This window comes from Micropterus salmoides, unplaced genomic scaffold, assembly GCF_014851395.1.
Source record: "Micropterus salmoides isolate LMB-PRFRI ecotype aquatic unplaced genomic scaffold, ASM1485139v1 Ms_hic_scaffold_17, whole genome shotgun sequence".
NCBI classification, from domain to species: domain Eukaryota; kingdom Metazoa; phylum Chordata; class Actinopteri; order Centrarchiformes; family Centrarchidae; genus Micropterus; species Micropterus salmoides.
In genome coordinates this window covers 27,377,838-27,449,926 of record NW_024040817.1, presented here as the reverse complement: position 1 = coordinate 27,449,926, position 72,089 = coordinate 27,377,838, and the positions used below count along the sequence as shown (strand labels likewise).

At 40.9% G+C, this 72,089-nt stretch overlaps 1 protein-coding gene and 2 long non-coding RNA genes across 3 annotated transcripts; 2 read left to right on the top strand and 1 right to left on the bottom strand.

Annotated features, from left to right (window-relative positions):
• The first annotated feature begins 26,707 nt into the window (after window positions 1–26,707).
• LOC119907824 lies at window positions 26,708–30,081 on the top strand. The gene is made up of 3 exons (XR_005445140.1): window positions 26,708–28,746; window positions 29,125–29,235; window positions 29,932–30,081. It is a non-coding gene; the product is annotated as an uncharacterized LOC119907824 (long non-coding RNA).
• A 7,116-nt stretch (window positions 30,082–37,197) lies between these two features.
• LOC119907823 lies at window positions 37,198–40,508 on the top strand. Its single transcript, XR_005445139.1, has 3 exons — window positions 37,198–39,173; window positions 39,552–39,662; window positions 40,359–40,508. It is a non-coding gene; the product is annotated as an uncharacterized LOC119907823 (long non-coding RNA).
• A 6,581-nt stretch (window positions 40,509–47,089) lies between these two features.
• On the bottom strand, window positions 47,090–56,959 carry LOC119907822 (CMP-N-acetylneuraminate-beta-galactosamide-alpha-2,3-sialyltransferase 1-like). Its single transcript, XM_038725508.1, has 6 exons — window positions 56,162–56,959; window positions 55,802–55,998; window positions 55,307–55,486; window positions 49,372–49,417; window positions 49,154–49,273; window positions 47,090–47,344 (listed from the first exon to the last, which is right to left on the bottom strand). The coding sequence occupies exons 1-6, from the start codon at window positions 56,402–56,404 to the stop codon at window positions 47,165–47,167; spliced, it is 966 nt and encodes a 321-aa protein (XP_038581436.1). The 5' UTR covers window positions 56,405–56,959; the 3' UTR covers window positions 47,090–47,164.
• Window positions 56,960–72,089: the final 15,130 nt, after the last annotated feature.

The following is a 72,089-nucleotide window of genomic DNA, read 5'->3' as shown; positions in this document are numbered from 1 at the left end:
TACGTCAAATTTTGGATGATTTACACACTTCGTACTTTAACGAACTCCTCCTAGGGATTTAGTCCGACCGACTTCAAATTTGTGCTGTGCCTTCTAAAGGCATTGAAGATGAAAAGTTGTGCTATTTGCGAGTTTTCGTCAATGGGTGTGTCCGTGGCGTGGCGTCAGAGATCAAGTCTTCGCCATGACACAGGAAGTTGTTGTAACTTCAGTGTACATGCTCACATCTGAACCAAACTTTACGTGCTTGATAACTCTCCCACCCGTTATGGAGGACCGATCCTGACACAGTCAGAAATAAATACAGAAATAAATAAATGCTCAATAAATAAATAAGCATCCAATTAAATACACAAAAAAATAAAGTAAATAAATAAATGTAGGTAGTAATTAAATTATACAAGGAGACATAAATGTATATATTTTAATTAGTGCCTTTACTATTCACCTTTGTTATAATTACCTTATTGTTTATTCAACTTTATTTATTACTAATTTTTTTAATGTATTTATTTATGTGTGTTTTAATATTTTTGTCTTTTATTTCCTTTGTATTTATTACCTTATTTATTTTCACCCATGGTATTTATTTCTTGCCTGTCTTTTTTAAATTTTTGTATGCATTTCTGCCTCATTATGCAAATGAGGAGGGCTGTGTCTCAAGGGTCATCTTCTCTGCTATTGGTGGACCAGTCAGACAGGAGAGCTCCTACTCTGCCTGCAGACATCAACGATCTTGCCCCACACAGTCAGATGGCTTCCTTCAGTGCGCTGAGGTTTTAACAACTCTGAAGACAATACTACCAGCCATGTCTTCCTTCTCTTTTCACGTAGACGCTCCGACAGACGGTGCTTTCAGTTTGCTGCATGCATGGACACAGAACTGCGGTACAGCACACAGTAACGATGAAATGTGTGCTTTCTCACATTCTTCCTCTGTATGTACACATAAAACAACAGGCAGGGAAATATAAAAGGAATTTATTTTATTGTTTGGGTACATTTTGTTCAGTGTACATGCTCACATCTGAAACAAACTTTACGTGCTTGATAACTCTCCCACCCCCAGACATCTACACGCCACACGATTTATATTCATAGCGGCAAGTGCTATGTAGCTCCACATAGGGGACACAGGAAGTGACATATAACACCTTCATGCGGCGTCATAACCGCGTAGCAAATTCACAGCCGCACCGGCAGAGCTCCAGAATATGCAACTCGGCCGGCTCACACGCGGACGCGCTATAAAGTGCGAGGGCCCCCCAACGCTGCTTGCAGCTTATTAGGGCCCGAGCACGACCGTGCGAGGTCCCTATTGAATTTGCTCGGATTATATTTTTTTTTTTTTTTTTTTTTTTTTTTTTTTTTTCTGCAAAGTAGGCCCAAATGACATGGCCTAAACATACTCGAAAACTCACCAAAATTTGCAAACATGTCAGAACCGGTGAAAAATTTCGTATTCTACAAGTTTCGCACATGGGCGTGCAAAATGACTCGCTAGCGCCACCTAGAAAATTGGAAAATTAGCCCCTCGTTCACGTTCAACCTACATGTACGAAATTTTCTGGGGACATGTATCGTCAAGACGCACAAAAAAGCCTCAAGAACCCATAGCCTAAAGTCAACAGGAAGTCGGCCATTTTGAATTTTATGGCCATTTTTGGATGATTTACATACTTCGTACTTTAACGAACTCCTCCTAGGGATTTAGTCGGATCGACGTCAAATTTCTGCTGTGCCTTCTAAAGGCATTGACGATGAAAAGTTGTGCTATTTGCGCGTTTTCGTCAATGGGCGTGTCCGTGGCGTCGATGATTCGCATGAAACAGGAAGTTGTTGTAACTTCAGTGTACATGCTCACATCTGGACCAAACTGTACATGTAGGATGAGAGTCCCGCCCTGAACACATGTACATGCCGACATTCACCCACAGTCATAGCGCCACCTGCTGGCAACAGAAAGTGACCTTTAACGAAGCAGCCCCCGCCGCACGTTTCACCTACGTGCACGAATTTTCTGTGGTACGTGTATCTTGTCCAGACGCACAAAAAAGCTCTTGGAGCCATAGCCTAAAATCAACAGGAAGTCGGCCATTTTGAATTTTACGTCAAATTTTGGATGATTTACACACTTCGTACTTTAACGAACTCCTCCTAGGGATTTAGTCCGACCGACCTCAAATTTGTGCTGTGCCTTCTAAAGGCATTGAAGATGAAAAGTTGTGCTATTTGCAAGTTTTCGTCAATGGGCGTGTCCGTGGCGTGGCGTCAAAGATCAGCTCTTCGCCATGACACGGAAGTTGTCGTAACTTCAGTGTACATGCTCACATCTGGACCAAACTGTACATGTAGGATGAGAGTCCCGCCCTGAACACATGTACATGCTGACATTCACCAGACAGTCATAGCGCCACCTGCTGGCAACAGGAAGTGACTTTTAACGAAGCAGCCCCCGCCGCACGTTTTACCTACGTGCACGAATTTTCTGTGGTACGTGTATCTTGTCCAGACGCACAAAAAAGCCTCTTGGAGCGGCCCTAAAATCAACAGGAAGTCGGCCATTTTGAATTTTACGTCAAATTTTGGATGATTTACACACTTCGTACTTTAACGAACTCCTCCTAGGGATTTAGTCCGACCGACCTCAAATTTTGCTGTGCCTTCTAAAGGCATTGAAGATGAAAAGTTGTGCTATTTGCAAGTTTTCGTCAATGGGCGTGTCCGTGGCGTGGCGTCAAAGATCAGCTCTTCGCCATGACACGGAAGTTGTCGTAACTTCAGTGTACATGCTCACATCTGGACCAAACTGTACATGTAGGATGAGAGTCCCGCCCTGAACACATGTACATGCTGACATTCACAGACAGTCATAGCGCCACCTGCTGGCAACAGGAAGTGACTTTTAACGAAGCAGCCCCCGCCGCACGTTTCACCTACGTGCACGAATTTTCTGTGGTACGTGTATCTTGTCCAGACGCACAAAAAAGCCTCTTGGAGCGATGCCCTAAAATCAACAGGAAGTCGGCCATTTTGAATTTTACGTCAAATTTTGGATGATTTACACACTTCGTACTTTAACGAACTCCTCCTAGGGATTTAGTCCGACCGACTTCAAATTTGTGCTGTGCCTTCTAAAGGCATTGAAGATGAAAAGTTGTGCTATTTGCGAGTTTTCGTCAATGGGTGTGTCCGTGGCGTGGCGTCAGAGATCAAGTCTTCGCCATGACACAGGAAGTTGTTGTAACTTCAGTGTACATGCTCACATCTGAACCAAACTTTACGTGCTTGATAACTCTCCCACCCGCTATGGAGGACCGATCCTGACACAGTCAGAAATAAATACAGAAATAAATAAATGCTCAATAAATAAATAAGCATCCAATTAAATACACAAAAAAATAAGTAAATAAATAAATGTAGGTAGTAATTAAATTATACAAGGAGACATAAATGTATATATTTTAATTAGTGCCTTTACTTATTCACCTTTGTTATAATTACCTTATTTGTTTATTCAACTTTATTTATTACTAATTTTTTAATGTATTTATTTATGTGTGTGTTTTAATATTTTTGTCTGTTTTATTCTTCCTTTGTATTTATTTACCTTATTTATTTTCACCCATGGTATTTATTTCTGCCTGTCTTAAATTTTTGTATGCATTTCTGCCTCATTATGCAAATGAGGAGGGCTGTGTCTCAAGGGGTCATCTTCTCTGCTATTGGTGGACCAGTCAGACAGGAGAGCTCCTACTCTGCCTGCAGACATCAACGATCTTGCCCCTCACACAGTCAGATGGCTTCCTTCAGTGCGCTGAGGTGTTTAACAACTCTGAAGACAATACTACCAGCAATGTCTTCCTTCTCTTTTCACGTAGAGCTCCGACAGACAGTGCTTTCAGTTTGCTGCATGCATGGACACAGAACTGCGGTATAGGGAGAAGCACACGGTCAGCTGGCTGCAGCTAAATCTGGAGTGCACTCGTATTCAATTCTGTATGGTAAATTCAGTTTTAACGGAGCAGAGCGAGCTGACAGGCAGAGTTAGAGACTTTTTCTGTCCGTTTCTCTCTTTACAAAGACGCATGTTGCAGTCAGAGTCTTCTCTGAGATGCGAGCACGACATACAACACAATTTATCAAATTACACAACGGATATACAGTATGAAAATAAGATTGATTGGATTATACTCACAGGAAGTATAAAACCTCTTACATGGGTCTATTAAAAGTAAAGTAACACAAAAATGTCAGGGAAATTACTTTACTTAGATTTAAGTACTGCAGTTGTACATTTGAAATACCTTCCTACCTTTCTGATAGGAAGCCTTCTTGAGGTGGTATAAAACATTTCTTCTTATATTCTGATTTGAGTTGTGGACAACTATGACCACATGAATTAAAAAACATTTCACTGCCCAAGTCAGCTATAACACAAGTCTTGTTCATCAGACTACATGCTGTACAGTATTTGTGGACAGATTTTGTCCCAGGATTTCTTATGCATTTCTTCTTCTTCGTTGCATGATTTAGAATAATAAGGTGAGAAATGGGTCTATTCTGAGTTCATCCTGCACTGCAGCAGCTAATAAAGTCCATTTAATCCCAAAACGCTTTTCTTTTAGGCAGGCTGGAGCAGAAAACAACTCACCTTTCTCAAGTTGTACAGTAATGTCACATGTGTATGAAGGTGGATCAAACAAGCTAATCTTAAATGTCAAAGTAGAGAGGAGCCTAGTAGGCCTATTTATTTTCATTCATTACACAATATGAATAAGCTATGCAGACAGTTGTAAAGAAAGAACATCTTTTTCTTCTGTTCTCTACTTGTTATAGTTACACAGTATTAGGGGTGTGGGCTGTATTAAAAGTATCCACTGTTCTCCCATGCTCTAACACACAGTAACGATGAAATGTGTGCTGTTCTCACATTCTTCCTCTGTATGTACACATAAACAACAAGGCAGGGAAATATAAAAGGAATTTATTTTATTGTTTGGGTACATTATTGTTCAGTGTACATGCTCACATCTGAAACAAACTTTACGTGCTTGATAACTCTCCCACCCCGCAGACATCTACACGTCAATACCGATTTATATTCATAGCGGCAAGTGCTATGTAGCTCCACATAGGGGACACAGGAAGTGACATATAGCACCTTCATGCGGCGTCGGAACCGCGTAGGAAATTCACAGCCGCACCGGCAGAGCTCCAGAATGTGCAACTCGGCCGGCTCACGCGCGGACGCGCTTACAAGTGCGAGGGCCCGCCCAACGCTGCTTGCAGCTTTAATTTTTTTTTTTTTTTTTTTTTTTTTTTTCTGCAAAGTAGGCCCAAATGACATGGCCTAAACATACTCGAAAACTCACCAAAATTTGCAAACATGTCAGAACCGGTGAAAAATTTCGTATTCTACAAGTTTCGCACATGGGCGTGGCAAAATGACTCGCTAGCGCCACCTAGAAAATTGGAAATGATTAGCCCCTCGTTCACGTTCAACCTACATGTACGAAATTTTCTGGGGACATGTATCGTATCAAGACGCACAAAAAAGCCTCAAGAACCCATAGCCTAAAGTCAACAGGAAGTCGGCCATTTTGAATTTTATGGCCATTTTTGGATGATTTACACACTTCGTACTTTAACGAACTCCTCCTAGGGATTTAGTCGGATCGACGTCAAATTTCTGCTGTGCCTTCTAAAGGCATTGACGATGAAAAGTTGTGCTATTTGCGCGTTTTCGTCAATGGGCGTGTCCGTGGCGTCGATGATTCGCAATGAAACAGGAAGTTGTTGTAACTTCAGTGTACATGCTCACATCTGGACCAAACTGTACATGTAGGATGAGAGTCCCGCCCTGAACACATGTACATGCCGACATTCACCCACAGTCATAGCGCCACCTGCTGGCAACAGAAAGTGACCTTTAACGAAGCAGCCCCCGCCGCACGTTTCACCTACGTGCACGAATTTTCTGTGGTACGTGTATCTTGTCCAGACGCACAAAAAAGCCTCTTGGAGCCATAGCCTAAAATCAACAGGAAGTCGGCCATTTTGAATTTTACGTCAAATTTTGGATGATTTACACACTTCGTACTTTAACGAACTCCTCCTAGGGATTTAGTCCGACCGACCTCAAATTTGTGCTGTGCCTTCTAAAGGCATTGAAGATGAAAAGTTGTGCTATTTGCAAGTTTTCGTCAATGGGCGTGTCCGTGGCGTGGCGTCAAAGATCAGCTCTTCGCCATGACACGGAAGTTGTCGTAACTTCAGTGTACATGCTCACATCTGGACCAAACTGTACATGTAGGATGAGAGTCCCGCCCTGAACACATGTACATGCTGACATTCACCCACAGTCATAGCGCCACCTGCTGGCAACAGGAAGTGACTTTTAACGAAGCAGCCCCCGCCGCACGTTTCACCTACGTGCACGAATTTTCTGTGGTACGTGTATCTTGTCCAGACGCACAAAAAAGCCTCTTGGAGCCATGCCTAAAATCAACAGGAAGTCGGCCATTTTGAATTTTACGTCAAATTTTGGATGATTTACACACTTCGTACTTTAACGAACTCCTCCTAGGGATTTAGTCCGACCGACCTCAAATTTGTGCTGTGCCTTCTAAAGGCATTGAAGATGAAAAGTTGTGCTATTTGCAAGTTTTCGTCAATGGGCGTGTCCGTGGCGTGGCGTCAAAGATCAACTCTTCGCCATGACACGGAAGTTGTCGTAACTTCAGTGTACATGCTCACATCTGGACCAAACTGTACATGTAGGATGAGAGTCCCGCCCTGAACACATGTACATGCTGACATTCACACAGTCATAGCGCCACCTGCTGGCAACAGGAAGTGACTTTTAACGAAGCAGCCCCCGCCGCACGTTTCACCTACGTGCACGAATTTTCTGTGGTACGTGTATCTTGTCCAGACGCACAAAAAAGCCTCTTGGAGCGATGCCCTAAAATCAACAGGAAGTCGGCCATTTTGAATTTTACGTCAAATTTTGGATGATTTACACACTTCGTACTTTAACGAACTCCTCCTAGGGATTTAGTCCGACCGACTTCAAATTTGTGCTGTGCCTTCTAAAGGCATTGAAGATGAAAAGTTGTGCTATTTGCGAGTTTTCGTCAATGGGTGTGTCCGTGGCGTGGCGTCAGAGATCAAGTCTTCGCCATGACACAGGAAGTTGTTGTAACTTCAGTGTACATGCTCACATCTGAACCAAACTTTACGTGCTTGATAACTCTCCCACCCCGTATGGAGGACCGATCCTGACACAGTCAGAAATAAATACAGAAATAAATAAATGCTCAATAAATAAATAAGCATCCAATTAAATACACAAAAAAATAAAGTAAATAAATAAATGTAGGTAGTAATTAAATTATACAAGGAGACATAAATGTTATATTTTAATTAGTGCCTTTACTTATTCACCTTTGTTATAATTACCTTATTTGTTTATTCAACTTTATTTATTACTAATTTTTTTAATGTATTTATTTATGTGTGTGTTTTAATATTTTTGTCTGTTTTATTCTTCCTTTGTATTTATTTACCTTATTTATTTTCACCCATGGTATTTATTTCTGCCTGTCTTTTTAAATTTTTGTATGCATTTCTGCCTCATTATGCAAATGAGGAGGGGCTGTGTCTCAAGGGGTCATCTTCTCTGCTATTGGTGGACCAGTCAGACAGGAGAGCTCCTACTCTGCCTGCAGACATCAACGATCTTGCCCCTCACACAGTCAGATGGCTTCCTTCAGTGCGCTGAGGTGTTTAACAACTCTGAAGACACTACCAGCAATGTCTTCCTTCTCTTTTCACGTAGACGCTCCGACAGACAGTGCTTTCAGTTTGCTGCATGCATGGACACAGAACTGCGGTATAGGGAGAAGCACACGGTCAGCTGGCTGCAGCTAAATCTGGAGTGCACTCGTATTCAATTCTGTATGGTAAATTCAGTTTTAACGGAGCAGAGCGAGCTGACAGGCAGAGTTAGAGACTTTTTCTGTCCGTTTCTCTCTTTACAAAGACGCATGTTGCAGTCAGAGTCTTCTCTGAGATGCGAGCACGACATACAACACAATTTATCAAATTACACAACGGATATACAGTATGAAAATAAGATTGATTGGATTATACTCACAGGAAGTATAAAACCTCTTACATGGGTCTATTAAAAGTAAAGTAACACAAAAATGTCAGGGAAATTACTTAGATTTAAGTACTGCAGTTGTACATTTGAAATACCTTCCTACCTTTCTGATAGGAAGCCTTCTTGAGGTGGTATAAAACATTTCTTCTTATATTCTGATTTGAGTTGTGGACAACTATGACCACATGAATTAAAAAAATTAAACATTTCACTGCCCAAGTCAGCTATAACACAAGTCTTGTTCATCAGACTACATGCTGTACAGTATTTGACAGATTTTGTCCCAGGATTTATTATGCATTTCTTCTTCTTCGTTGCATGATTTAGAATAATAAGGTGAGAAATGGGTCTATTCTGAGTTCATCCTGCACTGCAGCAGCTAATAAAGTCCATTTAATCCCAAAAACGCTTTTCTTTTAGGCAGGCTGGAGCAGAAAACAACTCACCTTTCTCAAGTTGTACAGTAATGTCACATGTGTATGAAGGTGGATCAAACAAGCTAATCTTAAATGTCAAAGTAGAGAGGAGCCTAGTAGGCCTATTTATTTTCATTCATTACACAATATGAATAAGCTATGCAGACAGTTGTAAAGAAAGAACATCTTTTTCTTCTGTTCTCTACTTGTTATAGTTACACAGTATTAGGGGTGTGGGCTGTATTAAAAGTATCCACTGTTCTCCCATGCTCTAACACACAGTAACGATGAAATGTGTGCTGTTCTCACATTCTTCCTCTGTATGTACACATAAACAACAAGGCAGGGAAATATAAAAGGAATTTATTTTATTGTTTGGGTACATTATTGTTCAGTGTACATGCTCACATCTGAAACAAACTTTACGTGCTTGATAACTCTCCCACCCCGCAGACATCTACACGTCAATACCGATTTATATTCATAGCGGCAAGTGCTATGTAGCTCCACATAGGGGACACAGGAAGTGACATATAGCACCTTCATGCGGCGTCGGAACCGCGTAGGAAATTCACAGCCGCACCGGCAGAGCTCCAGAATATGCAACTCGGCCGGCTCACGCGGACGCGCTACAAGTGCGAGGGCCCGCCCAACGCTGCTTGCAGCTTTAATTAGGGCCCGAGCACGACCGTGCGAGGTCCCTATTGAATTGCTCGGATTATTTTTTTTTTTTTTTTTTTTTTTTTTTTTTTTTTTTCTGCAAAGTAGGCCCAAATGACATGGCCTAAACATACTCGAAAACTCACCAAAATTTGCAAACATGTCAGAACCGGTGAAAAATTTCGTATTCTACAAGTTTCGCACATGGGCGTGGCAAAATGACTCGCTAGCGCCACCTAGAAAATTGGAAATGATTAGCCCCTCGTTCACGTTCAACCTACATGTACGAAATTTTCTGGGGACATGTATCGTATCAAGACGCACAAAAAAGCCTCAAGAACCCATAGCCTAAAGTCAACAGGAAGTCGGCCATTTTGAATTTTATGGCCATTTTTGGATGATTTACATACTTCGTACTTTAACGAACTCCTCCTAGGGATTTAGTCGGATCGACGTCAAATTTCTGCTGTGCCTTCTAAAGGCATTGACGATGAAAAGTTGTGCTATTTGCGAGTTTTCGTCAATGGGCGTGTCCGTGGCGTCGATGATTCGCAATGAAACAGGAAGTTGTTGTAACTTCAGTGTACATGCTCACATCTGGACCAAACTGTACATGTAGGATGAGAGTCCCGCCCTGAACACATGTACATGCCGACATTCACCCACAGTCATAGCGCCACCTGCTGGCAACAGAAAGTGACCTTTAACGAAGCAGCCCCCGCCGCACGTTTCACCTACGTGCACGAATTTTCTGTGGTACGTGTATCTTGTCCAGACGCACAAAAAAGCCTCTTGGAGCCATAGCCTAAATCAACAGGAAGTCGGCCATTTTGAATTTTACGTCAAATTTTGGATGATTTACACACTTCGTACTTTAACGAACTCCTCCTAGGGATTTAGTCCGACCGACCTCAAATTTGTGCTGTGCCTTCTAAAGGCATTGAAGATGAAAAGTTGTGCTATTTGCAAGTTTTCGTCAATGGGCGTGTCCGTGGCGTGGCGTCAAAGATCAGCTCTTCGCCATGACACGGAAGTTGTCGTAACTTCAGTGTACATGCTCACATCTGGACCAAACTGTACATGTAGGATGAGAGTCCCGCCCTGAACACATGTACATGCTGACATTCACAGACAGTCATAGCGCCACCTGCTGGCAACAGGAAGTGACTTTTAACGAAGCAGCCCCCGCCGCACGTTTTACCTACGTGCACGAATTTTCTGTGGTACGTGTATCTTGTCCAGACGCACAAAAAAGCCTCTTGGAGCGATGCCCTAAAATCAACAGGAAGTCGGCCATTTTGAATTTTACGTCAAATTTTGGATGATTTACACACTTCGTACTTTAACGAACTCCTCCTAGGGATTTAGTCCGACCGACCTCAAATTTGTGCTGTGCCTTCTAAAGGCATTGAAGATGAAAAGTTGTGCTATTTGCAAGTTTTCGTCAATGGGCGTGTCCGTGGCGTGGCGTCAAAGATCAGCTCTTCGCCATGACACGGAAGTTGTCGTAACTTCAGTGTACATGCTCACATCTGGACCAAACTGTACATGTAGGATGAGAGTCCCGCCCTGAACACATGTACATGCTGACATTCACAGACAGTCATAGCGCCACCTGCTGGCAACAGGAAGTGACTTTTAACGAAGCAGCCCCCGCCGCACGTTTTACCTACGTGCACGAATTTTCTGTGGTACGTGTATCTTGTCCAGACGCACAAAAAAGCCTCTTGGAGCCATAGCCTAAAATCAACAGGAAGTCGGCCATTTTGAATTTTACGTCAAATTTTGGATGATTTACACACTTCGTACTTTAACGAACTCCTCCTAGGGATTTAGTCCGACCGACCTCAAATTTGTGCTGTGCCTTCTAAAGGCATTGAAGATGAAAAGTTGTGCTATTTGCAAGTTTTCGTCAATGGGCGTGTCCGTGGCGTGGCGTCAAAGATCAGCTCTTCGCCATGACACGGAAGTTGTCGTAACTTCAGTGTACATGCTCACATCTGGACCAAACTGTACATGTAGGATGAGAGTCCCGCCCTGAACACATGTACATGCTGACATTCACAGACAGTCATAGCGCCACCTGCTGGCAACAGGAAGTGACTTTTAACGAAGCAGCCCCCGCCGCACGTTTTACCTACGTGCACGAATTTTCTGTGGTACGTGTATCTTGTCCAGACGCACAAAAAAGCCTCTTGGAGCGATGCCCTAAAATCAACAGGAAGTCGGCCATTTTGAATTTTACGTCAAATTTTGGATGATTTACACACTTCGTACTTTAACGAACTCCTCCTAGGGATTTAGTCCGACCGACCTCAAATTTGTGCTGTGCCTTCTAAAGGCATTGAAGATGAAAAGTTGTGCTATTTGCAAGTTTTCGTCAATGGGCGTGTCCGTGGCGTGGCGTCAAAGATCAGCTCTTCGCCATGACACGGAAGTTGTCGTAACTTCAGTGTACATGCTCACATCTGGACCAAACTGTACATGTAGGATGAGAGTCCCGCCCTGAACACATGTACATGCTGACATTCACAGACAGTCATAGCGCCACCTGCTGGCAACAGGAAGTGACTTTTAACGAAGCAGCCCCCGCCGCACGTTTTACCTACGTGCACGAATTTTCTGTGGTACGTGTATCTTGTCCAGACGCACAAAAAAGCCTCTTGGAGCGATGCCCTAAAATCAACAGGAAGTCGGCCATTTTGAATTTTACGTCAAATTTTGGATGATTTACACACTTCGTACTTTAACGAACTCCTCCTAGGGATTTAGTCCGACCGACTTCAAATTTGTGCTGTGCCTTCTAAAGGCATTGAAGATGAAAAGTTGTGCTATTTGCGAGTTTTCGTCAATGGGTGTGTCCGTGGCGTGGCGTCAGAGATCAAGTCTTCGCCATGACACAGGAAGTTGTTGTAACTTCAGTGTACATGCTCACATCTGAACCAAACTTTACGTGCTTGATAACTCTCCCACCCCGCTATGGAGGACCGATCCTGACACAGTCAGAAATAAATACAGAAATAAATAAATGCTCAATAAATAAATAAGCATCCAATTAAATACACAAAAAATTAAGTAAATAAATAAATGTAGGTAGTAATTAAATTATACAAGGAGACATAAATGTATATATTTTAATTAGTGCCTTTACTTATTCACCTTTGTTATAATTACCTTATTTGTTTATTCAACTTTATTTATTACTAATTTTTTTAATGTATTTATTTATGTGTGTGTTTTAATATTTTTGTCTGTTTTATTCTTCCTTTGTATTTATTTACCTTATTTATTTTCACCCATGGTATTTATTTCTGCCTGTCTTAAATTTTTGTATGCATTTCTGCCTCATTATGCAAATGAGGAGGGGCTGTGTCTCAAGGGGTCATCTTCTCTGCTATTGGTGGACCAGTCAGACAGGAGAGCTCCTACTCTGCCTGCAGACATCAACGATCTTGCCCCTCACACAGTCAGATGGCTTCCTTCAGTGCGCTGAGGTGTTTAACAACTCTGAAGACAATACTACCAGCAATGTCTTCCTTCTCTTTTCACGTAGACGCTCCGACAGACAGTGCTTTCAGTTTGCTGCATGCATGGACACAGAACTGCGGTATAGGGAGAAGCACACGGTCAGCTGGCTGCAGCTAAATCTGGAGTGCACTCGTATTCAATTCTGTATGGTAAATTCAGTTTTAACGGAGCAGAGCGAGCTGACAGGCAGAGTTAGAGACTTTTTCTGTCCGTTTCTCTCTTTACAAAGACGCATGTTGCAGTCAGAGTCTTCTCTGAAGAGGGCAATGAAGTCTCAGTAGTACCCGATGCGAGCACCACATACAACACAATTTATCAAATTACACAACGGATATACAGTATGAAAATAAGATGATTGGATTATACTCACAGGAAGTATAAAACCTGTTACATGCGTAACACTGTAATGTCAGGGAAATTACTTTACTTAGATTAAGTACTGCAGTTGTACATTTGAAATACCTTCCTACTTTCTGATAGGAAGCCTTCTTGAGGTGGTATAAAACATTTCTTCTTATATTCTGACTTGAGTTGTGGACAACTATGACCACATGAATTAAAAAAATTAAACATTTCACTGCCCAAGTCAGCTATAACACAAGTCTTGTTCATCAGACTACATGCTGTGGACAGATTTTGTCCCAGGATTTATTATGCATTTCTTCTTCTTCGTTGCATGATTTAGAATAATAAGGTGAGAAATGGGTCTGTTCTGAGTTCATCCTGCACTGCAGCAGCTAATAAAGTCCATTTAATCCCAAAAATGCTTTTCTTTTAGGCAGGCTGGAGCAGAAAACAACTCACCTTTCTCAAGTTGTACAGTAATGTCACATGTGTATGAAGGTGGATCAAACCAGCTAATCTTAAATGTCAAAGTAGAGAGGAGCCTAGTAGGCCTATTTATTTTCATTCATTATACAATATGAATAAGCTATGCAGACAGTTGTAAAGAAAGAACATCTTTTTCTTCTGTTCTCTACTTGTTATAGTTACACAGTATTAGGGGTGTGGGCTGTATTAAAAGTATCCACTGTTCTCCCAAGGAATTTATTTTATTGTTTGGGTACATTATTGTTCAGTGTACATGCTCACATCTGAAACAAACTTTACGTGCTTGATAACTCTCCCACCCCGCAGACATCTACACACCAATACCGATTTATGTTCATAGCGGCAAGTGCTATGTAGCTCCACATAGGGGACACAGGAAGTGACATATAGCACCTTCACGCGGCGTCATAACCGCGTAGCAAATTCACAGCCGCACCGGCAGAGCTCCAGAATGTGCAACTCGGCCGGCTCACGCGCGGACGCGCTACAAGTGCGAGGGCCCGCCCAACGCTGCTTGCAGCTTTAATTTTCTTTTTTTTTTTTTTTTTTTTTCTGCAAAGTAGGCCCAAATGACATGGCCTAAACATACTCGAAAACTCACCAAAATTTGCAAACATGTCAGAACCGGTGAAAAATTTCGTATTCTACAAGTTTCGCACATGGGCGTGGCAAAATGACTCGCTAGCGCCACCTAGAAAATTGAAAATGATTAGCCCCTCGTTCACGTTCAACCTACATGTACGAAATTTTCTGGGGACATGTATCGTATCAAGACGCACAAAAAAGCCTCAAGAACCCATAGCCTAAAGTCAACAGGAAGTCGGCCATTTTGAATTTTACGGCCATTTTTGGATGATTTACACACTTCGTACTTTAACGAACTCCTCCTAGGGATTTAGTCGGATCGACGTCAAATTTCTGCTGTGCCTTCTAAAGGCATTGAAGATGAAAAGTTGTGCTATTTGCAAGTTTTCGTCAATGGGCGTGTCCGTGGCGTGGCGTCAAAGATCAGCTCTTCGCCATGACACGGAAGTTGTCGTAACTTCAGTGTACATGCTCACATCTGGACCAAACTGTACATGTAGGATGAGAGTCCCGCCCTGAACACATGTACATGCTGACATTCACAGACAGTCATAGCGCCACCTGCTGGCAACAGGAAGTGACTTTTAACGAAGCAGCCCCCGCCGCACGTTTTACCTACGTGCACGAATTTTCTGTGGTACGTGTATCTTGTCCAGACGCACAAAAAAGCCTCTTGGAGCGATGCCCTAAAATCAACAGGAAGTCGGCCATTTTGAATTTTACGTCAAATTTTGGATGATTTACACACTTCGTACTTTAACGAACTCCTCCTAGGGATTTAGTCCGACCGACCTCAAATTTGTGCTGTGCCTTCTAAAGGCATTGAAGATGAAAAGTTGTGCTATTTGCAAGTTTTCGTCAATGGGCGTGTCTGTGGCGTGGCGTCAAAGATCAGCTCTTCGCCATGACACAGGAAGTTGTTGTAACTTACGTGTACATGCTCACATCTTAACCAAACTTTACAAATTTTTGTATGCATTTCTGCCTCATTATGCAAATGAGGAGGGGCTGTGTCTCAAGGGGTCATCTTCTCTGCTATTGGTGGACCAGTCAGACTGGAGAGCTCCTACTCTGCCTGCAGACATCAACGATCTTGCCCCTCACACAGTCAGATGGCTTCCTTCAGTGCGCTGAGGTGTTTAACAACTCTGAAGACAATACTACCAGCAATGTCTTCCTTCTCTTTTCACGTAGACGCTCCGACAGACAGTGCTTTCAGTTTGCTGCATGCATGGACACAGAACTGCGGTATAGGGAGAAGCACACGGTCAGCTGGCTGCAGCTAAATCTGGAGTGCACTCGTGTTCAATTCTGTATGGTAAATTCAGTTTTAACGGAGCAGAGCGAGCTTACAGGCAGAGTTAGAGACTTTTTCTGTCCGTTTCTCTCTTTACAAAGACGCATGTTGCAGTCAGAGTCTTCTCTGAGATGCGAGCACGACATACAACGCAATTTATCAAATTACACAACGGATATACAGTATGAAAATAAGATTGATTGGATTATACTCACAGGAAGTATAAAACCTGTTACATGCGTCTATTAAAAGTAAAGTAACACAAAAATGTCAGGGAAATTACTTTACTTAGATTTAAGTACTGCAGTTGTACATTTGAAATACCGTCCTACCTTTCTGATAGGAAGCCTTCTTGAGGTGGTATAAAACATTTCTTCTTATATTCTGATTTGAGTTGTGGACAACTATGACCACATGAATTAAAAAAATTAAACATTTCACTGCCCAAGTCAGCTATAACACAAGTCTTGTTCATTAGACTACATGCTGTACAGTATTTGTGGACAGATTTTGTCCCAGGATTTATTATGCATTTCTTCTTCTTCGTTGCATGATTTAGAATAATAAGGTGAGAAATGGGTCTGTTCTGAGTTCGTCCTGCACTGCAGCAGCTAATAAAGTCCATTTAATCCCAAAAACGCTTTTCTTTTAGGCGGCTGGAGCAGAAAACAACTCACCTTTCTCAAGTTGTACAGTAATGTCACATGTGTATGAAGGTGGATCAAACATGCTAATCTTAAATGTCAAAGTGGAGAGGAGCCTAGTAGGCCTATTTATTTTCATTCATTACACAATATGAATAAGCTATGCAGACAGTTGTAAAGAAAGAACATCTTTTTCTTCTGTTCTCTACTTGTTATAGTTACACAGTATTAGGGGTGTGGGCTGTATTAAAAGTATCCACTGTTCTCCCATGCTCTAACACACAGTAACGATGAAATGTGTGCTGTTCTCACATTCTTCCTCTGTATCTACACATAAACAACAAGGCAGGGAAATATAAAAGGAATTTATTTTATTGTTTGGGTACATTATTGTTCAGTGTACATGCTCACATCTGAAACAAACTTTACGTGCTTGATAACTCTCCCACCCCGCAGACATCTACACGTCAATACCAATTTATATTCATAGCGGCAAGTGCTATGTAGCTCCACGTAGGGGACACAGGAAGTGACATATAGCACCTTCATGCGGCGTCGGAACCGCGTAGGAAATTCACAGCCGCACCGGCAGAGCTCCAGAATATGCAACTTGGCCGGTTCACGCGCAGACGCGCTACAAGTGCGAGGGCCCGCCCAACGCTGCTTGCAGCTTTAATGGTTTTTGTTTCTTGTATGCTACTGTACAACACTGTGCTACTGTAACAACTGTAATGTTTTGCCAAATAAATATTTGCTGTTTCAACATTGCATTGATACAGTGTACTTTTCAGCACCTCTTAGCAGATTAGTTTCACTCTACAACATTGTATGTTAATGTATGGAAATACACAAAAACCTATGAAAGACAAGACAAGTTTTAGATTTAGAACAACAGTGTGTAAATAAATCCAATAATTTGCTATAATGGAAAAAGCCATTTGATGCAAATGCTTCATTTTGGGATGTGTTTATGGCATTTTGAATGCAGTGTTTCATTTTGAAGGACATATGAGGCATTTTGCATTGTGTGAGCTGTGAGGGTTCTAAACTTTCCTCAATCACGGTGAAGCATCAGTTTTTATTTTGCAAATTAACGCAGTATTAATGAATGATGCTGCCAAGGAAAAACTATAAACCACCTTGCCGAGGTGGAGGAAATTAAGAAATCTCTTGATTTTTTGTCAGCGGAGATTACAAAAGTCGCAGCCTAAAATAAGATCATGGAGCTGATGGGAGAAATCCAAGCGCTTAAAACGCAGAACAAGGAAAAGGATAAAATCATAACTTTCCTGGAGAATCGAGTGGCCGAACTTGAGCAATTTATCCGGAGTAACGACCTCATTATCAGCGGCCTGAGGACCAAACACCGGAGTTACGCCAGAGCGGCCATGGCATCGGAGGATGCGGGGCCGACGCCTCGGAGGACGACCGTAAGTCGATGGAGCAACAGGTGCTTTGTTTCTTGGACAGCAAGGGTATTTCTATTAACAGCGGAGACATCGAAGCATGCTATACCCTGCCCAATAAAACCAAAACGGCTGCACCTGCAATAATAATGCGGTTTACCAACAGGAAGAAAAAACACGCACTCCTTAAACAAGGAAGGAAGCTGAAAGGGACAGACATCAACGAACACCTCACTATTGCAAGAAGAGCACGAATGCTACAAGATCATGTCAGTAACATGTCATTATGAAGTGTGTCACAGTAGAAATTGAGAGAGAAAAAGAAAGAAATATTCCACACTAATTGACAACATATTTACAAACGTTACTGACAGACCGGTTACAAGTGACCTAATAATAACTGACATAAGCGACCACTCGCCAGTCTTTGCAATTATACAAAAAAAAGTTTATGTGAGTGACGTTAATAGGGCCTATTAAACATTTCTGAGAATCATATCAGGATTATATGACAACCATTGTCCTCTAGTAAAGAATATAGTCAAGCTAAAATACCAAAAGGAATCAAAACTGAATGCAAGAAGAAGAATTTACTAGAATTCTTAAAGAGAAGAACAACAGAAGCAGAACAAAATATAAGTTATATAAAAATAAATTAACAAAAATCATTAGATGCAGTAAAGTTGATTATTAGAACAGTTTACTGGAAGACAACAAAAATAATATTTAAAAAATATGGGACGTCTAAAATGCTATCATTAAAAAAAATGGAAAAAAAGAATATCCAAGTTACTTGCTAGCATCAAATGATACAGAAATCACTGACAGGGCTTCAGATGCTGGGGAATTCAATAAATACTTCAATGCTGGTCCGGGACTGGCAAGGGATATTCCAAAGACGGGTAGTAGTGATGGAGTAGAAAGTAAGTTATTTGTTGAAGAAACAATATTTATTAAAGTATATTATTATATATAATATTTATAAGAGGGACTGATGAAAAAGAACTTATCGATATTGTAAAAAAAAATTAAGAGTAAGAAGTCCACCGACTGCCATGATATTTATGTGTCAGTCCCTACAAACCGATAAATTGGGGATTTTATAGGGGCGGTGCGGTGGTGCAGGTTACTGCTGTCGCCTCACAGCAAGAAGGTTGTGGGTTCAAACCCCAATTGCCCTGGCTTCTCTGTGTGGAGTTTGCCCCATTTTTAGACTCTGATGGAGCTCAGGATTGATCAGGAGGGCGGCTGCTTTACTCCCAACAGTTTTACTGTGTGAACCTGGACTGTGTGTGAGACCTTTTGGATGTGTAGAAGAACACAGAACATGAATTAACATTAGATCCTGACCGATCCTGTCGGGGTGTCGGGAGATTTTTAATTATTTCTTTATGTTGCTGTGGCTCGTGCAGAAATGCGCAAGGCGTTTCTGGAGAGGCACTTCATCCAGCGACTATTCAGTGTTCATTTTTCCAATCCTGCAGCCCATCCACAGAGATCTATGCTCTAAGACAGAAGCCAAGGAGGCAGTTCACTGAGGAGTGATGGTTAAAATCTGTAATTGTAAATGTCACTCTGATTGGCATTATCAACCGGTTTTGACGCTATTATGCAGCTGCCCGTTATTGTGCATGCCACACCTGTGGTTAGGCCTACTGGCAGCAGATGCATTTTAATACCACAGGGCACATAAGTCTGGCTAAACAAGCAGCTAAACAAATTATCATCTTGTAGTTATTGGTATTTTCCATAATTATGGTCGTGATCTGACTTTATGCTGCACACAACATGAGTCTGCGAATAGCGAAAGTGAAAGGAGTTGGTTGGCTGAGCAGGTTGAGGTGTGCAGCCTGTCACCTGCAGCTCTTTATCTAAAAGCTCACTGTGTCTGCTGCTCCTGACTGTTGCATTACTCACTGCAATATTTCAAACGGGTCCGCTGTCAGAAAACTGTTGAAAATGACAGCTGTCTTGTTGTGTAGCTGCATTTTTGAAGCAGGGCTTCAGCATTACAGTAAGAAGTGTTGGTGTGCTTTTAGCATGACTCAGCATATTTGCAGAAATGTTTTGGCACAGACACAGAAAAACTGGAACACAGAGTTTCAGATGTCAGTAAATTACATCCCTGTATTGATGAAAATTCCCCTTCACTTAGTCACTTGATCCACTTAACATAAAAACTATTCAGAAGGTAAAAGAAGATTTGACTTTTGTGGTGTGTCTCAAGCGCAGCAAATTGAATGTTGCCCAACTTGAATAAATTGTCTTGTAATTTATCATTTCCGAACACATGTAGCAGTCAAAAAAGGGGGCTGCCTGCCAGTATGTTTCATTCAGGATACAGCTATCCAGCACATTTTCTGTAGCGAACCTGACAGTATAATGTATGGTCTCTTTCAGTGGTGGACAGTAACTAAGTACATTTACCCAAGTACTGTACTTAAGTACAAATTTGAGGTACCTGTACTTTGCATATTTTTATTTTCTTGACACTTTCTACTCCACTACATCTCAAAGGGAAATATTGTACTTTTTAGTTCACTACATTTATCTGACAGCTTTAGTAGTTACTTTATAAATAAAGCTTTTTACACACAAACATTTGAGTTATATAAAATATGATGTTTTGTTATAAATTAAACTACTGCAACAGTTTATTCAAGTACAGCTAAAACGATTAGTCGGTTGACAGAAAATTAATTGGCAACTGTGTGAACTCATGATCATTTAGGTCATTTTTCATGTAAAACATTTCATGGTTCAAACTTCACAAGTGTGAAGATTTGCTGATTTTCCTTTTAATGATTTGAATAATTAGAATGTAGTGTTAATAATGTTGACGTTTGCACTTTTGGTTGGATAAAACAAGATTTGTGAAGGTGTCGCTTTGAGCTCTGGGTAGCTGTGATGGCATTTCTCACAGTTTTCACCATCAATCAGTCGATTAATGGAGAAAATAATCAGCAGATGAATTCATAATGATATAATTTGATTAGTTGCAGCCCGATACAAAATAGTTCTAAATGAGCTCCACCTGAACCACCTTCATCAGAAAAATCCTGCTTTACATGAATGCATGAGGAATAATAATCTACACAACAGTCACTGGGGACATTTTCTTTTAATACTTTAAATACATTTTCCTGATTACACTTGCACAATTTAACTTCAGGAACATTTTCAATGCAATGTGCTTTTACTTGTAACAGACGATGTCTACAGTGTGGTATTAAAACTTTTACTTAAGTAAAGGATTTGAACTCTTCCTCCACCTCTGGTAACTTTTCTTTCCATATTAAGTCTTTAAAGCTGCATTAATTGTGGCGGAATAAGCTGTGGAGGACACAATCACAGAAAACAAACCAAGATTGTTATGACATTCACATCAGCTTCAGCTGCATTGGTGTTTAGTACTGATGTATGATGAAATGTTAGGATGGAGCCCTGTGGCCAAGTACTACCCCCACATAGCTGCAAGCATGGCTGTAGACTCTATCTAAACCACAGGCTTCAGTTTGGCAGCTTCAACTGATTTCTGTTTTTCTTTTCACAACTTGTACAGATAGTGCTTATTTTGCCAACGAATATTTGCGAGTTAGTGAGAAAGAAGCAGACAGTTTTGCAGTTGCATTGTGCATTTGAATGTTGTCTTCAGGCTGTCAAACTGGCTCAGGCTGACGTGAAAAAAATAAAGACAGAAGCTAAAGAATACTGATCAGAGTAAAAGTGGACCACCATATCACCTGAATATTGAGAAAGAGGACAGCGATATCAACACTGTTCATGTACAGCTGGGTAGGTCTCTATTCACTATTATAATCATTAAAAAGCAGAACAGTAGGGCTTTATAACGTTACATTCAGTAGTATGTTAGTAGTAGTGATTGTAATTATTAGTGTTTGACCATATCTTGGCAAAATACTGCAAAAGAAAGCTAGAAAACGACCCCTTTTGCATTAGAGTCAATGGAGCGCAGCCATGAAAGTGTCGGACCTCAGTTATAGCGAGCCCTATCCTGCGCTGTGATTGGCCAGCTGTGTCCAGGAGAAGAGCTTTTGCTCAGTCTCGGTCTACCTTTTCTATGGGGCACATTTAGAACAGACATCAGGATAATCTTTTCACATCAGACTGTAATGCCGCACTCAGTCAACTCTAAAGAGAAGGGAGGCAAGTGATCAACCTGAGGGCAAGAGACGTACAGTATGTACATCTGAGAGACACACGTGGTTGAGCTAGATGCCGGTACAGCAGGGTTACCCTGTCTGGTCACTGCTTTCAGCATGCCTCTCCTTCTCCCTGTCTCTCTGTACTGCCTGTTTTGTGACCAGATACCATTATTTTACCAGAAGAACAGTCACTGAGCTGGATGATCATTTTAATTTGATACATTGAATATTCTGTTTGTATCACTGGTTTGTGGATAAAGAACAGTGTACATGCAGCCCTGTCTGACAGGTGTCTGTGACTGTTATTATCCCTCTCTTCAATGCTCCCAGACTCCTTTAGACAAATTTTACCATGCAGAACACAGGAGTTGCTGGTCTACAGCTGCCTCAATTAGTTAGTTTGTTTATGTTATTGTGTGACCAACTGAGACAGGTGTGGGTTCCAGATGTGTCTATTTGTGAATGTTGGTAGGGCTTGTGAGCATGTCTGTATGTACATTAGTTAGAAAAAGGAAAAGAACACAGAGGAAGGTATACAAGATCCTACACCGCACACAAACCGTGGAATTTACAATCACTTAGCAGGTTTTGGATTCCACTCCTGATAGTATCGCTATTGTCTCAAGATTTAACACAAGCAAAACACAGATCTTAATTACATGGTAAAACATCAAAAGTGGTTTCAACTTTGAGGTGTGAATTAACAGACAGAGAGATTTTGGTGCTGCTTTCTTCGTTACATGCCATTTGTTATTTAGAGGCCACTTTATGAAGGCTTTGCCATAGGATGAGGTTCCAACGTTTTTTAATGATCTACTTTACCTGTAAGTGTGACACGTTTGTTCAAAAGCCATAACGGCATATCTGGTTTCCCTCAGGCTCAGTTACTAATTGGGATTCAAATATTTCACCTATAAACTCAGTGTCATGCAGTCTTGATTGTTGTTCCATGAGTAAGTGCTGCAAAATGAGTTCCAATTAAGAGGTAATTGCAGTGCTGTTGAGCAGTAACAAGTTGCTAATGAAAATCCTGGGCTTATGATGGAACTGGGAGATTGCTTTTAAAATTAGGCTGCTTCACCAGTTTTGCTCTCTGTGGATGAAGGAATTAGACAGCATGGGTCTGGGAAGTCCTGGCTAATTATTATTATTAATTGTGGCAATTATTGCCCTGTGATTGCCTTTGTACCATCTCATCTCACAAAGCTGCTCACAATTTCTATTTGAATTTCTCACAAACTGTGTTGTTTTGGCACCTTTACACGTATTGGCACCTTGCCAAATAGTTGTTTTTAGTAATTTGAGCCCAAGATAATTGACTGATAATATTTAAAGGTACAGTATGTAAGAATCTACTACTCTCCACCTGTTGTTCACACTCCAAAAATATAGTATTTCACACATCAGGTCAAAATTATGACAGTTTAGGCTGCATTTCAGATAATATTTAACCAAATACATGTTGTGAGATGTGCAACATTCTTTTCTTATCTCTGATAAAAGCCTGATTAATTTAATGGGGCGTGATTTACTGTGTAAAATGCATGCTACTCAGAGAGGAATCTGGATTTATTAAGTGCCTGTACCTGTGCTTTATGGACGGTAGCTGCACAAGGACACACACCCTTCCATGCCGACATGCTAATCCAGTCCGCAGCTGGGGTCTGAACCTGAACGGAGTGCCCCTGTGGGCGCTTCCTGATTTATGGGAGATTTCATGTCTGCTCCCCACAGGGGGGTCTTGTCGTCAGACCCAGGGCAGATAAGTTTTAAGCTTACACATTTATGATGTTATGTAGTCTTGTCAGTAGTTTTGTGTCTTAGTCTTAATGAGTTATCTTAAATAGGTTTTAGTAAATTGACATCTGTTAGAGGTGTCTCTTGTCACAACAGGCAACCCCTCGCTGGTGACAAAGGGGGCCTTCTGCCTCCCCCTATTGGTAGAAGTGGTTCTGACCAGCTTGTGGTTTGGAGTGGTCCTTATTAAATGTGGAGCATTCTTAAATGGTTGCTCAGTAGTTTGCAGTGTACAGGTTTCTGTGCGTTCTGTAGTGGTTCTTTTAGTGTGTGCAAAGTTCCCTTGCAGTGCTGTGTTATAGGGTGGAAGGACAGCCCCGGTGACCATTAGGGGTTGACCTTTGTGAGGGCTCTCTGCCTTCCTTGCTACATTTCACTGGGTTTTTTTTGGGGGATGATTCATTGGGGGGTAGCATCTGTGTAGTGAAGCTTCATTTAATGTAAAGTAGCAAGTAGCTTAGCTTACTACATTTTACATGTAGCTTTCCCAACACTTTTAATAAATTTGTTCAGTTGTGTGTCAAGAACTATCTACCACAAGAACCCATACCCTAAAGTCAACAGGAAGTCGGCCATTTTGAATTTTACGGCCATTTTTGGATGATTTACACACTCCGTACTTTAACGAACTCCTCCTAGGCATTTAGTCGGATCGACGTCAAATTTCTGCTGTGCCTTCTAAAGGCATTGACGATGAAAAGTTGTGCTATTTGCGAGTTTTCGTCAATGTAGCGTCGATGATTCGCCATGAAACAGGAAGTTGTTGTAACTTCAGTGTACATACACCAAACTGTACATGTAGGATGAGAGTCCGCGAGGGCCCGCCCAACGCTGCTTGCAGCTTTAATTCAAAGTGCTTTTACATATAACATAAGCAACAGGGAAATATAAAAGTTTAAAAGCAACACAATAGGGAAATTGAAAAAACACATTAAAAAAATAATAAAAGTTACAGTGCAGTGTACAATCAGGGTTAAAAGAATTATATGGAAAATAAAAACAGCCTGAGGGGTTGAGCAAGTAATTATTATTACAATTATTTTGAAACAAGAATAAACAGAGAAGTACACTTAATCTACTCTCTCTTGCTAGTCTGTACTCGGGTCCATAGCAATCTTTGGGTCCACTGAAACTCCAAAAACCTTCAGACACTACAGAGAAACCAGGACATGTCTGTCAACAGGCCACTTTGATCCAGTTATACTCTGGACCCACCTGTGCATTTACAGGTGGACAGAGATTCCTGCAAATCACTCAGGCGTGAGATTTAAGACCACTTCCTTCACTCTGTTCCAGTGCAGTGTCAGTTATCATTCTACTAGTTAAAGGTAGTGGTAAAAAGAAAAATCTTTAGTCTTAATTTAAAAGAACTGACAGTTTCAGCAGACCTTCAGTTATCTGGGAGTTTGTTCCAGATATACGGAGCATAGGAACTGAGCGCTGCTTCTCCTTGTTTAGTTTTGACTCTGGGGACAGAAAGCAGACCTGCCCCAGATGACCTGAGAGGTCTGGATGGTTCATAACGAAGCAGAAGATCAGAAATGTATTTTGGCCCTAAACCATTTAGTGCTTTATAAACTAACAGCAGGAAATAAATTCTTTGACATACAGGAAGCCAATGTAAAGACCTCAGAGCTGGAGTGATGTGATCCACTTTTTAGGTCTTAGTGAGGACTCGAGCAGCAGCGTTCTGAATCAGCTGCAGCTGTCTGATGGATTTCTTAGGGAGCCCTGTAAGGACGCTGTTACAGTAGTCGAGTCGACTGAAAATAAATGCATGGATAAGCTTTTCCAGGTCTTGCTGAGACATAAGTCCTTTAATCCGTGATATATTCTTCAGGTGATAGTAGGCTGACTTTGTAATTGTCTTAATGTGGCTCCTCAAATTCAGGTCCGAGTCCATGACTACACCAAGATTTCTGGCTTGATTTGTGGTTCTTAACATTACAGATTGAAGTCGAGCACTGACTTTCAATCTTTCCTCCCTGGCTCCAAAAACAATAACTTCAGTTTTATCCTTGTTTAATTGAAGAAAATTCTGGCACATCCAGCCATTGACCTGCTCAATACAGTTACTCAGCGCCTGTATGGGATCATAGTCCCCTGGTGAAATGGTTATGTAAATCTATGTGTCATCTGCATAATTATGATAATATATTTTGTTGTTTTTTATAATCTGAGCCAGTGGAAGCATGTAAATGTTAAACAAAAGAGGTCCAAGAATGGAGCCTTGGGCAACTCCACATGTCATTTTTGTCAGCTCAGATGTGTGATTACCTATAGACACAAAGTAGTCCCTGTCCTTTAAGTAGGGTTCAAACCATTTTAGTACTGTGCCAGAAAGCCCAACCCACTTTTCAAGTCTGTCTAGTAATATGTTGTGGTCGACCGTGTCGAATGCAGCACTGAGATCCAATAATACTATTACTATACTACTCATTGATGGCGGGTGTTGAGGAGAAAGCCTCAATAAATTTTTCACTAGTGTTTTCAGTGATATGCCGTTTTGTGATCGCCTCTGTTTGTACATTTGTGTGCACGCAGATAGCACTTTCAAAGAAAACACAGGAATGATCAGAGAGAGCAACGTCAGTCACCACAACCTTGGAAATGTTCAGGCCCTTGGAGATGACCAAGTCCAAAGTGTGCCCCTTATTGTGCGTGGGCCTCGTCACACGTTGAGTCAGTCCCTCTTTCCTGGGGCTTGACAACATGGATGTTAAAATCACCAACAATAATCACACAGTCAAAGTCAATACAGATTATAGACAGCAGTTCACCAAAGTTTGCACAGTATTTAGGGGGCCTGTAGATATTTAGAAAAATAGCTCGAGAAGAGGAATTCAGCTGAAGAGCCACATATTCAAAAGAAGTAAAATTCCCACAAGACATCTTTTTGCATTGGAGGGAGTCATTAAACAAAATGGCAACTCCACCTCCTTTATTATGCACTCTAGCTTCACTCAAAACTGAAGTTGGGAGGGGTAGACTCGATAAGGACAGCTGCACTGTTATCTTGGTCCAACCAAGTTTCAGTTAAAAACATGACAATTAAGATTGTGAGTAATTATAAAATCACTGATTAAAAATGTTTTTCCTGCCAAAGACCTAAAATTTAACAAAGCTATTTTTAGTGTGTTAAAAACATTATCTGGCCCACTTTTTTCGACAGGCTGCAGCTGACGAGGAATTAATACTAAATGTTGAGTGCTTCCTGTTTCTTACCTTGACATGTACTGAGAGCAAAAACAGTGATTGTGTGCCGGATCCAGACACATCTATGAGCACATTGAGCTTATGGGGGTCCAGCTGGTCCTTTGATGTTTGAATGCTCTGTGATTTCCCTCTGAGCGTGGATCAGGCCAGTGTGTCTTTTCCAAATATTAGTGTGGCCAGGTCTTGGGTGAAAAGAGAAACACGTGACTTGTTGAGTCTTTCATACATTTTCTTTGGGACTGTCACATCAGAATCAGCAAGAGCAACCAGGGTAGGAGAAAGAAACAAACAGGGGTATTATAACAGTGATTCGAAAGTAAACACCAGATACTACTGGATTATATGAAGTGGTCATACATACATACAAACAAGCAAGTTAAAGACATCTTTGAGAGAGGCAACAATCCCATGAATAAAGAAATACTGTATAGGATTAGCTGATTTACCATAATGCCTTATTGCTGCATTTACCTATTTGCCAGTTAATGTTAGATATTTCTGAAATATGACCACTGTTATTAGTGGTTGAGTGAGTTTGTATCTAGTTTGAATTAAGCCTCAGTTATGACACCAGTTAAGTCATGTCTAACAGAAATGTGATTTAGTATGGTAGTTATATTCTATAATGGTAAGGCCTTAATCTGTTGAATACATATAAATTTTACTAATTATTTGATTTATCTGTGTTGTAGAAGCACACACATACAAGTCTACTCAGCTTGTGTTTTAATAAATAACTAAAAGGAACATCTTGTCTGGACTGCAAAGCAAGCGATGACCACTTAAATTATATACAGTCCTTTTCCAATCACCAAAACGCAGATGCTTAGCTGATGCTTCGTATTAGCTTCAGGTAAACTTTAGAATTAATTTATACAAAAATTACAACTTAGCTGATGCTTCGTATTAGCTTCAGGTAAACTTTAGAATTAATTTATACAAAAACTACAACTTTAGATGGCCCATATGATCTTTACAGACCATATGGGAAAGAATAATGATTACTGTGACCAATAACCTCCTCAATATAAACATGGATATGTGGGTATTCTATTAATGTAGAAAATAAAAATGTCAACCTATTCTTCAGCATACAGGTAGCTATATTAATTTAATTTATACTCTACTATATTAAAGGCCTTACTGATCAGCCTAACTAACTAGCTAAATGAAGTGCTCATACACACACCTGCACAGGCTTAAATCACTTCTATAACGTATCCAACGAAAGTTGAAATCAAGGGCAACTGGACTTGGTTGAAGATACTGGAAGACGTTTTGTCCCTCATCCAAAAGGACTTCTTCAGTTCTGCTGCAGTTCTGAACTGAAGAAGTCCTTTGGCAGACGAAATTCACTCTCTCGATTATAAAGCTATTCAGATGGTAGTCAAAGTTACATCAGTAGTTAATTCACATAATAAAATCCATGTGTTAGCTAGTTACATATATAGCTAGCATTAGCTAACATTAATGTTAATGTACACCAGTACTATCCACATAGAAAAAATAGTGTGAGCTCAACGTTAGTAACTTACAATAATAAACTTACCACCAAGAAGGAGTATTTTCGCAGGCAGTGTTTGCTTCTGTTCTCTCCTGCTTCTACTTGGCAGGCACACCTCTATGTAGCCTTCTTCACATTGAAGTTGTTCGCGGGAGCTGACCTGATATTCCAGTCTTCTGTGCTCTTTTCTTATAATATCGGTGGTGTCCACCTTCGCCAAGTCCGAGTCGGGAAAGTAATATAAAGCAAACTTGGGAAACGACATGATTTCTGGCAATTATTATGTTTGCTTTCCTCTCAGTGACTTGATAGTGACCTGACTGTACTTTCATGCGGCGAACTTTCACGTGCTGTGATTGGCGCATCTATTTGAAAACCTTGTTTCTGATTGGTCAAACTGAATGTACTGCGCCATAAAAACTCTCCACCGCGGTAATGGACTGGGCGGGAGGGCACACACTCGCTGTACGGAAGATGTTGACAAGATGGACAGCCAGCTGAGGAGACAAAATCTACAAACAAATGGGTAAGACTGTGGAAATTTTATCATTTCAAAGCGGCACAGGATGGAATAAAGGCTTAAAAAAGATTAATTAATTTACCATTTTCCTTTTTGATAACATTGCTTTGTGGTAGAGGGCTGCAGTTTGCACATCATTGCTACTGACTAAAAATAAGTTACTATTTCAGCTAATCTGCATATATAATTCCATAAATAGAAGTTATTATCACTGTGTCTGATTGGAATAATGTGGCAAGATGAAGAATGAGTATTGTTCTATTTAGCACTTAACGTTAGCTTTGGCAATTTGATGTGATAATGTTATTTTAAATGATGTAATTTTAATGGCAGAATAAATTAAACATAGGCTACAGTGTTACATAATGCATATCATTCTCTCAGAAAAACCAATGCCCACTGACAGACACGAAGAAATACAAATCTTACCTTGAGGCACCTGATAAATAGGTTCCAAAAACCACAGGCCTTAGACGATTAAAGGAGATCGATAAGGTAATGTGTTCTGCAATGTTTAAAGAATGTATCAATGGATTTGCAACAAATATTTTATATTATTTCTTCTTGATTGCTTATGTTACTCCAAGCACTGCAAGATATTTGTCTGATACAACCAGGTGTGGACTGTTTTTGCCAATCTCTTTTCAGAGATCAGCTCGACCTGTTTACAAAACATTTGTGTGTATAAATGATTCAGAGGTAACAAGAACAAGTGAATACCGGAAAAGGAACACTACTACTAAATTATTTTGTGTTGTATCGATGGTTACTGGAATATGGATGTGTTTTGTAGCCTTTACTGTGACTGCATTAATCTGGATTAGGGTGTATTTATGACAGTACCTAAATTTGGGTTACTTTAAAATCTAAAACGAATGTAGAAGTAATGATTAAAATCAAGAGCTCTCTGATCATAAAATATGTAAACAAGACTGAATGCATTTGATGCTAGCAAGTACATATACATACACATTTATGTGTATACCAAAAATCTATTGGCATTTGATACCCGTTTGATAACCGTCGATTTGCATAGGTTATTTCAATAATAATTTAATAAGCAGCCTATACTGTGTAGTGAAAAAAATATCAATTAATACTGAACATATATTGACATCCTCAATAGTTCTTTACTTAACTTTTTAAGGAGATGATTAACACATCTTGACATCTATTCTATCCACCATCTAGCTCCCTATTCATTGAATAACAATGAAAATGACAGTGTACACAGTTCTCAGTGCCAAAGACCTGCTAAAAGATACAGAATGGAAAGCCATGTGCAGGTAATTGTTGTGGTGGCAGCCCGGCTGACGGTGAGTGTCCTGTTTTTTTTCTCCTTTTTATCAGTTATTCTGCTTTTTCCTTGGTTTTCTGTTCTCTGCCTGCCTCGCTGTGTTTTCTCCCCTGTGTGCTCTCTCTCTCCCTCTGCTCCTGAGCCCAGCCAACTACCTGCACCTGCATCTCATCAGCCACCTCGTCAGCCTGCCACACCTGCCAGTAATCAACCTCATGACTGCCTGTATTTCAACCCCGGTTCTCCACACCATCCTCGCTTGATCGTCGTTGCTCCATACCCGGTGCCATCTCCGTGTTCAGGCTTTCATGTTTCTTGTTTTTTCACATTTTCCCTTGCCTTGTCGCCGTCATCCCTAACCCCCTAGTCTCTCTGTCTGTTTCCCTCCCAGGTACACTCACCCTCGTCCTCCGTTCAGTCGGCTGGGCTCATCCACTGGCCCTCTCCTCCTCAGACTTCCCTCACGGTGTCCTCCCTGTTCTCCCACCGCTCCTCGCTTCCTCAGCCCCAGTGTTCCCCGGCTCCCTGGCCCCCTGTCTCCTTGGTTCCCCGTGCCTGTGCTTCCCCGACATCCACCTCTTCCTCCACTCCAGTCCCTCTACCCCTTTCTCCCTCAATAAACCTCCTTCCCTCCGAACATTGCATTTGGGTCCTCTCTGTCCCCACACCACACAACCCCATAACAGTAATAGCTGCCAATGTATGTTTGTAATACCATATCTAAACCAGTTAATTTTTTGTTTGATACAAAGGTGAATTTATTGACCAACCTCATTTTATCCTGTTTAGAGTGTTTATGACGTGACCAATAATAACAGAAGAGAGCAACCCCATGGGACCTACTTGTGTGAACCTCCTGAGATGCACTATCAAGAGTCAACCACAAATGTTTCACTGTAAATACATTATTGCATATTTTCCACAAGCACAATTCAGGTGTGTGGCATGATGGCTTGAATCAGACCAGCTGTGTCACAGTAGAAAAGTCATGTTTCCTGGCATTCTTGGCTTTTAGCAATGACGTTTTAGAGTTGTAAAAGGGTTAGATGGGTTTTTTTTCACAAGCTTTTTTGCACATAAAATAACATAGTAGTTCATAAAGATATTGTAAGAAAATGATAAGATAATGTATTTGTATTGGTGCTCAACTAAAACGTGTACTACTCAGATAACAGAGGCCTGACAACGGCTGTGGAGAAGATTTTCACCCGACCACAGGCTCGCATGAAGCCCCAGAAGCACACAAACAGATCAAATCCACCACAGTTAATTTACGGTATGATAATCATCTTTTGATTGTACATGCAGCAAGCTATATGACTTTTCATTTTTATGTTTTAAACTGGTCTAACAAAATGGCTACAAAACAGAATCTCCATGGCAAGGACTTACTATTGTAGAGCACAATCTATTTTGGGACAGCAATGGGGTTTTTGTTTTGCTACATCTCACTATCTGATTGATCAATGTTAATATACAGTCTGTTGCAGATGGAACTGAACAATGATTTACATAAGGGGATTGCCCCACCAGACTACAAAAATACTTTTAACTGTTGAGACTGGTTGCTGCAAAGCAGGCATAAACCAATCACAGGTCATTTAATACTGTTAAAAACACTTTTCTAAATTCCTTTATATGAAAGTTGTTTAATGCGCTTACACTGATTAACCACTCCTATATGTTCCACAGAATATGCAAGAAACATCAAATATTGGTTGTGGAGAACACCATGGCCACACTACTGATTTCCAACCAGCACCAGAGGTTCCTCAACGGCAACAAGGTCCAAACTCAAATGCATCACAGGTACTGACATGAAGTATACATACACATGTGCTATGTGAGCGAAGTCATCGCAACTGTCAGAGAGCAAAGAGAGCAAAATGGAATAAAATGGACAGATACACAGAACCAGCAACATTCATCCAAGGTGCATGCCTTGATTTGTAGTTCAGACTCTGTGGCTCGTCCACAAATTCGAAACGCAAAACAGTTTAATGGCGAATATGGTTGTGACTTTTGCTACCATAAAGGTGGGAGTTCATACTATTACGTAAGTCCCGAACCTCCTCTCAGATCTGAATCAGAACATTTTCAACATGCAATGGCTGCAACTCCTCAGCAGCCTGTAATGGGAGAGAGAGGTCCCTCACCTTTTAACGAAGCTTTCAAAGTTTCAGATGGTCAGTGGGTTTGTGCCTGAATACCAGCACAGTGTTTGCCTGGGGGTAACACAGCAGCTAATGACATTGTGGGTGGAGCCCACTAACCATAATAAACCATGGTACATTGGAACAAAAACTGAAATAATTGATAAGAAGTTGCTAACCATCCAGCCTTCAGTAGAATTAACTAGAGCATCACGTTCTTTAAAAGAAGGAAAATTGGTGTGTGTGTGTGTGTGTGTACACACACACACACACACACACACACACACACACACACACATAAACATTATTAAAAATAATTACTAAAAACAATAAAACACACACAAAGGGAACACTTAAACAACACAATGTAACTCCTAATCAATCACACTCCTGTGAAATCAAACTGTCCGCTTAGGAAGCAACACTGATTTCACATGCTGTTGTACAAATGGAAGAGACAACAGTTGGAAATTATAGGCAATTAGCAAGACACCCCCAATAAAGGAGTGCTTCTGCAGGTGGTGACCACAGACCACTTCTCAGTTCCTGTGCTTCCTGGCTGATGTTTTGGTCACTTTTGAATGCTGGCGGTGCTTTCACTCTAGTGGAGTCTACAACCCACACAAGTGGCTCAGGTAGTGCAGCTCATCCAGGATGGCACATCAGTGCAAGCTGTGGCAAGAAGGTTTGCTGTGTCTGTCAGCGTAGTGTCCAGAGCACGGAGGCGCTACCAGGAGACAGACCAGTACATCAGGAGACGTGGAGGAGGCCGTAGGAGGGCAACAACCTACCGCTACCTCTGCCTTTGTGCAAGGAGGAGCAGGAGGAGCACTGCCAGAGCCCTGCAAAATGACCTCCAGCAGGCCACAAATGTGCATGTGTCTGCTCAAACGGTCAGAAACAGACTCCATGAGGGTGGTATGAGGGCCCGACATCCACAGGTGGGGGTTGTGCTTACAGCCCAACACCGTGCAGGACGTTTGGCATTTACCAGAGAACACCAAGATTGGCAAATTCGCCAATCTGGGTCTTCTAGCTCTTCACAGATGAAAGCAGGTTCACAATGAGCACATGAGACAGACGTGACAGAGTCTGGAGACGCCGTGGAGAACGTTCTGCTGCCTGCAACATCCTCCAGCTTGACCGGTTTGGCGGAGGGTCAGTAATGGTGTGGGGTGGCATTTCTCTGGGGGGCCGCACAGCCTGGGGCTGCTCACAATTTCTATTTGAATTTCTCACAAACTGTGTTGTTTTGGCACCTTTACACGTATTGGCACCTTGCCAAATAGTTGTTTTTAGTAATTTGAGCCCAAGATAATTGACTGATAATATTTAAAGGTACAGTATGTAAGAATCTACTACTCTCCACCTGTTGTTCACACTCCAAAAATATAGTATTTCACACATCAGGTCAAAATTATGACAGTTTAGGCTGCATTTCAGATAATATTTAACCAAATACATGTTGTGAGATGTGCAACATTCTTTTCTTATCTCTGATAAAAGCCTGATTAATTTAATGGGGCGTGATTTACTGTGTAAAATGCATGCTACTCAGAGAGGAATCTGGATTTATTAAGTGCCTGTACCTGTGCTTTATGGACGGTAGCTGCACAAGGACACACACCCTTCCATGCCGACATGCTAATCCAGTCCGCAGCTGGGGTCTGAACCTGAACGGAGTGCCCCTGTGGGCGCTTCCTGATTTATGGGAGATTTCATGTCTGCTCCCCACAGGGGGGTCTTGTCGTCAGACCCAGGGCAGATAAGTTTTAAGCTTACACATTTATGATGTTATGTAGTCTTGTCAGTAGTTTTGTGTCTTAGTCTTAATGAGTTATCTTAAATAGGTTTTAGTAAATTGACATCTGTTAGAGGTGTCTCTTGTCACAACAGGCAACCCCTCGCTGGTGACAAAGGGGGCCTTCTGCCTCCCCCTATTGGTAGAAGTGGTTCTGACCAGCTTGTGGTTTGGAGTGGTCCTTATTAAATGTGGAGCATTCTTAAATGGTTGCTCAGTAGTTTGCAGTGTACAGGTTTCTGTGCGTTCTGTAGTGGTTCTTTTAGTGTGTGCAAAGTTCCCTTGCAGTGCTGTGTTATAGGGTGGAAGGACAGCCCCGGTGACCATTAGGGGTTGACCTTTGTGAGGGCTCTCTGCCTTCCTTGCTACATTTCACTGGGTTTTTTTTGGGGGATGATTCATTGGGGGGTAGCATCTGTGTAGTGAAGCTTCATTTAATGTAAAGTAGCAAGTAGCTTAGCTTACTACATTTTACATGTAGCTTTCCCAACACTTTTAATAAATTTGTTCAGTTGTGTGTCAAGAACTATCTACCACAAGAACCCATACCCTAAAGTCAACAGGAAGTCGGCCATTTTGAATTTTACGGCCATTTTTGGATGATTTACACACTCCGTACTTTAACGAACTCCTCCTAGGCATTTAGTCGGATCGACGTCAAATTTCTGCTGTGCCTTCTAAAGGCATTGACGATGAAAAGTTGTGCTATTTGCGAGTTTTCGTCAATGTAGCGTCGATGATTCGCCATGAAACAGGAAGTTGTTGTAACTTCAGTGTACATACACCAAACTGTACATGTAGGATGAGAGTCCGCGAGGGCCCGCCCAACGCTGCTTGCAGCTTTAATTCAAAGTGCTTTTACATATAACATAAGCAACAGGGAAATATAAAAGTTTAAAAGCAACACAATAGGGAAATTGAAAAAACACATTAAAAAAATAATAAAAGTTACAGTGCAGTGTACAATCAGGGTTAAAAGAATTATATGGAAAATAAAAACAGCCTGAGGGGTTGAGCAAGTAATTATTATTACAATTATTTTGAAACAAGAATAAACAGAGAAGTACACTTAATCTACTCTCTCTTGCTAGTCTGTACTCGGGTCCATAGCAATCTTTGGGTCCACTGAAACTCCAAAAACCCTCAGACACTACAGAGAAACCAGGACATGTCTGTCAACAGGCCACTTTGATCCAGTTATACTCTGGACCCACCTGTGCATTTACAGGTGGACAGAGATTCCTGCAAATCACTCAGGCGTGAGATTTAAGACCACTTCCTTCACTCTGTTCCAGTGCAGTGTCAGTTATCATTCTACTAGTTAAAGGTAGTGGTAAAAAGAAAAATCTTTAGTCTTAATTTAAAAGAACTGACAGTTTCAGCAGACCTTCAGTTATCTGGGAGTTTGTTCCAGATATACGGAGCATAGGAACTGAGCGCTGCTTCTCCTTGTTTAGTTTTGACTCTGGGGACAGAAAGCAGACCTGCCCCAGATGACCTGAGAGGTCTGGATGGTTCATAACGAAGCAGAAGATCAGAAATGTATTTTGGCCCTAAACCATTTAGTGCTTTATAAACTAACAGCAGGAAATAAATTCTTTGACATACAGGAAGCCAATGTAAAGACCTCAGAGCTGGAGTGATGTGATCCACTTTTTAGGTCTTAGTGAGGACTCGAGCAGCAGCGTTCTGAATCAGCTGCAGCTGTCTGATGGATTTCTTAGGGAGCCCTGTAAGGACGCTGTTACAGTAGTCGAGTCGACTGAAAATAAATGCATGGATAAGCTTTTCCAGGTCTTGCTGAGACATAAGTCCTTTAATCCGTGATATATTCTTCAGGTGATAGTAGGCTGACTTTGTAATTGTCTTAATGTGGCTCCTCAAATTCAGGTCCGAGTCCATGACTACACCAAGATTTCTGGCTTGATTTGTGGTTCTTAACATTACAGATTGAAGTCGAGCACTGACTTTCAATCTTTCCTCCCTGGCTCCAAAAACAATAACTTCAGTTTTATCCTTGTTTAATTGAAGAAAATTCTGGCACATCCAGCCATTGACCTGCTCAATACAGTTACTCAGCGCCTGTATGGGATCATAGTCCCCTGGTGAAATGGTTATGTAAATCTATGTGTCATCTGCATAATTATGATAATATATTTTGTTGTTTTTTATAATCTGAGCCAGTGGAAGCATGTAAATGTTAAACAAAAGAGGTCCAAGAATGGAGCCTTGGGCAACTCCACATGTCATTTTTGTCAGCTCAGATGTGTGATTACCTATAGACACAAAGTAGTCCCTGTCCTTTAAGTAGGGTTCAAACCATTTTAGTACTGTGCCAGAAAGCCCAACCCACTTTTCAAGTCTGTCTAGTAATATGTTGTGGTCGACCGTGTCGAATGCAGCACTGAGATCCAATAATACTATTACTATACTACTCATTGATGGCGGGTGTTGAGGAGAAAGCCTCAATAAATTTTTCACTAGTGTTTTCAGTGATATGCCGTTTTGTGATCGCCTCTGTTTGTACATTTGTGTGCACGCAGATAGCACTTTCAAAGAAAACACAGGAATGATCAGAGAGAGCAACGTCAGTCACCACAACCTTGGAAATGTTCAGGCCCTTGGAGATGACCAAGTCCAAAGTGTGCCCCTTATTGTGCGTGGGCCTCGTCACACGTTGAGTCAGTCCCTCTTTCCTGGGGCTTGACAACATGGATGTTAAAATCACCAACAATAATCACACAGTCAAAGTCAATACAGATTATAGACAGCAGTTCACCAAAGTTTGCACAGTATTTAGGGGGCCTGTAGATATTTAGAAAAATAGCTCGAGAAGAGGAATTCAGCTGAAGAGCCACATATTCAAAAGAAGTAAAATTCCCACAAGACATCTTTTTGCATTGGAGGGAGTCATTAAACAAAATGGCAACTCCACCTCCTTTATTATGCACTCTAGCTTCACTCAAAACTGAAGTTGGGAGGGGTAGACTCGATAAGGACAGCTGCACTGTTATCTTGGTCCAACCAAGTTTCAGTTAAAAACATGACAATTAAGATTGTGAGTAATTATAAAATCACTGATTAAAAATGTTTTTCCTGCCAAAGACCTAAAATTTAACAAAGCTATTTTTAGTGTGTTAAAAACATTATCTGGCCCACTTTTTTCGACAGGCTGCAGCTGACGAGGAATTAATACTAAATGTTGAGTGCTTCCTGTTTCTTACCTTGACATGTACTGAGAGCAAAAACAGTGATTGTGTGCCGGATCCAGACACATCTATGAGCACATTGAGCTTATGGGGGTCCAGCTGGTCCTTTGATGTTTGAATGCTCTGTGATTTCCCTCTGAGCGTGGATCAGGCCAGTGTGTCTTTTCCAAATATTAGTGTGGCCAGGTCTTGGGTGAAAAGAGAAACACGTGACTTGTTGAGTCTTTCATACATTTTCTTTGGGACTGTCACATCAGAATCAGCAAGAGCAACCAGGGTAGGAGAAAGAAACAAACAGGGGTATTATAACAGTGATTCGAAAGTAAACACCAGATACTACTGGATTATATGAAGTGGTCATACATACATACAAACAAGCAAGTTAAAGACATCTTTGAGAGAGGCAACAATCCCATGAATAAAGAAATACTGTATAGGATTAGCTGATTTACCATAATGCCTTATTGCTGCATTTACCTATTTGCCAGTTAATGTTAGATATTTCTGAAATATGACCACTGTTATTAGTGGTTGAGTGAGTTTGTATCTAGTTTGAATTAAGCCTCAGTTATGACACCAGTTAAGTCATGTCTAACAGAAATGTGATTTAGTATGGTAGTTATATTCTATAATGGTAAGGCCTTAATCTGTTGAATACATATAAATTTTACTAATTATTTGATTTATCTGTGTTGTAGAAGCACACACATACAAGTCTACTCAGCTTGTGTTTTAATAAATAACTAAAAGGAACATCTTGTCTGGACTGCAAAGCAAGCGATGACCACTTAAATTATATACAGTCCTTTTCCAATCACCAAAACGCAGATGCTTAGCTGATGCTTCGTATTAGCTTCAGGTAAACTTTAGAATTAATTTATACAAAAATTACAACTTTAGATGGCCCATATGATCTTTACAGACCATATGGGAAAGAATAATGATTACTGTGACCAATAACCTCCTCAATATAAACATGGATATGTGGGTATTCTATTAATGTAGAAAATAAAAATGTCAACCTATTCTTCAGCATACAGGTAGCTATATTAATTTAATTTATACTCTACTATATTAAAGGCCTTACTGATCAGCCTAACTAACTAGCTAAATGAAGTGCTCATACACACACCTGCACAGGCTTAAATCACTTCTATAACGTATCCAACGAAAGTTGAAATCAAGGGCAACTGGACTTGGTTGAAGATACTGGAAGACGTTTTGTCCCTCATCCAAAAGGACTTCTTCAGTTCTGCTGCAGTTCTGAACTGAAGAAGTCCTTTGGCAGACGAAATTCACTCTCTCGATTATAAAGCTATTCAGATGGTAGTCAAAGTTACATCAGTAGTTAATTCACATAATAAAATCCATGTGTTAGCTAGTTACATATATAGCTAGCATTAGCTAACATTAATGTTAATGTACACCAGTACTATCCACATAGAAAAAATAGTGTGAGCTCAACGTTAGTAACTTACAATAATAAACTTACCACCAAGAAGGAGTATTTTCGCAGGCAGTGTTTGCTTCTGTTCTCTCCTGCTTCTACTTGGCAGGCACACCTCTATGTAGCCTTCTTCACATTGAAGTTGTTCGCGGGAGCTGACCTGATATTCCAGTCTTCTGTGCTCTTTTCTTATAATATCGGTGGTGTCCACCTTCGCCAAGTCCGAGTCGGGAAAGTAATATAAAGCAAACTTGGGAAACGACATGATTTCTGGCAATTATTATGTTTGCTTTCCTCTCAGTGACTTGATAGTGACCTGACTGTACTTTCATGCGGCGAACTTTCACGTGCTGTGATTGGCGCATCTATTTGAAAACCTTGTTTCTGATTGGTCAAACTGAATGTACTGCGCCATAAAAACTCTCCACCGCGGTAATGGACTGGGCGGGAGGGCACACACTCGCTGTACGGAAGATGTTGACAAGATGGACAGCCAGCTGAGGAGACAAAATCTACAAACAAATGGGTAAGACTGTGGAAATTTTATCATTTCAAAGCGGCACAGGATGGAATAAAGGCTTAAAAAAGATTAATTAATTTACCATTTTCCTTTTTGATAACATTGCTTTGTGGTAGAGGGCTGCAGTTTGCACATCATTGCTACTGACTAAAAATAAGTTACTATTTCAGCTAATCTGCATATATAATTCCATAAATAGAAGTTATTATCACTGTGTCTGATTGGAATAATGTGGCAAGATGAAGAATGAGTATTGTTCTATTTAGCACTTAACGTTAGCTTTGGCAATTTGATGTGATAATGTTATTTTAAATGATGTAATTTTAATGGCAGAATAAATTAAACATAGGCTACAGTGTTACATAATGCATATCATTCTCTCAGAAAAACCAATGCCCACTGACAGACACGAAGAAATACAAATCTTACCTTGAGGCACCTGATAAATAGGTTCCAAAAACCACAGGCCTTAGACGATTAAAGGAGATCGATAAGGTAATGTGTTCTGCAATGTTTAAAGAATGTATCAATGGATTTGCAACAAATATTTTATATTATTTCTTCTTGATTGCTTATGTTACTCCAAGCACTGCAAGATATTTGTCTGATACAACCAGGTGTGGACTGTTTTTGCCAATCTCTTTTCAGAGATCAGCTCGACCTGTTTACAAAACATTTGTGTGTATAAATGATTCAGAGGTAACAAGAACAAGTGAATACCGGAAAAGGAACACTACTACTAAATTATTTTGTGTTGTATCGATGGTTACTGGAATATGGATGTGTTTTGTAGCCTTTACTGTGACTGCATTAATCTGGATTAGGGTGTATTTATGACAGTACCTAAATTTGGGTTACTTTAAAATCTAAAACGAATGTAGAAGTAATGATTAAAATCAAGAGCTCTCTGATCATAAAATATGTAAACAAGACTGAATGCATTTGATGCTAGCAAGTACATATACATACACATTTATGTGTATACCAAAAATCTATTGGCATTTGATACCCGTTTGATAACCGTCGATTTGCATAGGTTATTTCAATAATAATTTAATAAGCAGCCTATACTGTGTAGTGAAAAAAATATCAATTAATACTGAACATATATTGACATCCTCAATAGTTCTTTACTTAACTTTTTAAGGAGATGATTAACACATCTTGACATCTATTCTATCCACCATCTAGCTCCCTATTCATTGAATAACAATGAAAATGACAGTGTACACAGTTCTCAGTGCCAAAGACCTGCTAAAAGATACAGAATGGAAAGCCATGTGCAGGTAATTGTTGTGGTGGCAGCCCGGCTGACGGTGAGTGTCCTGTTTTTTTTTTCTCCTTTTTATCAGTTATTCTGCTTTTTCCTTGGTTTTCTGTTCTCTGCCTGCCTCGCTGTGTTTTCTCCCCTGTGTGCTCTCTCTCTCCCTCTGCTCCTGAGCCCAGCCAACTACCTGCACCTGCATCTCATCAGCCACCTCGTCAGCCTGCCACACCTGCCAGTAATCAACCTCATGACTGCCTGTATTTCAACCCCGGTTCTCCACACCATCCTCGCTTGATCGTCGTTGCTCCATACCCGGTGCCATCTCCGTGTTCAGGCTTTCATGTTTCTTGTTTTTTCACATTTTCCCTGTGCCTTGTCGCCGTCATCCCTAACCCCCTAGTCTCTCTGTCTGTTTCCCTCCCAGGTACACTCACCCTCGTCCTCCGTTCAGTCGGCTGGGCTCATCCACCGGCCCTCTCCTCCTCAGACTTCCCTCACGGTGTCCTCCCTGTTCTCCCACCGCTCCTCGCTTCCTCAGCCCCAGTGTTCCCCGGCTCCCTGGCCCCCTGTCTCCTTGGTTCCCCGTGCCTGTGCTTCCCCGACATCCACCTCTTCCTCCACTCCAGTCCCTCTACCCCTTTCTCCCTCAATAAACCTCCTTCCCTCCGAACATTGCATTTGGGTCCTCTCTGTCCCCACACCACACAACCCCATAACAGTAATAGCTGCCAATGTATGTTTGTAATACCATATCTAAACCAGTTAATTTTTTGTTTGATACAAAGGTGAATTTATTGACCAACCTCATTTTATCCTGTTTAGAGTGTTTATGACGTGACCAATAATAACAGAAGAGAGCAACCCCATGGGACCTACTTGTGTGAACCTCCTGAGATGCACTATCAAGAGTCAACCACAAATGTTTCACTGTAAATACATTATTGCATATTTTCCACAAGCACAATTCAGGTGTGTGGCATGATGGCTTGAATCAGACCAGCTGTGTCACAGTAGAAAAGTCATGTTTCCTGGCATTCTTGGCTTTTAGCAATGACGTTTTAGAGTTGTAAAAGGGTTAGATGGGTTTTTTTCACAAGCTTTTTTGCACATAAAATAACATAGTAGTTCATAAAGATATTGTAAGAAAATGATAAGATAATGTATTTGTATTGGTGCTCAACTAAAACGTGTACTACTCAGATAACAGAGGCCTGACAACGGCTGTGGAGAACATTTTCACCCGACCACAGGCTCGCATGAAGCCCCAGAAGCACACAAACAGATCAAATCCACCACAGTTAATTTACGGTATGATAACCATCTTTTGATTGTACATGCAGCAAGCTATATGACTTTTCATTTTTATGTTTTAAACTGGTCTAACAAAATGGCTACAAAACAGAATCTCCATGGCAAGGACTTACTATTGTAGAGCACAATCTATTTTGGGACAGCAATGGGGTTTTTGTTTTGCTACATCTCACTATCTGATTGATCAATGTTAATATACAGTCTGTTGCAGATGGAACTGAACAATGATTTACATAAGGGGATTGCCCCACCAGACTACAAAAATACTTTTAACTGTTGAGACTGGTTGCTGCAAAGCAGGCATAAACCAATCACAGGTCATTTAATACTGTTAAAAACACTTTTCTAAATTCCTTTATATGAAAGTTGTTTAATGCGCTTACACTGATTAACCACTCCTATATGTTCCACAGAATATGCAAGAAACATCAAATATTGGTTGTGGAGAACACCATGGCCACACTACTGATTTCCAACCAGCACCAGAGGTTCCTCAACGGCAACAAGGTCCAAACTCAAATGCATCACAGGTACTGACATGAAGTATACATACACATGTGCTATGTGAGCGAAGTCATCGCAACTGTCAGAGAGCAAAGAGAGCAAAATGGAATAAAATGGACAGATACACAGAACCAGCAACATTCATCCAAGGTGCATGCCTTGATTTGTAGTTCAGACTCTGTGGCTCGTCCACAAATTCGAAACGCAAAACAGTTTAATGGCGAATATGGTTGTGACTTTTGCTACCATAAAGGTGGGAGTTCATACTATTACGTAAGTCCCGAACCTCCTCTCAGATCTGAATCAGAACATTTTCAACATGCAATGGCTGCAACTCCTCAGCAGCCTGTAATGGGAGAGAGAGGTCCCTCACCTTTAATGAAGTTTTCAAAGTTTCAGATGGTCAGTGGGTTTGTGCCTGAATACCAGCACAGTGTTTGCCTGGGGGTAACACAGCAGCTAATGACATTGTGGGTGGAGCCCACTAACCATAATAAACCATGGTACATTGGAACAAAAACTGAAATAATTGATAAGAAGTTGCTAACCATCCAGCCTTCAGTAGAATTAACTAGAGCATCACGTTCTTTAAAAGAAGGAAAATTGGTGTGTGTGTGTGTGTGTGTGTGTACACACACACACACACACACACACACACACACACACATAAACATTATTAAAAATAATTACTAAAAACAATAAAACACACACACAAAGGGAACACTTAAACAACACAATGTAACTCCTAATCAATCACACTCCTGTGAAATCAAACTGTCCGCTTAGGAAGCAACACTGATTTCACATGCTGTTGTACAAATGGAAGAGACAACAGTTGGAAATTATAGGCAATTAGCAAGACACCCCCAATAAAGGAGTGCTTCTGCAGGTGGTGACCACAGACCACTTCTCAGTTCCTGTGCTTCCTGGCTGATGTTTTGGTCACTTTTGAATGCTGGCGGTGCTTTCACTCTAGTGGAGTCTACAACCCACACAAGTGGCTCAGGTAGTGCAGCTCATCCAGGATGGCACATCAGTGCAAGCTGTGGCAAGAAGGTTTGCTGTGTCTGTCAGCGTAGTGTCCAGAGCACGGAGGCGCTACCAGGAGACAGACCAGTACATCAGGAGACGTGGAGGAGGCCGTAGGAGGGCAACAACCTACCGCTACCTCTGCCTTTGTGCAAGGAGGAGCAGGAGGAGCACTGCCAGAGCCCTGCAAAATGACCTCCAGCAGGCCACAAATGTGCATGTGTCTGCTCAAACGGTCAGAAACAGACTCCATGAGGGTGGTATGAGGGCCCGACATCCACAGGTGGGGGTTGTGCTTACAGCCCAACACCGTGCAGGACGTTTGGCATTTACCAGAGAACACCAAGATTGGCAAATTCGCCAATCTGGGTCTTCTAGCTCTTCACAGATGAAAGCAGGTTCACAATGAGCACATGAGACAGACGTGACAGAGTCTGGAGACGCCGTGGAGAACGTTCTGCTGCCTGCAACATCCTCCAGCTTGACCGGTTTGGCGGAGGGTCAGTAATGGTGTGGGGTGGCATTTCTCTGGGGGGCCGCACAGCCCTCCATGTGCTCGCCAGAGGTAGCCTGACTGCCATTAGGTACCGAGATGAGATCCTCAGACCCCTTGTGGGACCATATGCTGGTGCGGTTGGCCCTGGGTTCCTCCTAATGAGAGACAATGCTAGACCTCATGTGGCTGGAGTGTGTCAGCAGTTCCTGCAAGAGGAAGGCATTGATGCTATGGACTGGCCCGCCCGTTGCCCAGACCTAAATCCAATTGAGCACATCTGGGACATCATGTCTCGCATCCATCCACCAACGCCACGTTGCACCACAGGATGCTTTAGTCCAGGTCTGGGCGGAGATCCCTCAGGAGACCATCCGTCACCTCATCAGGAGCACGCCCAGGCATTGTAGGGAGGTCATACAGACACGTGGAGGCCACACACACTACTGAGCCTCATTTTGACTTGTTTTAAGAACATTACATCAAAGTTGGATCAGCCTGTAGTGTGGTTTTCCACTTTGATTTTGAGTGTGACTCCAAATCCAGACCTCCATGGGTTGATAGATTTGATTTCCATTGATAATTTGTGTGTGATTTTGTTGTCAGCACATTCAACTATGTAAAGAAAGGAGTATTTAATGAGATTATTTCATTCATTCAGATGTAGCATGTGTTATTTTAGTGTTCCCTTTATTTTTTTGAGCAGTGTATGTATGTGTATATATATATACATCATTTTTTTATCCTTAACCTTTTCTTATTATTATACTCATATTAGTCTATCCACAGATGTAGGGTCATAGCTGTGAGATTGTTTAGTGATCTCTGTTTCCCAAAACATAGAAACCTAGACTGTGTAAATTATTATGTATCCCTTTGCTCTGGGCCAGATGCTCAAAGCTGCTCAATCCCTCATTAGCAATATACAATTTCCCAATACTGTTCAAGAACCATTGAACAGTGTTTATTCTTTAATACGTTATTGTTTGTTTTTTAAGTTAACAACATGTGCTGCTTCCTTCTTGGCCAGTTTACCCTGATGAAAGAGGTCTCTGATTTCAACTAACTATTTACCTGAAAATTTTAAAGAAAGAATTGGAAAAAAAAACAACAACAAACAAATAATGTGCTTTAGAAAAATACATTTGACTGTTAAAAAAATTTGTTTTAAAAATCATACTTCTGGAAATCAGGCTGAAACATGTGGCACTTACATAAAAAATTACAATATTTTGCAGTAGCCTACACAATGAAGCATATTTGGCATAAATATATTTTTAACCCACTACAAGTGTAATTGTTTAAAAATGTACTTCCACAAAGTACACCTAAATAGTATTTACTAAGAGTTAAATAAATATATTTTTAATAAATAGACTAAAATGTTGTAAAAAAATATATACTTTTATTTAAGCATATTTATTAAAAGTTTAATGAAATATATATTTATTACCAATTTATTCAAAGAAGACTTTTGAGAAGTATGTTAAAGCTCAGGAAAATTTATATTTAATTTACTAAGTATGAATGTACTATAAGCATATTATTTGAATTTCAAGTATATTTGTAGTGCCTTTAAGAGCACTTCTTTTTGACCTGGGGTATCATTTAATACTGGTGTCAGAGGTAACTAAACAATGTTCTATGTGTTTATTTGTACTGAGGCAAGTTGTGACGACTTGCCCCAAACTGACATGTGTATTAATGTTGGCTAAATCTCAAGGTTAGCTTAACATAGCACTTCAGCGTGTCAAAAGACACATTATTATTCATACCTACTCATAACAAAGTTGTATTACATAAAATGTAAAGTGCCAATGTTTTACTTTTGAAGTAAAAAAATAAATAAAATTGTGCTCATGTCAGATTAGACTTTAACCACATGTGAACAGGAAGTTGAATAGATATACATACATAGAACAAGAACTCACACAGGGATAAGCTTTATTGCCACATTATTTTTATTATTTATTTTATTTTACCTTGCCAAAAAATACGGAGCCATGGTGGGGGTTAATAAACCGAGAAAAAAATCCTAGATCAGATTTATAAGAACAAAAATCGGACCAAAAAATCTAAATCACTGGTGTTTTCTTCTGAATACCACCAATCCACGTAAAAGTCTCTAAGGTGCATGATTATATAGCCTAGTGATTGTGGGCTAAACCAAAGTCCTTTTAGGCAAGTCATGCCACTCGGCCCCCATCTTGGCAATGCCTCTGGGCAGCTATTTCGGACTAACAAGACCAGGCTCCTATCTAAATGAATGGGGAGAGAGCCAGATATACACTTTCACTGGTCACTGGGACATAAAAACTATGAATAGAATCAGCATTTAAATCTGATAAAACTTTACCCCAAAATAAGGTTTAAAAAGCATTTTTCCCGACCGGTTCTACTTCTACTACGCATGCAGTAGAAGTAAAACAGACCCTTACATCAGTGGAACCACACAATTGGCTGAAATATGTTTCCCGCTTGGCTGTTAAAAGCAGACGATTGGCTTTCTAGCGCCAACTTTACCATTACTGGTAAAGTTGCCAATACTGGTAAAGTTGTATTGAGAATGTGATTGAGTGGCATGTCTCCTCTAAATGTCTTGTCTCTGGCTAAACTCACCTATTTCCTCACTGCTAAATCTGATTGTGAAGTCTAATATAATTTTCCACTGCATACATAATACATGGCAGAGGTGATGTTGCAACCTTGCAAAGTGAAGCGATGTGGTTCCTTGAAAAAAATAAGAGAAGACTAAATCATACCTGTATGTGTGCTGACTCAGCAGGGATGGTATTATATGTACTAAAAGTTGATCTACAGGAGAATATATAATTGAAAGCAAAACAGAATGCCTGAGAGCTTTACTGCAGTATATTCCATTATAGACTAGTTGTTTCCCTTTACATAAATTGACGTTTCCACCATACACTGATGCAGAAAAGGCAGACATCTGGTCCAGAAAAATTCACCAGAATGCAAGAAATGTGAAATGCGTATAGACTGTATAAAACAGGTTTGATGCTTAAAATTTAATGGGAGTGGATCCCGAGAAATATGTAACTATGATGACGAATGTCCTCTAACCTTAAAGAAGTTAATGATTTTAAACCAAACCAAGTGGTCATTTTAACTTAAGCCATGGTCTGACCATAACCACCTTGTTTATGACTAACCTAACCAAACCTTACTGTCAGTATGTTGTTCTGGAGGCCATGGACCAACCACATATTTATTTGTATTTCATTTAGAAGACATTCTTCTCTTGTTAACTGATCAGTTGTTTTTTTTTTAATATATATATATATATATATATATATATATTTTTTTTTTTTTTTTTTTTTTTTTTTTTTTTTAATAAATTATTTGCTATCAAGTTTATGAATAGTTTAAATGCTAAGAGAAAGATCTACACCCTGTAAAAAACTTGATCTTTTGTTGCTTAGCTAGCTCCTCGATAATTCCATACTCATGACTTCCAGGATGTTTTCCAGTTTTAAACTTTGTGTCTTTGAGTTTTTTCCAGTAATGATTCCAGTTTCCATATTTGTCTGCTCCATAACCGAACACATGGACCTGTTGGATAAGAAAAATAACAACAAAAACATCTATTAACTAACAGAATTACATAATGTATGTACATAATGAAACACTGCCTTTGCAACAAGTGCCACAACTTTCAAGATGTTAATTTTGTAATCACACTACATAAGCAGTACTGGCAGCGGGACTACTGAGTGGGCCACAGCATTCAAAGTGAACTGTCTATCAAGCCAGTCAGGCCACGAGTCTGCGTTAGCCAATGCAGGTCTGATTAAGCAGCAGAGCTCTTTGCTAGGGTGAATGTAGGATTCAATGGTGGTTTAAGGGAAGTAAGGTCTGAGTTAGAGAATAATGTCACCTGTCTTTGGGCTCAGTCGATTTGTGATGGCACAGCCTGATACCCATTAAAGGATTTAATTATACAGTGAGGAAAATAAGTATTTGAACACCCTGCTATTTTGCAAGTTCTCCCACTCTTTATTATCCTAAATTAGATGCACCTGTTTGAGGTCGTTAGCTGCATAAAGACACCTGTCCACCCCATACAATCAGTAAGAATCCAACTACTAACATGGCCAAGACCAAAGAGCTGTCCAAAGACACTAGAGACAAAATTGTACACCTCCACAAAGCTGGAAAGGGCTACGGGGAAATTGCCAAGCAGCTTGGTGAAAAAAGGTCCACTGTTGGAGCAATCATTAGAAAATGGAAGAAGCTAAACATGACTGTCAATCTCCCTCGGACTGGGGCTCCATGCAAGATCTCACCTCGTGGGGTCTCAATGATCCTAAGAAAGGTGAGAAATCAGCCCAGAACTACACGGGAGGAGCTGGTCAATGACCTGAAAAGAGCTGGGACCACCGTTTCCAAGGTTACTGTTGGTAATACACTAAGACGTCATGGTTTGAAATCACGCATGGCACGGAAGGTTCCCCTGCTTAAACCAGCACATGTCCAGGCCCGTCTTCAGTTTGCCAATGACCATTTGGATGATCCAGAGGAGTCATGGGAGAAAGTCATGTGGTCAGATGAGACCAAAATAGAACTTTTTGGTCATAATTCCACTAACCATGTTTGGAGGAAGAAGAATGATGAGTACCATCCCAAGAACACCATCCCTACTGTGAAGCATGGGGGTGGTAGCATCATGCTTTGGGGGTGTTTTTCTGCACATGGGACAGGGCGACTGCACTGTATTAAGGAGAGGATGACTGGGGCCATGTATTGCGAGATTTTGGGGAACAACCTCCTTCCCTCAGTTAGAGCATTGAAGATGGGTCGAGGCTGGGTCTTCCAACATGACAATGACCCGAAGCACACAGCCAGGATAACCAAGGAGTGGCTCTGTAAGAAGCATATCAAGGTTCTGGCGTGGCCTAGCCAGTCTCCAGACCTAAACCCAATAGAGAATCTTTGGAGGGAGCTCAAACTCTGTGTTTCTCAGCGACAGCCCAGAAACCTGACTGATCTAGAGAAGATCTGTGTGGAGGAGTGGGCCAAAATCCCTCCTGCAGTGTGTGCAAACCTGGTGAAAAACTACAGGAAACGTTTGACCTCTGTAATTGCAAACAAAGGCTACTGTACGAAATATTAACATTGATTTTCTCAGGTGTTGAAATACTTATTTGCAGCTGTATCATACAAATAAATAGTTAAAAAATCATACATTGTGGTTTCTACGATGACAATTTCAGACCCCTCCCTGATTTCTAAGTGGGAGAACTTGCAAAATAACAGGGTGTTCAAATAATTATTTTCCTCACTGTAGGTCAAAACATAATTTGCATCCACTTGTTCATACAGCAACACTAGTGACATTCAAAAGGATAATAATTAACTCACCTCGTCACAAATATGGAGGGCAAGAATCAAAGCCATAAAGCCAGTGGATGGATAACTGCCCTTCTTTTGCAGCCACGTCTCATAAACATACCTCATGAAAGCTGGATTGATCACCATCACCTGTTATGAATCAGAATTAGCCTTTACACTTATTTTTAGGAGCTGCTGCCTTGTATCCAATACAATGTGTTGTTGAATGCTTTCAAAATAATACTCACCAAATCCTTGTTAGCTTTGATATTTGAATTAACTGGCAAATGGGACCTGTTGAAAATACAACATTAAGTAAAGGATACTGCTTTGTGTTTTTTTTCAGTAAAATTATATACTGGGCATTCCAAAACAAAACTAAAGCAGTTTTAATTTTAGTTAATTTATGTATTCCATTTCTGAACTCTAATAACTTTTCAAGCTATTTAAACAATGAAAGTGGATGAGCCCCATTCATTCTCACAGGTTTTAAGGTTAGATAATATTCTAAACACAGCTTCTGCTCTGCTTGTTTTTTCGGACTCCATCGGGCATCCAGAGAATAACACATAGCTAGAAAAGTTTGAAACTCCAAATAAAAGTAGGCGATTTATTCAAAAGAAACGATTATCAATTCCCAAATTCATAGTAAATTTTTACCCAACGGAAAAATGTATAATGATCACTTTTACTCAAAAATAGTCAGATGCAGAATCAACCCAGAATCGCTCAGCCCCCACCGTCACACTCTCCTTCACTCACTGCGCTGAGCAAGTGTAATGTCTGTAGTGGGAAAGGCGTTGCCAATAGCAACATAGAATGTTTATCTAAACATGACAGACTCTCTAGGGGTAAATTTTACCTGCTGGCGCTTATAGGTAGCTATAAATGCCCATTTCTTTTTAAATCTGGCTTTATCTTGACATTTTTTAACAATAGGGAGTGCTACATAACACACTAGCTAAAAAATTCAGTGAGTTATAGTTGCTGAAGCAAAAAGTGTTACAACCATTCCCTGGTCTTAAACCTAAACCTGTAGCCTGTTTTTCACTCACAGAGTAAAACCATAGCCTGATGTACAACTCCTCTAGAACTATTCACAGTTGTCACAGCTTATAAACTACTGTAAGTCAACACAACCCCAGCCACCGTTAATAATTAACACTGATGGCAGCCAGTGGGCCTTAAATGATTAACTTAATCACCCACCACTAGTTTGGCAAGCAAACAAACGCTCATTCATCTTTTCATAACACAATGCTGAGCTAAACATGTTTACTAGCCTCAGGTTACTAACCTATTTTGCGTTTGCCTTTGTTTGAGTCTTGTAAGAAGTTTTAAAGCCAAAGTTTGATGAATGGCACAGCTGGCAGTGTTTGTTGTCCTCTCTCACTTCGCATGCAGCAGATCCGTAGTACAGGTGCTGGTCATATAATTAGAATATCATCAAAAAGTTTATTTATTTCAGTAATTCCATTCAAAAAGTGAAACTTGTATAATGTCTACATTCATTCCACACAGACTGATATATTTCAAATGTTTATTAGGGCCCGAGCACGGCAGGAAGTGACCTTTAACGAAGCAGCCCCCGCCGCACGTTTCACATACGTGCACGAATTTTCTGTGGTATGTGTATCTTGTCCAGACGTACCAAATTGCCTCTTGAAGCGATGCCCTAAAACCAACAGGAAGTCGGCCATTTTGAATTTTACGTCAAATTTTGGATGACTTTCACACTCCGTACTTTAACGAACTCCTCCTAGAGATTTAGTCCAACCGACGTCAAATTTCTGCTGTGCCTTCTAAAGGCATTGAAGATGAAAAGTTATGCTATTTGCGAGTTTTCGTCTATGGGCGTGTCCGTGGCGTGACGTCAAAGATTCTCTCTTTGCCATGACACAGGAAGTTGTTCTAACTTCAGTGTACATGCTCACATCTGAACAAAACTTTACGTGCTTGATAATTCTCCCACCCCGAAGACACCTACATGCCAATACTGATTTATATTCATAGCAGCAAGTGCTATGTGGCTCCACATAGGGGACACAGGAAGTGACACCTTCAACCGCGTAGCAAATTCACAGCCGCACCGGCAGAGCTCCAGAATGTGCAATGCGGCCGGCTCACACCCGGACACGCTACAAGTGCGAGGGCCCGCCCAACGCTGCTTGCAGCTTTAATTTATGCATGTACTTCTATTATTACTATATATATATATATATATATATATATATATATATATAACCAGTTTGAAATGTATGACATCAACAATTTGAGAAGTGGGTTGGAAATGGGTTTCCTACTAATGAATCAGCTAAAGAAATGTTTGAAGAGAAAATAAAGGATAGATGCAAAAGAGTGTTCAGCCTTGTTCAGAAAAAAAGGGAAAGGAGTAGCAAATTGCAATTCAGAGAGATGAGAAACCAAGGAGTAAAGACCCACTGCTGGTGCACAGAAGGAAATGTGCTACGGTCCAGTAAAATCTGATAAAGGGAAACATTGGCTCTCATTCCAGATGCCCAAAGATAGAAATGCCAGGAATAAAAGGAATATTGACATTTTGACAATGTTGAAGCCATGGCTCACGTGACCAGCCAGGCTGAAACCTTTGACAGATCCACACACAGCTGGAGCAGTTTGGATAAGTTTGTCAAGGCATATAGCCCACAGTGACTGAGATAACCATGGCTATGAGCCAGTCAGCTCAAGCATGACTAAAATATGACTTCCAAAAATGAGACTGATTACCATCATCATATATACTTAACTCCAACCATACAAGAAGGAAAATAGTTTTATGCATGCTGAGTACAACAATGGACAATGCACAGTACAGAGATAATACCACTATGGACGTAGTTCTGCCTGTGAGATGCAGGCCAGGCACAAGGAATCATGTTCACATGCAAGACGTGCAAGAACAGACCGAATCATGTAGGACTCTCCTAGTCCACATGATCATCACTTTATGACTACAGCGGCGTGAAATGAGATGCAATGACACCCTATAAAGTTCTGAGCCGGATTACTCCAGAAATTGCTGCTGGAATAAGAAAGAGCATTTCACAGCATGGCACATCATGGAAGACAGACATGCTGATCAAGCAGAATATCAACATGAAGACAGAGGACAAAGAAAGAAAATAGCAGTCAAAAGAAGCTGAAGAATGCTGAACTATATCAAGCTATTACGGTGCAAAGAAATGGAAGGTGCAGTGGGCAGCAATGGACATTTCCACAGAGAAGGGATCCAAAACAGACTGAGGTGGGGAAAAAAAGGAAAAGAGAATAAAAGGATTGAGCTGGAGCTAGTGACAGAATCTAGCAAAAAGCACACACTGGGTGAGTTACAACCTTTCACAGATGAAATAAAAATGAAATAAATTAAACACACTGAAGCTAAAATTAATGCCATATTAATGTCTTAGTAAGTAATACAAAACCTGAACAAGCCTACATTTGTAATGAATAATGACCACGAATGGTTTAGGACATTGCCAGAGAAACTGTTAATTAGTTTAAACCTAGCAGGTGATTTCTACATTGTCTGTTTAAAACTGCCCAAGAGGAGTGGCATATATTGCAAATATAGTATCATGTGGCAAACAAACCTTTTCATCTATTCCAAAACCAATCATAAAGAGGTGATGATGATTTTGTAGATCCTAATTACTAATAAAGATATAAAAAGAGATAAATCTCTCTCCCATGATTGAAAACTGTGTAGCCTGCAACCTGAAACTGATGAAACTAAGCTAACGGAGCCTCACTGACTGAAAAGGCTCTCCACAGTCCACTGTACTCGGGAACTACCAAGACCTGCGTTCCTACTTTCCTAGACAATTACAAAGACAAAGACCTGTTCTGATACTACGTCTTGGGGTGAAACCAGATGCCTGGTGCTTTGTTGTCCTGTTGCTTAATGTTTTGTTAGCTATTTTATACTGAACTGGATGTTCACATTTTAATGATTAAGTGTTAAGTACACTAACAGATTCCCACAGGAGAAGCCAGAACTGATGATGACCACTCATACCTAATTCAAACCCCCCTCAACCTCCTCCGGCCAGTTCACTAAGGCAGGGCCTGGGACTGCATGTGGATATGAATGATATGGCACATGTCCACTCCTCCCAAACATGTATAGTAATGCACACAGGTTGTCTCAACAAATCCGTTGTTAGGCAAAGATAGAATTGTTATCAACACCCTCACAGACAGTAACGCTCCATCACAGACTGTGGTTGGAGATGGTTGGATGTTTTTATTACAATCAACAGTCAAAGCTAGTGATGGTTAAATATTGAGGTAATAACAAAAAAAACTAATTGAATTCAATCTAAGGAATAAATATACCAAACTCATTATTATCCATTTCATTCATGTGACAGGGCTACTAAACTGATGAGAAAAAGCTTTTTGGCTTTTCTCCTCTCCTTTATTGAGTTATATATCTTTTTTGTGCATGTAACAGGTTTGCAAAGTGAAAAAGCCCAAAGTCCAGCCCAAAGGGAGTTCCCATCCCCCACAGAAAGCTCTGCTCTGAACTACCTGAAAACAGTTAGTTTGTAGTCCGGCCCTTGTGACGTCACAATGAAATAAAGCATAAAGCTTGCCAAGCGGCTAGCGGGGTCAGGCCAAGCTAGTCTGAGTCTTGTTGTTGATGTTGCGAAAAAATCATTTGATCATGTGTAATGCTAATTCAAGTAGTGCGGGAGATGTATCTTTGATTCGTGTATTGTAAGATTTATTGGGGCTTTGTTTGTTTTAGTTTCACGGTGCGTGATGGAATAATGAAGATATATTGCACCGGTCGAACTTTACGCGGGTTTATTGATGCCAAGAGCTGCTACAGACAGTTTTACAAGAAGTGATGGCGGAACAAAAATGTGCTTGAATATTTTTGGAGTTGAGGAGCTCCGCAAGTGGCTGTGGGGGGGAAGCCTGTGCCAACCCGCGGGAGGAGCGTGTGAAGCCGGCCAGCCGCCCGCTCACAGAGCCCTCTGCTCCCGCCGTCACACAGACCGCTGCAGCAACAACGGCAGAGGAAAACACAGCTGGAAGGTTTTCATACCGCTTATCTGACTTTACATTCTGAGTAATGAGAAACGTTTTAACTTAAAAAAGAGAAAGCTGTGTGGATCGCTGGTGTGTGTGTCGCATTGAACATTATGTTTAGGCAATTGTGTGTGGCGTCGCTATGACAACAAGCTACATACTATCTCTGGGTACTTTCTGCAATGGAAAACGGAGCAGGGCCGAGTAGAGTCCAGTCTATCGATTTGCGCTATGGTAGCATTTTTCGGCAAGGCAGCATAGATCGTCAGAACATCTGCAACAGTTCAACGTTTAGTCCTAAAAGACGATGCAACTCCGACTCTGTTTGGGCCTGGAAATTCACAATCACAACCTGTAAGTATGTTTTATTGGTTGTGAATTATATTTAAAATAAACACGTCAACGTAACTTCACAGACTGTTCAAGTGCGGAGTTGTTGTAAACGTTAAAGTTACAGGTAAAATGCTAATGTTACACCTGATGTGAAACCTACTGAGCAAACATTCAAATTGTTTGTCACCAATTTTTATGTAAAACTGAGATGAAATATGGTGATTTCTGTAGTGGTTTATTGTAAGATGTAGAACAATGATGTTGTGGACTTGGGAGTAACTTACACCATCTGCTAGGTTACGCTCGCAGTCTGAAGCGGCTTTGATTTGGATCACACTACCTTGTTTCTTACGACCCGCCCTTCTCTGCTTCTGATTGGCTAGTAGTCCTTACCTGGGAACTGCGCATGTGCAACTCCCAACAAAGATTTTGTACAAGTAAGATGCATCACTCTGTAGCTCAAGAGCGGAGCGTACAACACACAGGGTGAAAAGAGGAGCTGCAGCAATGTGCAGTATGAGAAAAATATGGTGTTTTTTGAAAATTAAACCATGTAAACTTGTTCTGGTACAATCCCTAAATAAAATTTTGAACCTGAAAATGAGCATAATACCACCTCTTTAATAAATGATTAAAAGACAACAGTTTGTTGTAACTCAATTATTTACTCAATACCTCACCAGCGATATATAATTTCCACGTTACATGATGTCATATTTATTTATTTTATATTGAACACATTAGGGCTAAATGGGGGGTGGGGAGAAGTAAATTAATAAAGATCTGACTCACCTTCCAGTAAATCCAGTAGAGAAGGCCTTGATGAGCCACTCGAGATCTTGTATCTTGAATGGAAACAGCACAAGATGAGTGTTGTTATCCAAGTCCACGGCACTCTCTGGATACATGACATGATGAGTTGTTCTGGTCCCGACATCTGCTTCAAAGCCTTTGGTAGGACCATGGTTAATTCTAAATAGAACAATGGGATGTTATCTTATATGCCACTATCATTGACAAAAATACACTACATTAGGGTACTGCTGTAATTTTTAACACTGAGGAAAAAACGTGTTTGTTTATCCAAGCAGCAACCTCCAGGACAGAAAAATGCAGTTCCTCAAATGGACACTTGAGGCCGGCTGTAGCCTGGTTTTGGTATCTAATTTCCCAGTTCCTGACAACTGTGAGAGAGTGAATTTTTATATAACTCACCTATTTAAATAATATTAAGGCTTACAGTTATGCACTATTAAGAGCTTCACAATCCTTAGCTGAAAGATTTACCTTATGATGACATCATGTAAATCTATGAGAGGTCCATATCGTGATCGCTTCAAATGACCAGAATTCCCCACCACAGCGCAACTCCTGCAGAGGTCAGGGCTGGGTTTTATGACATCTGGACTGGATGGGAACATCTCAAACAGCCTGTCCACTGTTTTTTTATAGGTACTAAAGTTGCGGCTTTCAACCTGTAAGCGCTGACACACAAACCAAACAAACATTTCTGTTATACTACTTGTGAAATGTATTGCTTAAGTAGTTGTTTAACTAAAACAAATGTTGCATTTGTGATATAATTGTGTTTCACTTCCTGATCCTGATCTGATAACTGCAGGCTGAGAGACTGTTCCAGAAACTTACCTTCCACCAGTTGAAAGCATCCTCTGAGAGATTGTATTGCGCTGACAAAAATGGTTCAACAGATGTGTGGAAACGCGGCATAGACCACAGATCATCTTCTGATAAGCATTTGTCACAAGCACAGGGGTTTGTGTCCTGGAGCTGGTTGAGGTGTTCTGAAAACCCTCTTGAAACATGTCCTCTCAACACCCAGATGCCAGTCACACACAGCAGGACAACAAACATCCTCACTTTTGCCTTCATCTTGGCTGTGTGAACCTTGTGATTCCACTCTGTAGACAAAGAGTGTGGTGAAATATGTAAACTGTCGTATTGTTTATTTTAGTCTAAAACCAGCAACAGCAAATAAAGCAGATTGGTACATTATGTCACATCATTTTAATATCAGGCAAACACAGCTGCTAGTCATTATGAAATCTTTCATGAGGACTTGTTGAGGATTGAGAATGAATGCAAAAACATTAAATAACTTTATAATTACAAACATGGTTATCATTAATATTAATAATATGAATAATAATAGTCTAAATTCTTTTTTCAGTTGATTTCTGTTATTATTTCCATTCATTTCATAAGCCAAAATATAGCATACCTAAAATCTGTGACAATTATGTTGTCCATTAAAATTAACCAACAAAGCTGAATCCGTTCAAACGTAGCCTGTTGATTTTATTTTTGTCTTACCTGATCAGAGAATAATCCACCTCTACTACAGTTCAGTTGAGTAAACATAGCCTATATTTACATCAGAGCATCTGAGGTTGATGATAAAGAACTAGTGGAATGCCTGCTGCTCCACTTCAGTAATAATAATAATAATAATAATAATCCTTATTTGTAGAGCAATTTTCAAAAACAAGTTACAAAGTGCTTTAACAAGTTTAAAGAATAATACAAAAAAACATGAGCATGAAAAATTTATATAAAATTAGTAAAATACAATAAATTAAAAGGGATAAAATAAAGTCAAATAAGATCGGGAAAAGCTCTCCTATAAAAGTATGTTTTAAGAAGGGACTTAAAAGAGTTCACTGACTCAGCCGACCTGATTTCCTCGGGCAGGCTGTTCCAGAGCCTCGGGGCCCTGACAGCAAACGCTCTGTCCCCTTTAGTTTTCAGTCGAGACTCTGGAACAGACAGCAGACCTCTGCCTGAGGATCTCAAGGTACGTGCTGGTGTGTATGGGACTAAAAGGTCAGAAATATAACAAGACGAGAGGCCATGAAGAGCTTTAAAAGTGATCAATAAAGTTTTAAAGTCAATTCTAAAACATACTGGGAGCCAGTTTAATGAAGCTAAAATAGGAGTAATGTGGTCATATTTCTTTGTTCTGGTTAAAAGCCTGGCAGATGAGTTCTGGACAGTCTGGAGTCGATCAATAGATTTTTGGGTTAAACAGGTGAAAAGGCTGTTGCAATAATCCAGGCGTGATGAGATGAAGGCGTGTAAAATGGTCTTGGTGTCCTTAAAAGTTAACATAGATCGAATTTTTGCTATATTTCTAAGTTGATAAAAACATGATTGAACAAGCTTTGTGGTGTGCTGCTCGAAATTTAAATTACTATCAAACCAAACACCAAGGTTCTTTGCCACAGGCTTAATGTGATTTACTAGGGAACCAGCAGATGGCAGTATTTGATTTGCCATCTGCTGGGACCCGATGACCAGGATTTCTGTTTTGTCTGAGTTCAGCTGGAGGAAATTATTTGACATCCATTTTTGAACTTCACAAAGGCAGTTGTTAAGTGAACTCAGCATTCCAGGGTCTGTGGATCTGATGGGCAAGTATATTTGCATTCAGCATAAATATGAAAAGAAATGCCATGTTTATGGATAATATGTCCAAGGGGAAGCAGATACAAGGAAAACAAAATGGGTCCTAAGACCGACCCTTGAGGCACACCATATTTAACTGGACAGAATGAGGAGACATAGTTGTTTACAGACACGCAAAACTTCCTATTTGACAGGTAGGATGAAAACCATTCTAGGGCAGTACCAGAGATCCCCACCCAGTGCCTCAGTCTGTTTAACATGTTGTTGTGATCAATGGTGTCAAAAGCAGCGCTAAGGTCCAGGAGTACCAGGACTGAGCACATGCCTTCATCAGCAGACATTAAAAGGTCATTGGTGACTTTAAGCAGGGCAGTCTCAGTGCTGTGGTACTTCCTAAAACCAGACTGAAACTTTTCAAATATTTAGTTATTTTCCAGTACAGTGAGCAGCTGTTTGGACACAATTCTTTCTAGACTCTTTGCAATAAAAGGCAGTTTTGAAATTGGTCTAAAATTATGTGGGAGGGAGGGATCTAAACCAGGTTTCTTTAAAAGTGGGTTCACGCAAGCCGTTTTAAAATAATCAGGGACACAACCAGTAGATAGGGAGCTGTTGAAAACAGAGATCAAATGGGGCCCAACAGAATCTATTACTATTATTGTAGGTATGACATCAAGTGGGCTGGAGGACACTCATTTGTGATACTGTTTTTAAAAGCTCAGACAAGTCGATGGGATAAAACTGGTTAAAACTCTCTTGTTGCTGGTGAGGGACCTCTGAGTAAGAGGCAGTGGGGGTAATAGAGGCTCTGATTGACACCACCTTATTGGTAAAATAAGATAAAAACAATTCACAGTCATCATTACTTCCAGCAGAGGCACAAGGAGGGGGTTGGGTTTACCAGCTGATCCACAGTCTTAAACAGAAACCTGGGATTGTGTTTATGTGTAGTAATGAGTTCAGAAAAATAGTGTGTTCTCGCATCCTTAACCATGTTATTGTAGTTAATTAATAAATCCTTCAGTGTTCATTAAAGATGCGAGAACACACGGAGCTTGGTGAGGCGGCATGAGTAACAGGCGAATCGCAGCTAAAAACAATACATCTGTGGTCAGATATGGTCATGTCCACTAATTCCACAGAGGAAATGCTGACACCCAGGGTAAAGACCAAGTCCAGTGTATGACCACGTTATGTGTTTGCCCTTTGACATGTTGTTTGAAGTTAAAAGAAGTGGCCATATTTAAAAAGTCAGTTGCATTAACATTGTTGGGTTCATCAACATGAATATTAAAATCGCCACAAAGAACAATTCTGTCATAATTTAAAACCAGAGTAGATAAAAATTCAGGAAGTTCTGATAAAAATCCTCCAGGCGGTTTTGGGGGGCGATAAATTATAACAAATATGATAGGTTGCAGCCCTCCAACATTAAGAGTGAGAACTTCAAAGGAGTTAAATTCATCACAGCGTACTTGATGACATTTTAAATTTTTCCTATACACGCTCACTAGCCCACCACCACGACCACTGACCCTCGGTTGAATAAAACAATCATATTGAGGCGGACACAGTTCAGCTAGCTGGCTATAGTCATTCATTTGCAACCAGGATTCAGTTAAAAACATAAAATCTAGATTTGCAGACAAGATAAAATCATTTAAGATAAAAGTCTTACTTGAAAGTGATCTCACATTGAAGAGAGCCATTTTAAATGAGTTTGTTCTGGGTGCTGGAGTTGGTGCAGTTGTCCTAATCCTTAAGAGATTACTATTATTTCTGTGTGGGATGTGCACATTTCGGTTTACTGGTCTATGCGTGATGATGACAGGAATAGAAGTCTTTGGAACAACGCTGGGAGCAGACGGCTTTACATGCCAGCAGGTGGAGACAGTTGTTTGTGGCAGTGAGCCAGAGATCTATTCAGTGAGCGGTGGAGTGTCCAGGTGTGCTGCATGAATGATTAGTCATTCACGTAAGTCATGTGTGGATCGCACCACATGCTGTATGTGCGCAGAATCTGCTTCAACACTGTGTGCGGACTGAGGATGGAGTGTGTGAGCTGTTGAGTGTTGTGTTGGAGTAGCAGTAACAGACCTGAGAGAAGGGCTACCTGACGGTGCAGGGTAGAGATGGCCTCCGGAGCGTCTGAGCACAGCCTCCTTCAGGATCCTACGTCGGGAAGCGGAGTTTTTTGACCGGGATGACGGCCGCCGATCAGGCCCGGCGGCAGACCGGCGGCCCAGTGCAGGAGATGTTGCCGGTGGAGGAGATGCAACAGTATCGGGAGGCACTGTCCGCCGAAAGAGATCCGTATCAGGGAGACTCGAAACCGCAGGTGCATCCGCTGGATGGACCGGAGTGTCGTTAGACAGGACTGCATAGCGGTTGGAGAGGCCGATGGACGGAGGAGAGGCAGCCCCATCCGAGCCTCTCTTGCAGCCACGGACCACCACTTCAGCCCAGGTTGACTGATGCTTCGGAGTCGAGCAGGATGAAAGCCTCAGAAGGCTGGAGGGGTCCCATAACACGGTGTCCTGGATGTTAGCGGTTGCGCTAAGAGAAACAATCTGTTTGGCTTGTACTGAAGCCACATCCATAAAGCCAGGCAGCAGGGAATCTTTCTCTTTGAGTTCCTCTGAAAGTTGTCGGATGTCTTCCATAAGGTCAGCAATCTTCTTGTTCGCTTTCTTAAGGAGTAAGCATGACTAAAATCCTTAACCCACGTAAAACTTAAACAAAGTTAAGTTAAATAAAAAGGATATAAAAAATGTAACGAAAAAGAGTGAATTAAAACTGGATAAGAGTCCGGTTTAAGACGGAGCTTCCGACAGATGGCTACAGACGCCAACGCATGCGCAGAGTGCAGATTACGTCAGCAATCTTGTGACAAGATGATGCAAGCAGATTTTAGAAATAGCACAAAGAAGTCTTCTGAGAGTAGGACTGGCACGTCTCTGGCAAAGGAGTTTGACCAAAGGCATTCAAAGATGCATACAGACGTTAATGACGAGATAGAACATTTCCAATCAGTGTATGGATCATTCTTTGATTTTTCTGTTTAAAAAAGGGGGAAAGAGAGAAAAATCTGGTTTTGTTTTGTGTGATATCTAGGCCTACGGTGGTCCAGATCATCTGGTGGTGTTCCCCTGTGTGCGGCAGGTGTGTCACGCCTTTTCAGGACCACTTGTCGACTAACCAGGAAATAACATTCTGATTACACATTCTCACAGTCATCTGTCGGTGTCTTTTGAGAGGTTAGCCTTTACTTTGCTTGAACATTACTTTTTGTATTGGCAAAAAAGTTACATATTAGACCTCTTCACTACGAAAACATGCCCATGGATATAAAGAGAATGTGACTGGCATGCTCTGGAGACATTTAGGAAGAAGATGAGACAATCACATTGCCAAACCCTTCACCAATAAAACCTGAATGCACAATGTGAGTGAGTCGTGGCAGCTTATTGTAAATTGTAGCCAGACAATACAGAAATAAGCTACTGCTGCTTTTTCTACATTGTTTCATTTAGACCCACAAACACCAAACTCTTAACAAAAGCAGCACACCTGCTCTCACGGATCAGCCTACATGGTTCTATTTTTCCTGCCTGGGGCCGTGGTTCCGTTCTTTTCCCGGTTTCTGGTTTTGGAAGTCTTGGAAGGTATATATGTAAATCATTAGTTAATCAAACTCACTCTTTTCATCAGATGAAGCTCCTGGTAAAACAGCAGCGCCTGATCTGTCTCTCATGCAGTCCACGGAGTCCTAAAATGGAGTGTGAATTGAAAGATATAGCCCCTATAAAAAGGGAAATTGTCACGTGACCCGCTTTACTTGGAAGTCTTGTAAGCTTTTTTATGGCTTAATTACTTGCATGTAAAACTAAGGTTACCTTCATACTGCAGGCCTAAGGCTACGTTACACTGCAATCTTTAATGCTTTATCTAAACTCCCCTTTCTTTTATTTATAATTATTAAAGATATATGGCAATAAAACAAACAGCCACAGACAATTAGCTGAAGTTGCAGAGCATCAGAATTTTTATTAAATTTATTATTTTGGAACAACTTAAAGTATGTTAAGTGTTCTTTTAGAAATATTTAAACTCAACTTTAAGATAATTGCACATAAATGTGTTCCCTGAACATTATTATTAGCATTTTGAGCTTATTAGTAATTTATTATTAGTATAGTCTAAGAGCCACTATTAATACACTACGAAGCTGCTTTCTGAAACCATTCAGTATGACAATAATTCATTACTAATGCATTAAAATACATTGCTAAATGCCCTTATAGCATAATAAGTATCAGTAAATATGTATTTTAAAACACACACATACAGACTAAAACTTTAATCTTGTGTACAAAAATAAATTCCTGTACAATAAAAAGTACAGCAGACCAAAACACGTTCAAATTAAATAAAATGAAATGACCATTATTACTTAAGAGCAGTGTTGGGCAAGCTACTCAGAAATTGTAATATATTACTAGTTAGGCCTACTTATTACTCTTTAAAATAGTAATATTATTACTTATTACTGGGTGATAAAACTAACTATAGTTACTAGTTACGTTACTATAATACTTTCCAATGTTTCCCACAGAATGACTGTGTGTGGGGGGGGGGGGGTTATTCTAACGTTGGACAGGGGGAGAGAGAGAGAGAGAGAGAGAGAGAGACTTTTTTTGACTTTTTAAAACCACTTTAATAAAACATCACTGATTCACAAACATAGCAACACTCAATAAGTCAGAGAATCAAAACCGGTTGACATTTAGAAAAAAGAAAAACCTTCCACACGAATAAAAACATCAAATTAGCTGAAAACATGACTAAAACTTACTTCTTCATTCACCACAGAACAGATGACATCATCATAACACCACTGACGTACAAACACATCCAAGCTATTCATCAGCTGATGGAACTTAAAATCCACTAACACTCTGGCTTTGACCAGAGAGGTGAACACAGGGACTACGTCTCCACACAGCCGTCCTTCTACCTGCTTCTTCCTACTCAAGTATATGGACAGTTTGGCTTCTCCTAAAATAAAATTTAACAGTTGCCACTTTGTTGCATTGGTCTTCCTGTAACCTGCTCCAAAAACAAAAGCAGTGTTAGACCACACTTCATTAAAAGAAGAAAACAAGCACCCCAACACATTGAACAGTTCCCCCAGTCTGCTGCACTCTAAAAAACAATGAACAACAGTTTCCAGCAGCCCACAGAAAGGACAGCCGTCAGAGACAGAGGGATTAATCACAGAGATAAAAGAATTCACTGCAACAGCCCCATGTAATATTCTCCACTGTAAGTCACCTGTACGCTTCTTTAAAGGAAGTTTGTAAAAGACTCTCCAGACCGGCTTCACAGCGTTACTAACCCCCAGTTTCTCCCTCCACACTGTGTCACTTCTACCATTTAACTTGTTTTTACACAACACCTTCACACAACACCTGTAAATCATTTTAGCCGTCACCGTGTGCAGATCTGGGACCTTCTGATGCCTGACATCCAACAATAGACTAGAACAACAGTCAAGATTGGGTACCAGTCCCAACTCTGGAAAAGGGTCCTCTTCGTCCGGAGCTTCCTCACCTTTCCAGTACATCCTCAACAGCTCATTATCCGCTGCTGTTAGTTTGTTAGTCCAACCATTCAGAATGTTCCTCACGTGACGCACAGATTTTAGTCCAATTAGTGCAGCCACAGCCTCAGTGTTCATAAAACCAGGTCCAGCTACATCCACTATCCGTCTGAGAGTTGTAGCGCCAGCAGAACGGAGTGTGTGATGGAGGCCTGGTGTACCACTGTCCTGTATGTCCATTGTGGATCCACCGATCAGAGGCTCGTTCAGTAACCAGTACAGGGAGACTGATGGCTCCAACCGTCTCTTCTTAAAAAGGTGCCAGGCCTTAAAAACTCCCTTATAAAAATCAGGCAATACAGACAAATTTAAATAACCAACATCCATTAAAAACAAAGCAGTGTCAAGTCCTAACCTGTCTGCTCTCCTTAAAATGCTGCTTGCAAACTCTTTCCACACTGGGTATTTAAAACCAGTCAGATATCTCTGTGCAAACTGAAATCGAAAAGTTGCCACTCTGCTTGCTAGGTGTACCAGGCCTTGCCCCCCTTCTTCTTTTGGTAAAAAAAGCACTCTGTGGTACCCAGTGTAACCTGTCCAAAAAAAGTCCACTAAAACTGCTTGTAGTTTTGAGAGTAAGCCAGCAGGTGGCTCCATACAAGCTAAACGATGCCACAGTGCTGAAGCTACAAGGTTGTTGATTACTAGAGTTCTTCCTCTAAAGGACATCTGAGCAAGCAGCCATTTCCACTTTTTCAGCCTTCCTTTCATCGTCTCTATCATGCCCTCCCAGTTTCTTTTCACCATTTCTTCTTTGCCAAGATAAACACCTAGATACTTTATACCATCATTTCTCCATCCCAACCCCCCCGGCAGGACCGGAAGACCACCAACCCAGTTTCCAACTGCTAGAGCTTCACTTTTTGTCCAATTCACTTTTGCAGCAGAGATAAGACCAAACTCAGACACAATATTTCCAACAATATTAATTTCAGCTTGATTTCTGACCAGGAGCATGACATCATCAGCATAAGCAGATAAAACGTGTGGTGTGTTAAAACCTGGTAAAACCAAACCATGAATACAGGACCGGATTCTGTGTAACAAGGGCTCAATGGACAATGTATACAGCATCCCAGACAGAGGACAGCCCTGTCTGACACCCCTGCCTACTGTGAAGGGAGCACTCAGACCCCCGTTAACCTTCAGCACACTCTGAATGTCTCTGTACAAAACTTTTATCATAGCAATGAGACGTGGGCTGAGACCAAAACGCTCCAGAACTTTCCAAAGATAAAGGTGCTCAACCCTGTCAAACGCTTTTTCTTGGTCTAACGAAATGAGACCAAGGTCAGTGCCCAAAGAACTAGAGACATCCAAAACATCCCTGATTAATGACACGTTGTCTGTGATGGACCTACCAGGCACACAGTACGACTGATCCAGGTGAATGATTTCCTCCATCACCTGCTTCAACCGGTTAGCCAGAGCCTTGGACAAGATCTTGTAGTCCGAACAGAGGAGGGAGACTGGGCGCCAGTTTCTGACGTCCTGGAGGTCTCCTTTCTTCGGCAGCAGAGTTATTACAGCTCTCCTGCAGCTCAGAGGCAGGGTCTGATTTTCAAAACTTTCATTGAACACATCTAACAAGTCCTGACCAAGCTCTTTCCAGAAGGTCTTGTAGAACTCGACAGGAAGACCGTCAATACCTGGGGCCTTCCCTCCATCCATCCCCTGCAGGGCAGCATGCAGCTCTTCCAAAACCAGAGGCTCCTCCAGCTCAGGATGGTCATCTCCAGAAATTCTGGGCAGGCCTTCACTGAAACACTCAAACAGTTGTTCATGCTCCACATGCTGCGCTTTATACAGCTCAGAGTAAAACTGCACCACCCGTCTCCGGATCTCATGAGGCTCCGTGAGTTCTTCCCCATCAGCTGACTGTAATGTGTGGATGTACCTGCTCTGCCCATTTGTCTTTTCTAAGCCAAAGAAAAACTTGGACGGAGCGTCCATCTGGTTGATGCTCTGGAAACGTGAACGAACCAGTGCTCCCTGGGCTTTGGTGCCCAGCAGGTCTGCTAACAAAGCTTTTTTAGATTTGAGGGCTTCAAAATGCTCTCGATTTCCTGTGGACTCAATCAAGCCTAAAAGTTCCACTATCTCAGTCTCTAGAGTCGTCATTGATCTAGTAATGTCCCTCATGACATTCAGAGTGTACTGTAGACAGAGCTGTTTGATTTTAACCTTCCCACAGTCCCACCATTGTCTTAAAGAAACAAAACTGTTCCTTTCAGCCCTATGCACCTTCCAGAAATAAACCACAACATCTTTGAAATTAGCATCACTGAGTAAATTGGTGTTAAAATGCCAGTATGCACTCCGTTTTTCAGTTTTTGCAATAAAAGCACTGCAGACCACTAAAAAATGATCACTAAAATGTACAGGTAAAATACTACATGCCTTAAAAACACTAAAATGATGTTTAAAACAATAAAACCTGTCCAGTCGAGCCAAAGAAATAAAATTTTCTCTTGTATGCACCCAGGTGTACTGTCGGTCTTCAGTGTGCAACCTCCTCCAAACGTCCACCAAATCATGTGTTTTTATTACTTCATTAATTGCCTTTTTCGAAGCAGCATGAGGTTCAACATGATTCCTGTCCAAAGAATCATTCTGAGTACAATTAAAATCTCCCCCTAAAAACAAAAAATCATCTGAACCAAAACTAGTCAGAGTGTCACTGAGAGTATTAATAAAACGGACTCTGTCTGAGCCGACATTTGGAGCATAAACATTAATGAATGTGAGAGTGAAACACTCAAACTTGGCTCTGACCATCATCAGCCTTCCTTCTATCACTTCTTTAAGTTCATAAGAAATTGGCAGAAACTTTTTAGAGAAAAGGATGGCTAACCCCCCGCTCACTGAGGTCAAGGAGCTTAACACGACCTCGCCGTCCCATTCTGATCTCCAGTCAGTTTCACTGGACCTGTCGCTGTGTGTTTCCTGGACAAACATCACATCAACACTTTTCAGCTTCATCAGCTCATATAGCTGCATCCTTTTTCTGATGTCCGCAGCGCCATTTAAATTCAATGAAGCAACTTTAAAATCACTCATTGAAAAAATAAAAAAACAACCAGACAGCACACACAGACTGAGAAAAAGAAAACCTTTAGTTTGATTCCTCTCCATCTTCTTCATTAAGTTCATGTCTGATCTTCACCACTATTTTCCTCAACCTGTAAACCTCCTGCTCAGTTAAACCCTCTCTTCCTTTGGCCCTCAGCTGTGACTTGACTGAGTTAAGAAAAGCCTCTTTGTCTGGAAAGAAACTTTCAACTTTTACCCCTTTTACGTTCTTTGTTTTCTGTAGAAACAGTTTGATTTTCTCAACCCCATAAATCTGTTCATTCAGCTCTCCTGGTGTTATTTTGTTCAGTGAGACATCACTCTCACTGTCTGCATCAAAACGGCCTTCCACACTGGAGTCATACTCCGCCATCGACTCCTTCACAGTCTGCTTCTGTTTGTCTTTGCTGACTGTAACCTTCTTTGCTTTTGAGCCTTTACTGTCGATTTCAGATTTTCTTTTCTGCCGAGTGATTGTCAGGCTGCTCTCCTCACCAACCATGTCTATATCTGCACTTCCTGCCAAAATCTCCTCTGGCCCAGCTGTCTTACTATTTTGCGTCTCATCCCCCTCCTCCTCCTCATCTTCATCCTCCCCATTTTCCTCCTCCTCATTATTTTCAATATCAGCACCCACAGTCTCACAGCTCTGTTGAGACTCACCTGCCTTGTTTCCTTCATCACTGATGCTTTGACAGTTTGATGTGTCCTTTTCTCTGCAGCTAACAGTTTGATTTCCTCCCTCCATCTGTTCACCATCACCACTGTTGTCTCCAGCTGTTTCCTCCTCCCTGTTCTTCATTTCAGCTCTGCCTCTTTGCTCCTTGTCACTTATTCCTCCCTTTTTTCCAGCTTCCTTCTGCCCTGATGTTCCCTCTCCAGCAGTCTGACCAGATTCAGTACCAGCAGGTTTTTCTGGACACACTCGGATCACATGACCCTCCTTTCCACAGCCGAAACACTTCATAACGTCTGACGTGGCAAACAGAACATAATCAAACCCATCAATTTTCAGCCGAAAAGACAAGTTCAACTCTTCCTTGCTGTTATTCAGGATCATGAATAACTGTCTCCTGTGAGACACCACATGCTGGAGCAAAGGAGACTTACACCCAGACAGGGCTTTTTTAATAGGGGACACTATTTTCCCATGCCTGGAGAGTTCTCTCTCCAGCACTTCATCTCTGATGAACGGGGGGACGTTAGACAAAACCACCCTTCTGGCCGGTGAGGCCAGAGGCAGCACTGGTACGAACGTTTCATTCACAACAATACCGCTTGTGATGGCGGCGTTAGCTTTTTTTACTTCGTCCACAAAGATCACCACCGCCCCGTTCATCCTGGCCGCAGATCTCACGCTGCCGGCCCCGACAACCTCCGCCACCGCTAACGCACACTCCTCTACGGAGCAGCGGAAACCCGGACAGATCTTAAGTCCGTGTTTCCTCGTCAGCCTGGAGAACTCCATGCTGCCGAGCAGCGAAACGCTGCCCGACACAAAAAAACACGACAACAAACAAACACACACACCTGACAACAACAACTAACCTTAGAACTACACACAGTAACACATTAAACTGACATGAAACAAGAAAAAGTTTAGAAAAACACTCACTCGCTCCGCGAACTCACACTCACTCCACACTCACGCATCCACTCAGAGACAGAGAGAGAGAGAGAGAGAGAGAGAAGGGGGGGGGCCCTAGTGCCTGTGAACTGTTTAACAGCACATACCTATACAGATGGAGCCCAGACAGCATGGGAGAGTACCAAAAGACACTGGAAAATCAAAACATACATGATTTAACTCATTTATTTCTAACTGAAACATTTCCCCAGAATAATTCTGGTGTAAATTTTGCTGTGGACAAAATCAATTCAATATTTCATCATTTGGCAAATGGTTTGACACTGAATGCAAAGACCTAAGGAAAACTTTAAGGAAATTATCGAATGAAAAGCATAGGGACCCAGATAACCACAACATACGCTGTCAATATGAGGCCACTCTGAAACAATACAAGTACACCCTAAAAACTAAGAAAGAACAACACAGCAAGAAACAGGTCTATGAAATTGGAATCCTTAGAGTCCAACCAGTTCTGGGAGAAATAGAACAACCTAAACAAAACCCAGCAGGATGAATTGGCAATCCAAGATGGAAATACTTGGATTAATCACTTTAGTGAATTATACAGTAATATTACAAAAAATGATGATCAGTACAAGATATTCACGAAATGGAAAACTCTGGAGGTGGTGATAAAAAACAACCAAACCCCTCTAGATTACCCTGTGACAGAACAAGAATTAACAGAAGTCATCCAGTCCCTGAAAGTAAAAAAGGCCTGTGGTATTGATGGAATCCTCAACGAAATGATCAAATACTCAAGTTTTTCAAATACTCAACTAGCAACTGGAACTTTTCCAGACATCTGGAACAAAGGTTTAATAAACCCAATTCATAAATCCGAAGATAAATATGACCCAAATAACTACAGAGGAATATGTGTATCCAGTAACCTGGGAAAAATATTCTGCAACATCATTAATAAACAACTTGTCAGCTTTGTTGATAACCAGAATATTCTGCATAAATGCCAAATTGTTTTTTTTGCCAAATTGCCGCACAACAGACCATATATTTACCCTCCAGACTCTAATTGATCAAGAATTAAACATTAAGAAAAGAAAGGTATATGCCTGTTTTGTTAACTTCCAAAAAGCCTTTGATTCCATCTGGCACGAGGGCCTCTTCTATAGGCTACTTGAAAGTGGCACTGGTGGAAAAACATATGATTTGATTAAGAACATGTATACAAAAAGTGAATGTGCCATAAAGATTGGAAACAAACAAACAGTGTTGTTCTCCCAGGGCCGGGGAGTGAGGCAGGGATGCAATCTCAGTCCAATTCTCTTCAACCTATATATCAATGAATTAGCAAACCAATTAGAGAGTTCCACGGCACCTGGCCTCCTCCTGAACGACACAGAGATCAGAGCTCTGCTGTATGCAGATGACTTAGTGTTGCTCCAGGCATCAGTGACAGCAGCTTTAGTCTGGGGTAAGTTTCACAGATACTGCAGATACTTCAGTAAATCAGATGTAGAAATGTTTGCTGAAAGCTTTTTGCTGGCCGCACATGTATAGATGGCAATGTTCTTTGCTTCTTAAGGCCCATTTATACTCCTGCGTAGGGTCTACGTGCTTACCTACGCTGTAGGCTACGCATTAGGCTACGCACGTAGCCATGCATTTATACTTCTCCGTAGGTGTGTCTGGCATTCTGCAATTACACCCCCAAAAGCTAGTCGGCAGTAGCCGGCCGAGCAGGCTAACTTCCGGTTTAGTGCTCTGCTAACGTAAATGGGGGTAAAATTGTAAACGTGCGGCTGGTGTAGCTTTTTCAAATGTTCCCGACCGAATGGATCACATTCTAGCGAAACGAGTCATTTTGCTCAGGTTGTGACGTACAAATATATTGATTCACTGTGTTACAGCCACCGTTTTGGCCGCTAGTAAAAGTTACTTCAAAGCGCGGGATACTTCCGATCGGCTCGGAAGCATTGCAAGGCTACCCAGCTGACCAGTCACAGAGCTTATGGTCCGCGTCGACTCGACATGTAGTTACATTCTGGAGGAGTTGCACGTCAGGCGACAGCGTAGCCTACGCTATCTTTGAGTAGTGCTTGTTGCATTTTCTGCGAATGAGGGCTTGCACAGCAGACTCTGCGGTATTTGGAAACTGCCTTATCACAGCATCTGTAAAAGAGGAAAAATTAATTTGTTTATATCAAAGCAAAATTAACCTCTAATTAACTAACTACCACTGTCAGATTTTTTATTTTGTTCAAAGTTGCTGAAACCCAAAATGACATCACGTCTCACTGTTCTAATAATGCTAACCGTTTACGTTAAGGTGAAATGTTTTTCCACAAAGAAACCCAACCATTTAATGCTCAGTTCTTCCATTACAACATGATCAGAAACAATACATAAACACTACTATACATTCAGCCAATGAGCTGTATATGATAAAATGTTATTAAACAAGAACAGCAAAACAAAACATTAAGACCTGCTTAACAGCTGTGCTCTCTACATGTCATTTCACATTAACACAGCAGTCAATTTGTACCTTACCACAAAGAAGGATGATTTTTGCCGGCAGTATCTGCATTAGTGATGTGCGGATCAATACTAAAGTATCGATATTTCTGATACCAACGTTTCCTGCTCTAGGATCAATATTCATATAAAGGATCAAAATTCAGTCATTTGGAGCGAGTGTGTGTTTTATTATAAGTATCTTATTGTCACCAGGATGGTCTAATGAACTACTTTTCCTTCCGCCTGTTAAAGTCATGCTTGCACTACGGCTCTGTGACAGAGCTTCTTTGAAGTGAGCCGCTGCAGCCCTTTACTTTTTCCATGACTGAATACTGACTATGGCTCACTGTAAAAGCTGTCACGTCTGGCTGTGTGGTGTTTCCCCTTCCTCTGTTCTTTTTTGTTTCTTTGTAGCCTCCATCCACACTCAGACCCACTCACTCATAATGAACTAACTAAGCCTATTCATCAGCTGACTTCGGTGTCTTTGTTTTTGGCAAGTAACTCTAGTAAACTATCACTGTCACGGTATTTTAGTTGATATTAAAATGCTGTCCAAGAAATTACATTTCTTATGCTATATGGATGTTGTAGGAAGGGGGTTGAGAGGGATGGTGGGGGGAACAAAACACAAGCCTTTGATACCAGCGACTTGGGTTTGGATCCTGGGTCCCTAGTGTGGTTAGATTTAGGCAACAGAACTAGTCAACATTTTGAACATACAGCCATAAAACATTTTGAAAAGCTGACAATGCCACCCTGGGGGATACTTTAAGACACAGGTTCTTTAAAATCACTGTTGGAGCAGAGTTGAAAACCACACAGAAATCTAAAATTGTTTTAAAGGCCACTAGCGGTGCACTTTTAAGATTGCAACCAGGCATGTGCTCGTACAAGTGCTTGAACCATAGGCTTGAAAGGGGCTATATGTAGTTTTCAATTAAATCACTTATTAATAAATCTAATGTTTACTGCCTTATTGTCAATAGGCTGTAACCTCACTTAGAAATGAAGCACACAGCTGTTTTCTCTGTTGCTTGGAACATTATTACACTATATATTACACGATTTTGCTTTTCATGTGAAGGTATCGGGTTGGAATGTAGCTAGATGTCCGAAACATGACTGCTATCTGACACAATTGTGTCGAAATGGTTCAGTACTCGACGCTTCATTCAGAAAATGCACACCACAGTCTGCTGGTGAATACAATGTAATGCAACAAAGCCGACAACCACAAAATGCATAACCCAGAGGAAACTTTTATTGCTCAGGGGTTGCTCTTTTAAAGCTCAGGAGACAAAAAA

Bases quoted from the DNA above. Each gene is read 5' to 3' on its own strand.
- LOC119907822 (XM_038725508.1), bottom strand. From the start codon at position 56,404: ATGAAGGCAAAAGTGAGGATGTTTGTTGTCCTGCTGTGTGTGACTGGC. The intron at 55,487-55,801 runs GTAAATCTTTCA...TGTTCTATTTAG, and splicing joins TTACATGATGTCATCATAAG to AATTAACCATGGTCCTACCA. The intron at 47,345-49,153 runs GTGAGTTAATTA...CTTATCCAACAG, and splicing joins CCCTCCATATTTGTGACGAG to GTCCATGTGTTCGGTTATGG.